Genomic DNA, 71213 nt, shown 5'->3' with positions numbered 1-71213 from the left:
AAACGGGCACTTACATGCTCTTCTTTCATATGCTCTCCATATTTTTTAATTTTAACTAGACATGTATGGCTTGTTAATGGTGTTTTTTTTTTGGCTGAAACTCATTTGAAAATAAATATCTAGATCACTGCTGAAAATTGTTTGAAGGAGAAAACATCGATCAATGCTGACCTTTCTTCTTCAAGAAAGAAAGGTGATGATGCACAATCTGGCCGGTCTTAACTGTCGATGATCTTGCCTCTGAACTGAGTAACAGGGACCTGAAACGGAAGGAGAAGAGAAGCTCCGGGGAGAACCCGGCGTAAGGGCTCCGAAGCTCAAGTTAGAATCCTTCAAAGGCAAGAATAACCAGATAGCGCGAAAGTTAGCATACCTCGTCCCTGGGGGGGTAGAAGCCTTTTATAACCACCTCGCGCACTCACTTCCAGGCCTCCGTCAGGTCGGGCATGATTACTTCTGAACTCCTGCAAGTTCGGGTGTCATTTCCTCTGGTCGGACAGAACCGCCACTGTTCCTTTTTTCGGAGCCGTCTCTGCGACTAGTGACGACGGTTGCAGGTGGCGGTGGCAGGAAGCCGTTTGAAATGCGGCTGTCAGGCGTCAGATCCCAAATCAGTCAGGTACGTCGCCCTTGGATATGGACGTCCTTGGTGTCGGGTACGTTTGGCTGGCCTGGTGTTTTGGAAGTGAAGTGTTGGAGTGGCGAGCGAGGTGCCTTGAGTCCGGTTTGGAGTGTTCCGAGCTGCCACGGGTCAGCTCGGGTCTTGTGAGGCTTGGGGCCCAGTATAGTTCGGGCTCCTTGTAGGGAACTCGGGTTCTCAGTAGGGAGCTCGCTCTTAATAGCGAGCTCGGATTCCCAGTAGGGAGTTCTTAATAGGGAGCTCGGTTTTTAGGGAGCTCGGGTTCTTACTTGGGGAGCTCGGACCCTTAACAGGGAGCTCGCACTCAACAGGGAGCTCGGGTTCTTAGGGAGCTCGGGCTCCTAGTACCGAGCTCGGACTTGGGGAGCTCAGGTTTTTAGGGAGCTCGGGCCTTTGACAGGGAGCTCGCTCTTAATCAGGGAGCTCGGGCTCCTAGTACTGAGCTCGGACTAAGTACAGCGGTCTGGAGTTCGGGCTCGGTAGTGAGTTTGGACTTGCTTCCGATGTTCGCTTTGGGTGTTCTACTGTCCCGAGCTGCTTGCCTTTGCCACGTGTCGGGCGATCGCGAGGTCGGGCCAAATTTCCCTTCATCAATTGCCCCCCACTCCCTGCGACAACGGTTCTGTCTTGGCGCGGGGAGTTTGTAAGGTAGCAGGAGGGTTTTGGTCCGTGCTGAGCGCGCTTGCTCTAATTTGATTTTCAAAAAAGGGCGCGCATTTGGGAGTCGTGACGGCAGCTGTTCGGGAGTTGCGCTGCAGACGCTTTTATTGCGAGGAGACGTGCGCCGTTACCCCGTCAGTTTCGGGAAGACGCGTGCCGACACCTGTCCTCTGACAAGACGTGCGCGACGTTCCGTCAGTTTCCGAAAGACATGCGCCAATTGGTCTTGGAAGACGTGCGGCTTAGCGCGGCTGTGGGCCGTTGGATTAGCTTTGATCTGGGCCGTCGCTTTCCGCACGCTGTGGATATAAATAGTGCGCGGGGGGGGGACCCGTCCTTGCTACTGTTGTACATCTTGAGCTCGCGCCTTAAGTTTCTACTCGTGTCTAGGCTTTTCAGCTCGCGTCCCAGGTCTTCTTGCTTGTTCGAGTTCTCGCGGTCTGCTTCAGTCTTCTTCCCGGGTGAGTGTTTTTTGGAATCCCGTTCCGTTTCACGATGTCTGGTTTGGAGGGTTTAGACTGTTCAAGCGGGTCTGATGTGGGTTCTACGAACCAGTTTGCGTCCCACGGTAGTTCAAGTGAGCCCGATGTAGGTCCTGAGGAAGGGGTCGGGCCTACCACCCGAGGTGCTTCAGGTAGGTCGGCATCCACCTCCCGTCGTGGCCGGGTTGTAGATCAGTTCGGCCCTTCGACTATGACGCTTGAGGAACTTCAAACCCTCGTAGACTACTATAATTTGCCCAGTGAGTACGGTTACTTTATCCCTACGGGGAGCTTTCCTAGGGAACACGGTCCCGATGAGATGGTGATTTTCTGGGAACAGCTCACCGCGGGGCTGCAACTGCCCTTCCACCCTCTTCTTGTTGAGGTCCTAAACCACTTCGGTGTGACGGTTGGTCAGCTTCACCCGAACTCTATTAGGAACTTAGTGGGAATGATCTCTTTATTTTGCGACGAGAACTTCCCTCTGGATCTGGAGATTTTTTCTTCTATCTTAATGTTGAAAAAGCAAGTGGGTCCCCTTCCTGGGCGTAGGCGGGCATACTACCTGTCCCCTCGCCCGGGCTTCAAGCTCTTACACGGACTCCCCAATAAGGTCCCGGTGTGGAAACGGGACTATTTCGGGGTGCGAAGTGCGATGGGGTGGCCGTTTCAAACCGGCTGGGGGGTGGCCGCTCCTGATTCCAGCATCACACTTGATGAGGAGACGGCGAAGGGCCTCCGGCAATGGGCGCGGCTTGGGCTGGATTGCCAATGGTATCTGACGGAGGCCAAGCTTATTGCTGCGGGCCTGAGTTCGGGTAGGTTCTTTCCCTAGTGATCTTGTCTTGCTCTTCTTTTACGTCTTACTGATGCCGAACTCCTTTTCGTAGGTACAATGGATTCTCGAGGGTCCCGAGGTGCGCACTTGTTCGAGGGGATGAAGAGGAGAAAGCGGGTGGCCAAGCGAGCTCGCGCCGAGCCATCCCGAGCTGCGGAGCCCGAGGTGCCGGATTATCCTATGCAGGGGCCGGTGGGGGCTTCTTATGCCGAAACAACACACACGGGGGCTCCCGCCTATTCCGAGTCCGCTCATATGCGAGCTGGGCCGTCTGGCTCGGAGGCCCCGGGGGACTTCAGGAGCGTGCTGTCGCCTGTTCATGCTCTTCAACGGAGTAAGGAGGCGATGTTTCCTGAGGAAGTTGCGGCGTGGACCGAGCTCCCTCTGCACCAAGTGGCCTGCCGTGCCGTTACCCATGCCATGGTGGTAAGTGATCCCCTCTTTAGAGCTCGGCTTCTATTCTCTTATTCGTTTCTCTGATCTCGTTTTCCTTTGATAGGTGAACTCCTCCATTCACGCCTTGGCGAACCAGGTGGAGAAATGCTCGCGGCAAGCGCGAGCTGCCGAGGAGAATGCTCGTGCTGCTGGTCGCCGTGCGCGGTCTAGGCAGGCGAGGTCTCAGAGGGATGCCGAAGCCATGGGAGTGGTGGTGCAGCGCATGGCGGAAATGAAGCTGGACCTGGAGCACCAGGTCGAGTATCTTCAGGAGGATATCAGGGAGAGGACTCAGATCTTCTCTCAAGGCATCGAAGACGCGAAGAAGAAGGCTGTCAGCGATTACATTGCTTCACCGGATTTCGATGACCTGATGGTAGACTCCTACAGGAGGGGTTTCAAGCTAAGTCGGTGGATGATCTGGAATACGTACCCCGACCTCGATACCAGCGCCATATCCACTTCGCGCATCACTCCGGAGATGGCTAATGCTGCGGATGCCGAACCGGACTCCGAGGGGGAGGCAGGTCCTTCGGGCATTGTTGGAGAGGCTTCTGATAATGATGAAGTAGCCCCGGGCTTGTGAAATGAAATGTACACATCTGTTTTTTTTTTATATATATGTACACATCTGTTTTGAAATGAAATGTCTTTTTGTTCATGTACTGGTGTCTTCGAGCTATATTTTTTGCCGAACTGACCATTTCGGTCCTTCAGTTCGTTTTATGAAATGACTTCGGCGTACTTGCCTTGGTGGCCTATAGATAGTACCTTCTCAAGTTGACAACGTTCCATGCTCGGGGTACTTGTTTCCCTTCTAGGGTTCCGAGCTCGTACGCTCCCCCACCGAGTGTTTTCATTACTCTGTAGGGTCCTTCCCTGTTTGGTCCAAGTTTCCCTACGCCGGGTTCGGGCACCATGACCTTACGGAGAACCAGGTCGCCGACGCGGAAGTTCCTCTTTTTTACTCGCGCGTTGTAGTACCGAGCTACCTTTTGTTGGTAAGCCGCAGTTCGGATGTGCGCGAGGTCTCTCACTTCGTCCAATAGGTCGAGGTTGGTGCGTAACTCGCCCTCGTTTGTCCGTTCGTCATACGCTTCTAGTCGCAACGTAGGCACTTCGATTTCCGCCGGGATCACTGCTTCGGTGCCATAGGTGAGGTTAAAGGGGGTCTCACCCGTGGCGGTCTTTTCCGTGGTTCGGTGTGCCCATAAAACGCTTGGTAGTTCGTCTGCCCACAAACCTTTGGCTCGGTCCAATCGCGCTTTCAGTCCGCGGAGGATGGCTCTGTTCATTACTTCTGTTTGGCCATTTGCCTGCGGGTGTGCGACCGATGTGAAGTTCTGACTAATTCCCATACTTCGGCACCATTCTTGGAACTTGATGTCTTTGAACTGTTTGCCATTGTCGGAGATCAGTACCTGAGGTAGCCCGAAGCGACATACAATGTTCTTCCAAAAGAAGTTTTGTATGTTTCGGGCTGTAACTATTGCCAGGGGTTCGGCTTCTATCCACTTTGTGAAATAATCTACTGCCACCACTAGGAATTTTCTCCCGCCTGTCGCTGGTGGGAATGGCCCCAGGAGGTCGATGCCCCATTGGGCGAAGGGCCATGGACTGGTGAGGTATTTGAGGTCGGTAGCGGGCTGATGGTGGATGCTGGCATGCTTCTGACACTTGCCGCATTTTCTGACGAGCTCGATTGCCTCTGTCTTCATCGTTGGCCAGTAGTATCCTTGTCGAAGTGCCTTTTGGGCGAGGGCTCTGCCCCCCAGGTGTCCGTCACACAAGCCTTCATGGATGTCGCGGAGTACTAGCTCGGCTTCGGCTGGGCGCAAGCATCGCAGATAGGGGAGCATGTAGGATCGTCGGTACAACCGTTCGTCTATCATGACGTATTTGGCTGCCTGGCGCTGCACCCTCTTGGCTGTGTTGCGGTCCGCGGGGAGGGTTCCGTTTAACAGGAAGCTCGCGAGTGGGTCGATCCATCTGGGCTCCGCTTCGGTGACGGGAGCGACCTCTTCTGCCCCACAGAGAATGCTGGGCCGAGGCAAGTCCTCTACGTACACGGTTCTCCTGGCGTTGTGGCTCGTGCTAGCCAGTCGGGACAGGGCGTCGGCCTCAGCGTTCTCTGACCTCGGGATTTTCTTGATGAAGTGTGATTGGAAGTTGAGCAGAGCTTCCTTTACTTTTGCTAAGTACGCAATCATAGCGAGTTCGCGTGCTTCGTACTCGCCTGTAACTTGGTTGACCACGAGCTGGGAATCACTGCAGATAACCATGTGCTTTGCTCCGACCTTGCGCGCTAGGTTTAGCCCGGCTATCAGTGCCTCGTACTCCGCCTCGTTGTTGGATGTCGCGAACTCAAAGCGTAGTGCGTATTCCAGTTTTGTTCCGCCCGGGCCGCGTAGCACTATTCCGGCCCCGCTGCCTTGTTGGTTCGAGGAGCCATCTACGTGAAGGATCTAGGGCTCCTCATCCCAGTTCGCGCTTGGTCTAACCAGGAGGGAAGCCACGCTGGCTGCTACTTCACGGGGTTCGGACACGTTTGGCTTGGGAGCTCTGAGTTCGCCCGAACTGGGGACCTCGGGCTCGACCCGCTCAGGGGTTTCACGGTTGAACGTGCACTCTGCGATAAAATCTGCCAAGGCTTGGGCCTTGATGGAAGTTCTTGGCTTGTACTGGAGATCATACTCGCTGAGTTCGATGGACCACTTCGTCAGCCGGCCGGAAACCTCGGGTTTGAGTAAAACTTGCCTCAGAGGTTTGTCGGTCAGGATGATGACGGTGTGGGCCTGGAAGTACGGGCGGAGTTTCCGTGCTGCTATCACCAGGGCATACGCTAGCTTTTCTATCTGCGGGTACCTTGTCTCTGCTCCCTGCAAGATTTTACTAACATAATATATAGGTCGTTGGACCCGGTCTGCCTCCTTTACTAGTACCGAACTGACCACCTCGTCGCTAGCCGAAAGGTACAACTCTAAGACTTCACCTTCCTCGGGCCGAGCTAAGGTTGGCACATTGGCGAGGTAGCCTTTTAGCTCGTCAAACGCGAGCTGACAGTCTTGGGTCCATTCGAACCCTTTGCCTTTGATTGCTTTGAAGAAGGGTAGGCAGCGATCTGCCGACTTGGACATGAAGCGGCTTAGGGCGGCTATGCGGCCGTTTAGCCTTTGGACTTCTTTTATTTTCTGAGGTGGTCTCATATCTAGGATGGCTTGTATTTTGTCTGGGTTGGTCTCGATGCCGCGTCGATTGACAACGTATCCCAGGAACTTGCCCGAGGTGACGCCAAAGACACATTTGTTGGGGTTTAATTTCATGTTATACTGACGCAGGATTTGGAAGACAGAATCTAAGTCTTGTATTAATTCTTGCAAAAACTGTGTTTTGACGACCATGTCGTCTACATAGCACTCTATCTTTGTGCCGATCAGGGGCCGAAACAGCCTATTTACAAGTCTTTGGAAGGTCGCCCCGGCGTTTTTTAACCCGAAGGGCATGACCTTGTAACAGTATAGACCGAACTCGGTTATGAAGCTGGTTTTTTCCTCGTCGGACTGGTCCATCCGGATTTGGTTGTAGCCTGAGTAGGCATCCAGAAAGCTTAGCAATTCATGTCCCGAGGTCGCGTCCACTAGGCGGTCGATCCTAGGAAGGGGGAAGCAGTCTTTCGGGCAAGCTCGGTTCAGGTCGGTGTAGTCGACGCACATGCGCCACTTGCCGTTCGCCTTTTTCACCAGCACAGGGTTGGCCACCTAGCTCGGGTAATGGACTTCCCTTATGAAGTCTGCCGGGAGGAGCTTTTCGACTTCCTCGTCGACCGCTTTCCAGCGCTCCGGGGCTAAGTTCCGTTTCTTCTGTCTAACGGGTCTGACTAAAGGGTCAGTGTTAAGTTTGTGAGTTATAAGACTACGGTCAATACCGGGCATATCGGCCGTGGACCATGCAAAAATATCTAAATTTTGGAGCAAAAAACTTACCAGTTCGGTCCGTAGGGGTTCCTTGACAGAAGCACCAATCTGGAGTGCGCGAGCTAGGTCTGTAGGTGAGGTCGGGATCGCGACGGTCCCTTCTGTTGGCGAGGCTCGTTCTTCGCCTTGCTCCGTAGGCCGCTCCAGGTCGAGGTCGCCGACCGGCTTGGACTTGCCCTTTAGGGCGGCGACGTAGCACTTGCGGGACTCGAGCTGGTCGCCCCGCACTACCCCCACACCGAAGTCCGTAGGGAACTTCATCGCCAAATAGTAGGTAGAGACCACCGCCCGCAGGATATGCGTGATTGGCCGTCCTATTATGGCGTTGTATGGGGAGGGGGTCGCGACCACCAGAAAATCGTGGTTGAGTCTGACCGCACAAGGCCACGTGCCGACTTCCACGAGCACCGTTATCTTTCCCAGGGGCCTGACTTCCTCCCCGCTGAAGCCCACCAGGGGAGTGGTTGCAGGTTTTAGTTCGCTCCTTGGCAGCTGTAGGCGATCAAATGCCGACTTGAATAGGATGTCCGCCGAGCTGCCTGAATCTACAAGCACGCGCCTAACTTCGAAGTCGCTGATCCTGAGCTTAATGACAAATGCGTCGTCATGAGGGTAGCGAACTCCCCACGCGTCGTCTTCTGTGAAGAGGATCGGCTCCTCGGTCTTCGGCCTCTTCAGGGGGTTCCGCTCCTCGAGGACCGCTTCGCGCACTGAGGTCCGAGCTGCCGCTGATGTGCACCCCGCCACCACTGAACCTCCCACAATTACATGGATGGTTCCCCGAACTGGCCTTTCTGCCGGAGGCTGTCGCTGCATCGGTTCGGCAGGCCTGCTGCTAGTCTCCGGGGCGTCCTTTAAGTGTTCGCCCGGCTGATCCGCTTTATTGCTATTATTGTTGTGCTGTACAAAGTTTCTTAAGTATCCGCGACGGATGAGCCCCTCTATCTCGTCTCGGAGGTTATTACATTGCTCGGTACTATGACCGTGGTCCCTATGGAAACTACAATACAAATTTTTGTTTCTTTCGTTCGGATTTCCCTTTAGGCGAGGTGGCCATTTCACGAAGGGGGCGTCCTTGATCGTCATTAGGATCTCGGTTCGCCTCGTGTTCAGTGGCGTGTAATCCGTCCGAGCTGGCAGGGGAGCTCGGAACGACTGGTTCGGTTTTGGGTCCCGGGCCGGGTTTTTTCGGTCGGCCGAGCTAGAGGGCTTGCCGTCCCTCTTTCTTTTCTCGTTTCTGCCCTCGGTTCTTTGGTTGATTTCCTCCTCCGTCTTCATGAACTTGTCCGCGAGCTTGAGGAACTCGGCCCCGGTCGCGGGCTGGTTAGCTACCATGTGCCACTTGAATTCCTTGTGCGTCACCCCTCTTTTTGCTGCGGCGAGCTGCACCGCGGGGTCTAACTGAGGTATCTGTAGGCATGCCTCGTTGAATCGTTTGATGTAGCCCCGTATGGGTTCCCCTTCCCTTTGGACTACTCCGAAGATGCTTTCCTCTGCTCTGGGGCACCGTTTGCTGGTGACAAAGTGTGCAGTGAAGACCTGCACGAACTGAGCCCAACACTTTATCGATCCGGGGGCCAGGTTCCTGTACCAAGTGCGGGCTACCCCTTTGAGGGTGGTGGTGAAGGCCACGCACATGCATGATTCGCTGGCCCTGGCGAGGTGCATTTGGGACTGGAAAGCGTCCACGTGGTCGTTGGGGTCGAAGGATCCGTCGTACTTGTCTATGGGCGGGAGCTTGAAATCTCTAGGCAAGGGAACTGCCAGTAGTTCTGAGGCGAGGGGGGAAGGAACTGAGAGAATCGGGGCGACTCCTACCTCGTCCGAGCTCGTCTCGCCTTTGCCTTTGAGCTCGGATAAGACGCGGGTGGCGGTTCATCGACTTCGACGGCGTCTTCGCTGCTGAGTGGGCCTTGTGCTGGCGCTGCTGGCCTCCGTGTTGCCGAGCTCGATGGGCTCGGAGTGCTGGTAGTCCGCTGCTGCCAGTGCGCCGAACCGGTTTCCCGCCAGTGGGGACTCCGGTTTGGAGACCCGAGGTGCTGACCTCGCGGGCGAGGTTCTTGATCCGCCTGCGAGCCGTGAGGCGGGGATGACTTTTCTTTCTCTCCGGCCTGGGGACGAGGCCTGGCTATTTGGGGGATTCTGGGGCCTGGAGGCCTTTCCTTGGTGGAGGCGCCCATCCTACGGAGAGGCCTTTACTGGCTTCGGGGCAGGGTGGCGAGGTGGAAGTAGTGGTTGGTTCGGTGTCAGTTGGGGGAACTGCTGCTGATAGTGGTATTGGGAGAGGTTGTGCAACACTTGGTGCTGGTGAAGCTGGTGTTGCTGGAACTGCTGCATCTGGGCTTGCATTGCCCGCATGCATTGCATTAAGTCGTCCAACCGATTTTGGCTAGCTGCCAGGGGGACGGCGGTTGGTTCGGTGAAGGTAGTCTCGATGGGGAGAGGGAAGGGGATGTTTGCGGAAGGTAGGCTTACAGGTGCCATTGCTTGTGGCGTAGTCAGATTGAGGATTCCATCCACCGTAAGGGGGATGGTGAACTGCCCAACACACACCACGGGAACTTGGAGCTGTTCCCCGGTGGTGTTTGTCTCTGTGCCGCGTCCGGTGTTGCTGGATGAGGCCATAAGTAATGAGTTTTTCAGAGAAGAAGGGAAGGGTATGAAAATTTTGGAGGGAGGCTTTTTGAAGCGTTCCCACAGACGGCGCCAATTGATGATGCACAATCTGGCCAGTCTTAGCTGTCGATGATCTTGCCTCTGAACTGAGTAACAGGGACCTGAAACGGAAGGAGAAGATAAGCTCCGGGGAGAACCCGGCGTAAGGGCTCCGAAGCTCAAGTTAGAATCCTTCAAAGGCAAGAATAACCAGATAGCGCGAAAGTTAGCATACCTCATCCCTGGGGGGGTAGAAGCCTTTTATAACCACCTCGCGCACTCACTTCCAGGCCTCCGTCAGGTCGGGCATGATTACTTCTGAACTCCTGCCAGTTCGGGTGTCATTTCCTCTGGTCGGACAGAACCGCCACTGTTCCTTTTGTCGGAGCCGTCTCTACGGCTAGTGACGACGGTTGCAGGTGGCGGTGGCAGGAAGCCGTTTGAAATGCGGCTGTCAGGCGTCAGATCCCAAATCAGTCAGGTACGTCGCCCTTGGATATGGACGTCCTTGGTGTCGGGTACGTTTGGTTGGCCTAGTGTTTTGGAAGTGAAGTGTTGGAGTGGCGAGCGAGGTGCCTTGAGTTCGGTTTGGAGTGTTCCGAGCTGCCACGGGTCAGCTCGGGTTAGCTTTGTGAGGCTTGGGGCCCAGTATAGTTCGGGCTCCTTGTAGGGAGCTCGGGTTCTCAGTAGGGAGCTCGCTCTTAATAGCGAGCTCGGACTCCCAGTAGGGAGTTCTTAATAGGGAGCTCGGGTTCTTACTTGGGGAGCTCGGACCCTTAACAGGGAGCTCGCTCTGAACAGGGAGCTCGGGCTCCTAGTAGGGAGCTCGGATTTAGGGAGCTCGGGTTCTTAGGGAGCTCGGGCTCCTAGTACCTAGCTCGGACTTGGGGAGCTCAGGTTTTTAGGGAGCTCAGGCCTTTGATAGGGAGCTCGCTCTTAATCAGGGAGCTCGGGCTCCTAGTACCGAGCTCGGACTAAGTACAGCGGTCTGGAGTTCGGGCTCGGTAGTGAGTTTGGACTTGCTTCCGATGTTCGCTTTGGGTGCTCTACTGTCCCGAGCTGCTTGCCTTTGCCACGTGTCGGGCGATCGCGAGGTCGGGCCAAATTTCCCTTCATCAAAAGGGAAGAAGAAAAGAAATACACGTCTGCGTTAGAGGACTTGTTGATTGATCTTCCAAAAGTAAACGATAAGGGCAAAAGTGCTTAAGCAGACAACCCTTCAAATGGCTGATCTACAAGCATTTTGGCTCTTTGGATTTTCAACAATAAACAAAGCTTATAGAACGTAGAAGCCACTTGCTTCAGCCCTCCTAAACGGTCACTGAATTGACTATTGACCAATTAGTTGAAGAGCTGGAACCACTTCAGCCTATTTGAATGGCTTATCCGGAAAATCTTGGCAAGATTATCTGCCGTTTGTGGCTTTCTAGGCAGTTAAGTAAGCCAGTTGTCAGCAAACACGACACTTGTTTGCAAGGGTTGAGCCGAAGATTTAATTAAGCTAATTTAACTGCCTTGCAAGGTTCAAAGTATCGATACAGCGTATCGGTCTGTATTGGTGTTTTTTTTATATTTATTTTTTAAACTGGTTTGGAGGGATCGGTCTAAATCCTGGTTACTCTCTGAACTATGGTCTGACCTGATACGACCCCTGTAATGTAAAGGCGTATCAGAAAGCTATCAGCATAATACGTATTGATACTTTGAACCTTGCTGCCATGAATGAAATCTTCTGAGGTAAGCTATTCAAAGAGGTCAAAGCTGACAACCCTTCAAATGACTGATTGAGAACCAATTTGGGCTACTCCTATTTTTCACCGAATATAACTTATAAATTGTCTATGTAGGGCCCACCTTGGAAAGCCAGAAGCCAATGTAGGATCAACCCTCCCAAACAAGCAAATAGATGTTACTTATGCATAATTGAAAAAAAAATTATCTTCATCTCAGCCCTCCCAAACAGGCAAATAGGTGCTACTTATCCAACTAAACCAAATATTGCGCTCGCAAGTAGGCCTTTAGAATTTAGGTTAAGAGGGACAGTTTTCATTGATAACCTTATAGAGATCAAATCAATTTTTAGCAAGAATTAATCTTTCATTCGGAATGCTCATAATGGCTTTTAATTTATTGGAGGAAAAAACACCTTAAACCTCCCTTGATGTATCTGACAAATTCTTAAACCTCCTCTCTTTTTTTTGAAAAGACTCTGACATCCCTTATTGGATAATGTCACTTTGGGCATTGTCTTATTTCCTTTGCATGTGATATCATTTTAAAATTTCAAAATTACCCTTTAAAGGTCATACAAGAAACAATTATTGGAATACTAGTGATGATATCTTCTGTCCCGTCCATTCATCCTCCATACAAATAACTATCATCACTCTTGGCCAATGTTTTAAAAACAGTCTCGGAGGCTGAATCATTTTTGCCTTAGATCGTGGGTCACCGGTTTGACTGTTCGGGTCGAGCAGGTCAGACCATACCACATCAGCTATACGGAAATTCAAACATATATAGTGTGTGGAAATATGTATAAACATATATTTTAACAATAAATAATGTATAATTATGTTCTTATGTAATATATGCATTATTTTATATTTAATTTATATTTTTTAATTCAGCTTTAAATTTTTTATTTGTAAAAAAGTAAAAAAAAATGCAATTTGAAGTCAAAAAAGGTTTTTTTGGTGAAAATATTGGGGCAAGGCAGCTACGGCCCCTCGGGATACATATATCTTGAAAAATTACCAAAAAAAAATCATCTCAATTGGACATCAGAGTGCAAAGTTATGGCCTCCCAAAGTTTGCATACACATTTAGTGTGCAAAATGTGACCTAGCCATCGGGTTGAACGGGTTAATAGTCCAACCATTCGGGTTGGATGGTTTTTGACCAAGTCAATGGCTTTTGACCTCCTTCCAAATTTTGCTCCATCAAAACCTGAAATCTTGATTGGGTGATGGTTCGAGCAGATCAACAACGGGTTGAAAACACTAGTGCCCTTGGCATCTACAATAGTACAAGTCAAAGCAGACCATCAAAACCTGAAATCTTGATTGGGTGATGGTTCGAGCAGATCAACAACGGGTTGAAAACACTAGTGCCCTTGGCATCTACAATAGTACAAGTCAAAGCAGATCTTCCTGATTAGATCCAAATCGTATGCAATCTTAGATTTTCTTCCACCAAAAAACCCACTTTTTAATAAAACAGAAGCAACTATGGAAGGAATGATTCAAGTTTTTTCTAATATTAAAAGGCTTCAAGTTCCTCTTAGTAGTTCACATTTTTGGAGAACAGGAGTAGAACCGAACTAGCTGCCTCTCCCTCTTTTCTTCTTCTTTTCTCTCTCCTCTTGAACCAACCCTACCCACTGGTCATACTTCTTTTCCTCCTTAACTTTTGCAACTAACCATGTGAATCAACACAGCCCGTTGGTCTCACCTCTCTTTCTTTCCCTTCTTTACCTACCTTGCTCTCGCTTTAGCTGCACATATATCAAGGTCATAGAACCAATTGCCCAATTGCCACCCTTTTTCCCTATTTCTTATTTGTATGAGTGTATCGTAGACCACAACGTGTAAACAAAATAGAAGAATTAATCTAGAAAATTTACCCCAATGATTTTTTTATTACTGAACAAAGACTCGGTAAATTCATGAAACTCACTAGAGCTAAAATCCAAATCCAAGAAAAAGAAAGGAATAGCTGGATAAGAGATTCAACACCAACAATAAAATGTCAGCGGCAATATCCTCCAAATCGACCATCTTCTTCGACTTGTCTAGTAGATAGCACCTGCTAATTCTAGCATAACTAATTCTTTGTACTTGTCCTTTTCTTCGTTCCTTTATACTTTGTTTTGAGTGTCTTTGCATGCTTTTAAGGGGTTTGGTTATTATTTGTATAGGACTACAATGAGAACGAGGATATCACCAACAGATCGAAGAGAAACAAAGTTTACAACAGATCTGCAACAGTTTGACCATCCATGCATAAATTGGATTGTTGTTGACTCTAGTTATGGTTAGGGGTGGGGTAGGGTTGGGTTGGGTTTTACATATCCTGTTTCCGACCCCAAACACGTGTTCACATCTCCGCCCTACAACACCTTATGGTAAATCTCCGCCGTGTATTAGGAACACCTCCCGATGATGTCATTATCGGGAGATGTTCTTAATACACGGCAGGGATGTACTGTCGGGCGTTGTGAGGCGAAGATGTGATCTCCCCAAACACATGTACCCTGCCCGGCCCCAGCCCCATCCCTATAGGGAAGGAGGACACCAGATTTGTCCCGCCTCACAAAACCATTGCTAACCATGGTTTCATTCACATTTTGGATTGGACTTGAATTTGCTTAGAGCCTTAGACCAATTGAATCTCAATTTGAATGCATACAAATATATATCTTTTGCAATCCTAAATTTAGAAATAATTATATCAACCAATTTTCAAAATTGATTGATAAAAACTTAAAATTCATAGACAAACAATTCACCCACAAATATTAATTGGATTGGACTTTAAGTTGCCTCAAATTAACCAATTGAATCTTAATTTAATTCAGAGAAATAGATACTATTTGCTTTTTACAATCTTAAAAATTGTAATTACATTATTTTAAAACCCATTGAATTTAGAAACAATTGCTTTAATAAAAATTTAAAATCAACTAATAAGGCTACTGATTTTCAATACTGTTTTTAAGCATTGAACTTGTGGTTTTAGGTTGTAGTTGTTGAGTGAATAAGGGATGTGGTTGGACTGTTTCCGCCCCATGTCACTAAGATTATGTTTGGTTTGAAGGAAAAGGCAGGGAAATGAAGGGAAATGTAGGGAAACCTTTACAAATCTTGTATAGGTTTCTCTGCCTTTTCCTTTCTTTCCCTACTTTTTCCTTCAAACCACACAGCCTAAGGGTAGAAAAGAGAGATGTTGAGAGAAAAAAAAGGATATGAGAAGAGGGGGTGTAAAAATTAAAATCGACTTTTTCTTCATTAAGTATTTGTTAGATAATTCAGGCTCCTAGTGAATTTGGCATCAATCCATGATGCATGGCCCAAAAATAATCTGAAGAAATAAAAGAGATTTGATGGTTATAAAAGGAAATAGCATTAGGACCCGATTTAACTTTCATTTGTGGTGGGCCACACTCAACGGCCCAACCACTAAACTCATCAGATCCACGTCCTACCTCATGCTTAAGGATGGCAATTTCCCCCCTAAAATCAAGGCCCCGCCTCACCCCAAATGGGGGTGGGTTCTCTGGTGTTAAATGAGACAGGTGGAGATGAGAAAAATATATATTTTTTCTCTGAATTGGGGACAGAGCAGAGATAAAGTTTGCATATAATTTCCTGAATCTGCCATGAATATAATGGTAAATTAGTAAAATATCACTAAGTTTAATATCAATTTTAAAATATTTATAAGTTTTCTCCAAATTCCTAAAATCCTATTATACTCTAATTTCATTTCTAAAATACTCCCAAAGTTGCCATAATCCAATCCCTAAAATATCCCCCAAATTCCCATATTACTATTTCTGAAATATCCTGAAAAATATATATATTTTTAGGTGATTGTCTTCAGGTGTGAAAATTTTGGGGGGTGGAGAGTGGGTGTCCTGCCCTACCACCAAAGACAGGGTGGGGATGAGGTAGATTATCTTGGCTATGAGGTGGGGAGAGGGAGGGGGTGCCCCACCCCATTACCTGAGCACGAGTCATGCTCAGACGATTTTGAAATTGCTCCTCACACCAACCTCACAACACATTGTAATCATGCATTTGAGAATATCTTCCATCGTCCGAATTTGAATTCAAATTCAAATTTGATCCTATTAAGGGTGATCTGAATTCAACACCATTTATAATTGATTCAAATATGGATGCACCCTACCCAATTCAATTCGATTTAAATACACGTGCTCAAATATACTTAAAATTCATATCATATCTATCAATAAAGTTGGTTTGAATGTAGTATTTTCATTAAATTGTCATAGTTTCAAGTTTCATACAAGTAACTTTCAATTCAAATTGTTCATAAAATATAATATTAAAGTCATTTTTAATTTATTTTATTAATAAATAATATTTTTAGTTTAATAATAAATAATATTTTGATCATTTTTAGTTTTATATATATACTAATTTAATATTGGATTATAATCTGAATTCGATTTGAATCCGCTAAATATATGATGGGCATGATCAAATTAGATATAAACAAATAAAATGTAGATCTACCAATATCGAATTTGATTCAATTATGCAGCCTTACAATTTGGTTATTAACTCTCCTGCCCAGGCAGAATTAGAAGACTCCGGATCATCTGCCCACGTCTACCCACAATACACTACCCCTGAATTGGAAACATCTTCCCCTATATAATACCATGTAGGAGGATGTGATGTTCTCCATGTGTGGCTACAATAGAGTTCACATCTGCCCCTCACAGAATGCACCCCCAAAACACCCCACATGCACATCTCAATGTGCATAGAGAACATCTCCCCTATATTTTTGAGGCGCATTCTGTGGGGGGCAGATTTGAACTCGCTACAATGTTTTGTGGATAAACTTGGGCAGAATTTGTGTGGGCAAAAGATCCGGACTTGAATTAGAATCATATTCCCATTCCACCTTATCTAATTCTTCTTTCAACCAAACAGGTAAGCAGGTAAGAGGAATATACCATTCCTTGATTGAAATTTGAGGGATTTTGATTTCGATTCCAATTCCAATTACAAAATGGACTCTCAATTCTTAAAAAAAAAAACAAAATTAAAATAAAAAAATGGGTAGGTTTAAGTATTTGGAAAATATTTTTTATAAATGCAAGGCACGGCCCATAACGAACCTGAGAAACAGAAATAATCATATGGTTACAAAAGGAAATGACCATTATACCCCTTAGCTGTCTCGCTCTCGCAGTTTGGTTATTAGTTCTCCCGCCCTCTCTTTCTACCGACCGTTAAACCCCCTCAGCCTTCCCCAATTACTTCGCTCCCTTTCCTTCCAATTCTATAATAATTTTATTATAAAATTCTTACCGTCGAGACTGGTGGTTGCAGATCTGATAATCTATAATTAAATCCAAAAAAAAAAATTGCCGTACTGAAAATTCTTCTCCAGTTCCAATCAGTAAAAACCAGGTTCGTAGTTCGATTCACTTCACGCTCTTTTTTCTGTTAATTCTTCTTTTTCCTCATTGAAAGACTGTTCTGCTCTGATTCCCGCCATGAACAGGTGGGGAAGCAAGGAGACCTTGAGAATTCTGTACATTCTATTTCTGGGCCAGGTCGTTTCTCTCAACCTCGCCTTCACTGCCCTCACTGCATCTCTTTTGGCTGATATCGGTCGGTAACCCCCACAAACCCATGCCCATGATACCCATCTGATTTCTTCTCGTTTCTTCTTTAGGTTTTCATTGAATTGGTGTTGGTTCTCGCAGGTGTCGATGCGCCTCTTACGCAGTCATTCTTCACCTATCTATTACTAGCTTTGGTATACGGTGCCATTCTTTTGTATCGGCGTCAAAAGCTGCAGGTTGTGACTCCCCTGTTATCCAAATTAGCTTTGTAAACTCAAGTTATAGCACTTTTAATTGTAATTTGTTTTTAAGTTTTAAACAAAGGACTACTTGTCTGCTGATCTCAAAGTGAGAGGGTTGGATTTTTATGAAAATTGGTTTAAAATAATTTCTCTTTTGGGGCTTATTGGCAGGTTCCTTGGTATTGGTACATTCCTCTGGGATTTATTGATGTTCAAGGAAATTATCTTGGTGGGTTTGATCCATATCAGATTTTATTTGGTTTCTTACTCTTCTTCTTCAAGCAAATTATCTCTTGGATTTTTATGCTCTGTTTGTTTGCGGTGCAAATCTGAACCGGATGAAAATTTTGTACCTGGTTAAGTTTTGCATTTGTTTGTTTATAACTATGATTTGCATTCTTATCTGAAGCAAAACTTGTACTTTTTGTCTCATTTGAACTCATTAACAGTGCAAATTTCGCATCCCAAAAACTGATATAAAATTTGTACCACCTTCCTCTCACCTCAATTCTTTCTCACATAAGGTGAGGAATGAGGACCACATCATTTTGCATCCTACACTTAGCCTATTTGCATTCCCATGCATTTACACCAGTGCAAATGAAATTCGCACTGCAAACAAGCTAAGCCTTACGTAAATAGTGAAACAGTAGAGCAAATTTGTTTCCTGATAATTCCTTTTCCTGTGCTGATATGTTTGGATGCTTAACTCCTCACTTCCTCCTCCTGGAAGAGGAAGAAAAGGGAACTGTATTTAGTAGTTTGGTTTCTAGAAATTATAACTTATGGCTTATATATTCCTACCTACACAGTTACTAAATGTCAGATTCTTGGATGCAGTAATTAAGGCATTCCAATACTCTTCAATTACTAGTGTGACGATATTGGATTGCTGGACCATACCCTGGGTCATTATTCTCACATGGATCTTCATAGGAACACGATATTCCTTGTGGCAGTACCTGGGTGCAGCTGCGTGTGTCATAGGGCTTGGTTTGGTGCTGCTATCAGATGCAGGGGTGGGCGGTGGAGGTAATATTTATTTATTTATTTTATTACTTATCTATTTTGTAGCTTTAAAATTTCTGTTTATGCCTCAGTAGTATCTTTGTGATTCCTTCGTGGATCATAATTCAGCAACCACCTACCAACTATTCATTTTTCGCTCCCATTTCTTTTGCAATAGAAACAAAAAAGGAGAGAAGAAAAAAGGGAATACAGAGAAGTATATTTGTTTTTAGCAAAAAAAAAAAAAAAAAGAGAAGTGGATTTGTTCATTTTTCACGGTCATGGTGTTTATGTTTGAATATCAGTTAGCTTTAGTTTTTCTGAATTATCTTTCCATTGCCTGGATTTTCTTGTAGGTGGGGAGAAACCCCTACTGGGTGATGTACTTGTTATCGCAGGGACCCTTTGTTATGCAATGAGCAATGTTGGTGAGGTTAGTGAATTCACTGCTCTTCTCTCCACAGATAGTAACTGGTTCCAGTGGTTTTATGCTCCATGCCAAGTTCAAGAAATTTCACTACTTCAATATAAATCATAACCATATACTTGCTTCTTAAAAGTTCCTCTTTTCTTTAATTACTTTGTGTAGGAATACTGTGTTAAAAAGAAAGATCGTGTTGAAGTAGTTGCAATGCTTGGTGTCTTTGGATTGCTGGTCAGTATATGTCAGATGTATCCTTTTCATGTAAAGAAACTATGTTTGCGACAGGGGAACACACTTATTTGAGAAAAAAAAATTATTTCATTCCATAACCTTACTTTAGATCGATGATTGAGAGGAAGGATCTCGAAGCAGTCCAGTGGTCTACAGATATTGTAAGTAATCTACATTCACACCTGTCAAACCTTGACTTATGCACTTGCCATTAAAACTTATGCTCTCCATTACCTGTTCTCTGCAAAAATGAACATTCTTCACTCTCCTTATCTTAGATGGGTTTCTACAACTAAAGCATTTCGTAAGAGGAATGGTGATTGTGAACATGATACTTTTTCTGTTAAACACTTAGACTGCAACAAATACATGCAAATGGTCTAAATAAGATATCATTCAACAGGTTTTTTTTTTTTTTTTTTTTTTTGAGAAAGGGTAACTTTCATTAAAAAGAAAAGGATATCATTCAACAGAAATTTAATTCAATTTATTATGCTAACCATTTAAGTGCTCAAAGAGAATTTTCTTTTTGTGGGTAAACATATCCAGTCAAGTGAGGAGGATCACTAGATTCACATGGTTTGTAGTGGAAATGTCTCTTTGGAGACATCCAACAAAATAGTTTGTTGTAGAAATTGAAGATAAAAAAATGGAAAACCCAATTACCACTTTTCTCTTTCTGGGACTGCTTTGTCAAGTTAGTTTCTTAAGTCCAGGTTTAGTGATTTTTGTTTCTGTATTTTTTTTCTCTTTTGGTGTCTTGTAATTTCTGTTTAAAGTCTTCTTCGGTTGTCTTTTGGGGGATTATATGTGTTAATTGTATTTCTGAGGTTCCCAGGCCTCTTTCAGCTGGGAGATGGGTGTTCTTGCTTTTCCCCATCCTCCTAGATTTGTATATTCTTCTTCATCTCTTCTTTCTTTTCCTAATAAATTTTACCATTACTGATCAAAACAAAGTTGGGCAAGAGGCTAAACACAAGCTGTTAATTTGTGCTTTTCCCAAACACAAATCAAGAGTGAAGTGTTTTTAACAAAAGTGTTGGGCAGAGATTTCTTTGACAAGTGAAGAGGAATTAAAGGATTAAATGATTTTTTGGAGGTTTTTTTAACACCTTGGGCAGTATATGATCTTTTATATATGGTAATTACAGCTTCTTTTTCTTACTAGTAAACATGCATCAATATGGTTGATGCAAGTATTTGCATGGGGGATTTTATTTAAATACTTTCCCAAATTTTGCATCTCAAAGTTCAAATACGGTTCAATACTTGGGTATGTATCTAATTTGAATTGTCTTAGAATTGAAAGACCAAAAGACATTCTATAGTTTAGTGGATTTTTACTTGAGAAAATTCTTTCATTTAGGTTGAAGTGATTTCCTCTATCCTTTTTTCCTTTTTTGGCTTTTTTTCCTTATAAATTGATTAATGCCTTTTCGTTACCCTGCATACAAGGTAAAAAATATTATAAATTAAATTGCTTCCTCTTTCTTCTTTTCAGATATTGCTTTTTGCTGGCTATGCACTGTCAACTTTCATATTCTACTCAATTGTTCCCTTTGTTTTGAAGGTCAGTTTCCTTCTTTTTAGTAGAATATTTTTCCGTGCATGTAAGTCTAACAACTTTAAGTTTTGGATCAATATTGTTATACTAGCCTTTGCATTAAACAACACTAATCACCAAATAGATTGCTTCCTATGTCTTAAATTCTTAATTCATAATGATTAGATATTCCTAGTGACTCCCACATCAACGTGGAGGAACTCGTCCATATCAATGTGGTTTCCATCACTCCTAGTGCCAAGTTCAAACTCTGATTTAGAAAGAACTTTTTTCATTCTTTCTTTCTCTTTTTCTTGGCCAAGTTAAACGTGGAAGTGGATGATTTAACTATCAAACTTTGGTTTATAGTAGAAACTGCTTCCTACATAGAGATAGCATGGAGGTAAAAAGAGTAAATATTTCCTTTGAGTTGTTAAGTGAATAAAAGATTCATATGTTATAAAGGTTAGGTACACCACAAGTCCATGACAAGATGGAATGGTGGAAGGAGCACAACTCCCTACCACCCCGTACCCAAGGTCCCAGATTGATGTAGAACAACCCACTATAAATACCACTTTCTGGATTTTTCAACAGCAAAACTTGTAGGTTGGCCCAAAAAGTGCTCAGAGATTTGAATAAGATTTCTGAATTTCCTATGTTTTGAAATTGTTATTTATATATGGTTGGAATTTAGGCCTGCCTTCTGGTTCGAGTTGACTAGGCAATAAAATTAAGATTGGGTATATTAAGTTGGTTTTCAATAGGGGATATAGACAGGCTTGTGTAATGGGGTCATGTTGTGAATTAATCACTAACAAGAAAATGGGGATAGATATAAAATTACTGGTACAAAAAGATAAACACAAAAATACTCAAATATGCTAATACTAGAAATAAACTCATGAAATTGAAGTAATAAGACTGGAATCATGGTCCATCTAAAATCAATAGTTCAAGAAGGGCATGTTTAGAAATGTAACAGTACAAATTGACTAATTGGGTAATGATTTTGATGAGCTTAAACATTAAAGGAGTATCAATGAACAATTTATTAAGAGGATGGAAAATTGTTGCTTCTGACCAATGAGGTGAAACACAACGAAGAGAACAATGGGAATCTCCTGCTACAGGAAGGCTGAAGTTCCACTTTGATGGGTGCAGTTTAGAAAATCTGGGAGCTTCAGGAATTGCAGTAGTCAGGAAGTGCAACAGTTACATTTAAGCTTTTCAGGACCAATAGGAATTACAAATTACCTAGAAGCGGAGCTGTGGGCTTTCAATATGCTGTTTGCTGTTTGCTATATTGAAATTCGAATGCCTCATTCAAGTAGATTCCTAGAAGTGCAAACAGCATCGCAGATGTTTTTACTAAAGCGGGAGCAATCCAGGAATTTTGGGATTGGTATGGACCAGGACTGGGATTCAGTTTGTAACTATTTAATACAACACAATGATTTAGTGTGAACCCTGTTTGGATTTGTACTTCTGGGCCTGTTACCCTTTAGGGGTAACTTGGTTTTATTTAATGTTATTTATCAAAGAAAATTAAAGATGAGTTGAATGAATGAACTTAATCTGTAAATCTTTTCAATTGATTGCAATTTTTTTCTTTCTGACCTTCCAAACTTTGGCCCAATTTCTGTCCGAAGACTTACTTATTATCAGCCATTTCATGTTGTGTTAAAAAGTTGGAAGGTCTTTCTCATATATGGGTATATTATGGTAAACTAAGTAGCCTTCATAACGTTGTTATATGCAATGAAAATAATTTTCTTAAAATTTATAAATAGTATACATACAGTATGAAATTATTAATATAGATAGTATGTACTTATGTGTATGGCTATACATATATTATAAAAAATCTAAGTAGCTAACCTAAAAGCAAACGAGAATCTCGTCTTGGAGCACACATCAGATTAAAGTTTTTCTTTTTGAAGTGCACAATCTCATCTAGAGAAATGAACAACCTACTGTTTCTTAATGAGTTTGTCTGGCACATACAGATGAGTGGAGCCACGATGTTCAATCTCTCTCTTCTCACATCAGATATGTGGGCAGTACTCATTCGTATCTTTATTTACCACCAAAAGGTATTATTCCAAACTAACTCTATTTTTGGAGGGTATGCAACACATTTAGATATGCAAGGCTGATTTAACTTACTTCTCATATTCAGAGGGTATGTAACATATATGTATGTGTATTTTTCTTTAATTATGCTGTATGTGTTTACTCCGTGCTGAATGTATGCTATATTGTGTATTGTGATCTGATACAACTGTATCTACCAATCTTATTTCAGGTTGATTGGCTATATTATCTTGCTTTTGGTGTCGTGGCTCTTGGACTTGTCATCTATTCAGTAACGTATGTCTTATTTACCTGGGAAATTTTGTTCTCTGTATTAGAGACTAGAGTTTGTGCACATTTACACAAACATGCATGCGATCATGATGTGTAGGTAGCTGCATGCCTAAATGTATGCAAACATGCAAACAGATAGGCAGCTACGGAATTATAGAAAATACATATTGCATACTTGAGGATTGAATTTTCCTTTTTTGAAAAGGAAAAAACTAATTCCAAATTGTGCTTGAGGAATGATGGCTATAAATTTTTTTAAGCCTTTTTCTAACCCATATATGGGTTTTGATTGGATTTCTTCTGTTAGCATATGAATATGATTTACCCAATTCCATAGTAGCTACCTCCAACAGCCCATTGACTATCCAAGTTAGGGTCATTTTGTGGACACAGATTTTGAGCTATGGCTCATCAAAGTGATAATGTACCTAATGAGTTTTGTCCATGATGATTAAATTGAAGCATAAACAGAATTTGCAAGCATCTTATATCGTGAAAATCTATTGCACCAGCTATTTGTAAGGAGATCTCCTTGCTACTGTGTTTTGCATTCTGGTATACGTAATTTTTACAAGATTTTTTCACTATATATAATCATGACTTATCCTGGTTGTATACTTCTCTGCTAGTGAGAAAGATCCTGTTCCAGCAACAGCTATTGAGGATGGCAACCCTAATATCCACTACCAACCTCTCAATGAAGCAAATGAAGAATCTAGTAATGAGACCTTCACTACATGAAGAGCAGGACTGTAAAGTTTCAGTAATTATCAGAGCTCCACATTCTGAAAAAAAAAAAAAAAAAAAAATCTTCTCAGAAGTCATAATTCAAGCCCCCTTCCCCCAATAGTTTCTCTCTAAAATTGAATTGGCTTCTGATAACAAAAGTTGTCCTATTGAGGGTCTACTTTGTGCCTTATTGGAGAAGTGTAAAAGCTCATGCTTTGTAGATTTATAATTGTTTATGTAGTGGGATTTGAGGAATTATAGCTATGAACTGGAGTCAGATAAATTAGCAATTTCAATAAGCTAATGGATTGGAGAGATCAGTAATATTATCTGAAAGACTGATCCATCAACTAATATCTTGAGTCAGAGTTTTCTTATGTCTTTACTTGACATTGTATTCCTTCCCTGTTCAAAAATCTGCTATTTTGAAAAACCAATAGGCATTTTCTCATTGTTTCTAGAGCATATCTAGTCTTTCGACCAGGTCAGACAACATGATGTTGAACCGGGTTGATGCCAAGTGTACCAAAAGTGTAATGATTTTCTTTCCAACGCATCCAATTCGAGGATCCTTGCTCCGACAGTGTTGCCTTCAGTATGGGGATTCTTTGGCCACTAAATGGATCATAGAAAAGATAACTAGAAACCTTCTCCTTTCTAATTTTATTAGCCTTTTCACAAACCCCTTTTAGAGATCCTACTGACACAAGATGAATGGATTGGCTCATCATATACAATTTTTAACACTCATTGTTGTTTGCCAGAAATACCAGGTTTTACTTTTGGTCACCTTGTGGTATTAACAGCAAGGGAAGTGGCACCTATACTCCAATGGTTGCATCAGGGTCGCTTCCAAGACAAAACAATAGGAGCTTACTGGCAGCTACTCGAGTTCCCACTAACAAAAGTTGGGGCCAAATGTATTCCTCTCATCACCCTCTTTTTTTTTATTGGTCATCACTTTCTGCTGTGCCGCATGGCAAAATCTATACCATATTCTAAAATGTGGTTGTCCACATCAGCTCTCTTTTGCTTCCCAACCCCTTTAGAATTTTGTGGTTTTTTATTTAAAAAAAAAAATCAAATGGGGGCTACTCACAAATTATTCAGTTTGCTTTTTATTAGGAAACTGAGTGTAATCACTCTCCCTTAACATGGGCGTCTTTTACCACCAGCCTACGCGTCACACAGGTCTCTTCTAGTAGGCTTGGGGCATTTTTTAAAAACAGAGAGTGCATCCCATGATGGCCAATGTGAAAACCAAGATGGTAGTTATTTTTGTTTTAGCAAACAAAACCATACACATTGATCAACACCTCCTAAATTGATGACTCAACACCAACCCCGGAAGGAATTAGCCTTTTATTTCCTATTAGTGGTTCCATTTAGTTCCACTTACATTTGCTGATTTATGGGGTGTTCGGAACATGGTTGGTTTTGTTTTTTAAGACTAAAATAATTATCACGTAGCAAAAATATATTTATGTTACTGATGTGGCAGTTGTTTTTGTTTTGAAAAACAAAATCATGGACATTGTCAAACAGCCCTAAATTACTTTGGGAAATCACATTTGGTAAGGCAATGCCTAAAAGATCAAGACCAGTAGAAAAATTAATCACTCATGGTTTTATTCTTCTTCCTTTTTTTCTTTGTTTTTGGTACTGAACTCTTGGTTTTATTATTAAAGTATAGGAAATTGCTTCTCCACTTCTCCATGTATTGTCAATGCCACTAACGTTCAAACATCTTACAAGAGAATGCACGAAAAAATTTTAACATGTCAACATTATTTCTACACATTCTTTCACCATGCCAAAAAAAAAAAAAGAAATAAATAAACATGATGAATAGTGTATACATGCCAATGACCCAATAGCTGAGATGGTCATTTGGTATACATAATCTATATTTATTCTACCATATAAAGTGGGAATGTTTGCAGCAAAAAAAAAGTAGAAATAGCTCCCAAGGATTTTGTGTTTTTTTTTTTTTTAATTTTAAAATCCCATTTTTTTTAATTTGGTCCTTTCTATTGTGAGAGTAAAAATTGTAATTTGAATACCACCACTTCGTACATTCTATTCTATCTCACGGAGTCTTATATTTAAGGTATTAATTTTAATACTCTCTTTGAATCTTATGTGTAAGGTATATTTGTTTCTTATCGTCAAATTCAATTGATTAAATTTGTGAACAATAATTTTAATAGTATAAAAGCCATACTTGATTTTATCAAGTGTGCAATTAAGAAATTCAACCATTTTGGTTAAATGGGTCAACTCATGATGCCTTAATTAAATATTAAATCTTTTTAAATAGATACAAACTCAAAAAAATAGAAAAGAATGGCACATCTCTACTCTTATATATCCATCCTATAAGAATAAATGTATGATAAATAAGAAGTATTTATTAATGGTGGAAAATGAAATACAAAAATTAAAACTAACCCAAATATGAGACCATTTTTTTCATTGAATAAGATTTTATCAAATGTGCAAATTAAAAGAGTACAACAAGCTGATTCAGCCATCCCACAATACATAGTGAATTAAACTTTTGCCCAAAACATTTGTTGCCTTGTTTTGCTAGAGAATCTTTGGTCCTAGTTGCAATTCTTCTCACCCACTTATAAGCAACCCTTAATAGGCTTTCAATTTTCCTAAAGGTGTGCATGATGCTCAGTTGCTCACTTGAGAGTCTCCTTCCACTTCCAATTGCTTGAAGTCATACTGCTTTGCAAACCTTATGCCAAGCGAGTCACCTCATCCAATAGGGCTCAATAGAAAGTTAGCATCCTGTCTGTGAATCCTGAAATACTTTCCTGTACCAGTCATCCCTTGAATACCTAAAGAGCTTCCATCAAAATTTAGTTTTACAATGTTGGTTGTTAGAGGTTTTCCATTCCATGATTACCCTATCCATTTAGTAGATTGTGGTGCCAAGTTCTTACTATACCATTTGCCAATAAAGTTTAAAAGGCTTGCATAGCTTTTACCCAATGTGCAACTTTTATCTTTACGGCATATATGATTGTCTAATTGGATATGTTTTTTTCATTGAATATCATCTAGTTCGTCTCTTCCCATGCCGTACAAACTAGGGGTGTCCATGAAAAACTGAAAAAACGAAAACCAAACTAAACTGAGAAAATTGAATTGTAAAATGCGGTTAACCGAATCGATTGGTTTGGGATTTTTGAAAAACCGAAGGATCAGTTTGGTTTTCGATTAACCGAACCGACTGGTATGTATATTTATATGTATATTATATATATTTTTAATATATGTCACATATTTTCTATATATTATATATAAATATATATTCATTATATATATAAATGTATACTTATATTATATTTATAATAATGTATATATAAATATGTTATATATTATATATTTTTAAAATATTTAAAATATATTATATATCATTTATTATTTATAATATAATATTATACATTATATTTATATAATATATATTATAAATATAAAAAATCGAAGAGCCGAACTGATTAGAAACCGAAACTGACGGACTGGTTAACCGATGGTACCGGTACCACCGATTCAGTTTGCAAAAATTGCCCATGGTCCGTAGACACTCCCAGTACAAACCATTGTCATTTTAACTGCTTTCCATATTATCCTCCATGACGAGCTTTTTCATATTATTCTCACCGACCTCAGAACTACATCCCACCAAGTATTGAATTGAGAATATCTCTCCATAAATAATAAATTCAAAGACGGGTGATGTTTCCGATGTGCGACCAATCGTGCTGTGAGATCGGTGTGAGGCGGGCACTGTAAATAGCAGATCCGGATTCAACAACAGTAATGTCAACAAATCCACCAATTAATCATGATTTGATATTGGTTCTTCGTACACCTTAACTAACGTCTATAACCGACTGCAGGCTTGGGCGGGCAAATAGCAAAATTATCAAAAACACAACAGTAGATTTGTGGAGGTAGGGGAGCAAGCCCGAGCAGCAGCCATGAAGCTTCTATCTCCCTCCACCGCCACCGCAACCATCACTGCCGGGGCCACGGCAGCCGCGGCCATAGCCACCAATAAAGCTAATATAATTACAGTTGCGCCACCCATTACCCAAGTCCAGTCTTCTAATCCCTTCCCCATAACCATCAAATTACCCACTTCATCAAAGAAGAAAACTGCCTGCAGAGTCCGCTCTTCTTGGAACCCTATCACTCCCTCATCCCTTTCTTTTTCTTTTTCTTCCGTATCTTCAACAGCAAGAGCAACCGCAAGAACTACCTCAGATTTTCTGCATTCATCCGCAACTACCAGTGGTCAACACCACTGGATGGTTATCATGGAGAAGCCTCCGGAAGGGATTCGCTCCAAACCGGAAATAATCGATTATTATGCCAAAACCCTAGCTAGGGTTTTGGGAAGGTATCGTATTTAGTTCATTTTTATCATTTTATTAACAGTTGTCTATTGTATCTTCGTTATTTGGTGGTTGTTATTACTTATTATGCAACGCGTGTGATATTTCGTCTTGGGTCTGAACTGGACTTTTGTTGTGGTTTAATAGCGAGAAAGAAGCTCAAAAGTGTATCTACGACGCATCCTGGCAGACCCATTTTGGCTTCTGTTGCGACATTGATGAGGAGACTTCTCGCCAGCTTGCTAGTAAGTTGTTCTCCCTATTACTGTTGTTACTGTTTATCTCTTCAATAGTTTTAAGTTGTTGGCTAAATGAGAGAACTACAAGTAGAAGAGTAGTTGCAACCTTTAAGAGGCTTTGATTTTAATAAGAATGTCACGAAGAATAACCATTCATCAGTGATTTTAGTGAGAAAGAGATGTTAAATGGGTCGGGTTATTTCTTGTTCTGATGTTATAGTTTGGTCTTTATAACGTAGGTTTGCCAGAGGTGTTATCTGTTAGGCCCGACCCGGATATTGATTCATCAGAAAAGGACTATAGTTTTTCAAGCTTTCCATTGAGTAATCCATCAAACTCAAATGGTGTGGCTCCTCTACTGTTTCCTGAGGGAACTTCCAAGTACTGGTTAGTTCGAATGGAGAAACCAGGAGTTGAAGTTATCACAAAGGCCCAGATGGTGGACTATTATGCTCAAATATTAACAAAAGTTTTGGGGAAGTAAGTCAATCATGTTCAAAGATGAATTCACTTCATTTTCTTTAAGAAATAGAAGCCTGTTGCACATTATTTTCTTCATTTCCTTGCTTTTAATTTATCCTGAAAGCTGGTAAATGGTATTGCAGTCAGAAGGATGCTGAAATGTGTATATATCATGTTTCCTGGCAAAATAATTTTGGCTTCTGTTGTCAACTTGATGAGGAGTGTTCACGGGAGCTAGCTGGTCAATATCTACTCCTATCCCTTCTTGATTTTTCATTTTTGTTGCTGTTTATGCTGGCCAGTATTTAAACAACAGTTCTAATACGGTGCAGGCGTGCCAGGTGTTTTGTCTGTTCTACCCGATGAAAAATTTGAGTCAGAGAACAAGGATTACAGAGGTGTTCCATTTTGTCGTCTGACTGGTTTTATCATTTAAGTTGCCCATACTTTTACAGTTTGTTTTATAGTTGTAGATTTGGAGTACTATGCATAGTTTTTCATTATCTAGCTGCTTTTCTTTGCCTGGTTGAAAATTTGTTTTGTTTTCCAGGTCATATGTTACGTGAATTGTGATAATATGGTTGTTTTCGTTGTCCTTTCTCACTTCAAAACAAGTTGTTTTTGACTGTTGTTTAACAAACATAGCTGAGGTCCTGTTGTCAATTCAATATTTGTAATAACAATATTGGGCTGTTGGAATCATATGTTTTGCTCTTTTTGCTGTTTCTCATGAACAAACATGGTTGTATAAGTGTTTTTTGTTCTAAAGAGGTTAAGGATTCTAACAGGGCTAATAATCACTATCAGTTCCTGGAATTTAATATTAGAAGTTATATGCTTGACAACTGTGACAAAGGCTTGTGAACATGTAATTTTATATTTTATCCATTTTACGATGTTTGAAATTTTAAAAATAGTTGTTGATGTTCCTACTTCCTAGACATGAGTCACATGACACATTATTTATGGAGATTTTAAAAACCATGCAGGAGGGGACCATTGCTTGATTTGATGGTAAACTAAAATCTTCAGATGACAATCATGAGAATATGGGCTCGGGTATAAGAGCAGCTTGTAAAAAATGCTGGAAGATAGGTCTTTATCCAGGTCATTCCTTCTAAGAACCTGTATAGCTGGGGCCAGCATTTGGTAATGGCTTTTTTTGTTGGTGGGGGGGGGATATTAGGAATTGCCAGTTGGACCAGTATGTACCGGCACTTGATCTCTAATGCTTTGGTTCAGTTATCAACCAGAGTTGCATCAGAAACTGAATAAACTGGCAAATTGGAAAGTTGAATTAAAATGGTTGTTCTAGATGGCCTTGATTTTTCTTCTGTTTTTGTTCTGCTACTTTTATAGGCTACTCCATCTGTGGACTTTGATGGGCCTGATGGTTGAACTAGAATTGAAATGATCCGGTCTTGGAAGTGTTGATTGTAGCCAATGCATTATAGGAAAGAACATATTCTTCTTTTTCCATGTACTCCAGATTTTTGGGCCTTGTTCTACAGTAAGCGGGGTTTTATGAAGTTAGGAGGGGAGAGGTGGTTTGGAATATGTCAAATCCTCAAGAACAGACGCACAATAGAACTTGCTTCTTTCCATAGCTCCAGTGAGCTCATGGGGTTCCTTGCTTTTACCCTCAAAGATCCTTCTATTACCTCCCCTCATTGGTGCAATCTTTTTGTTTACAAAGAGAATTGATGTAAATGCTCTCAGGCTGTTTTCTCATGACAGAATAGCATCCAAGTAATCTCATTCCTCAAATTGACTTTTTTTTTATAGAATATGAAAGTCCACTAATAAATATCATGAGGTTTGGCTTCTCTGATCAGCATTATTTTTTACTGAAAAATGCTAAGGATGCAAAGAGTATTTTTCCCTCTTCTTTTTCCTATTTGTAAGGGATACAAATCCATTTTATAGCACATATCCATAATTCTGTCTGTTGGAACCAGTGCTTAGAAAACCGGACCGGACCGGACCATCCAGTCAGACCGGTTGAACCATGACCCGGGACCTTGGCCAGTTTGGCCATACCCCAATAACTGCACTTGATAAAAAATTGGTGAAAACCGGCTGACCGGAAAACTGGTGAACCGGTCCCGGTTTTGTGAAACTACCCAGGTCCTTAACAATTGAAATTTTAAAATGTTTTTAGTAAGACTTGAACCCATGACCTCTAATTTCTATATATTGCTTAATTACCATTAGTCCACCTCTTCACTTGTGTTAATTAATGACTTTTTGTTGTATATATTACTTATTTATACACGTATTTTAAAGAAAATGTAAATTAAGAGACTTGAACCCTAGTCATTTGCTTTAAAAGTTAAGAAACTTTCCATCTAATTAACATATTTAAATATATTATATATAGTATTTATATGATCCATAGTATATATATGTATATGCCACGTCATCACAGTTCGACCACCGGTTCAACCCCAGTTGAACCTCTGACCCATGAACCTTTCCCTTCTCTAGTTCTATGCCTGGTCTGGTTTTCTGAACATTGGTTGGAAGCACAGATACTGACCTCCTTGATCGACACAATGTCCCTGATGTGTGATAAAAGATGGATTTGTATTCTTAACTTTTTTATAGGTATCCTTAGCATTGCTCATCTCCACCCATTAGAACGAGGTCTACATGTTGCCTCATATTTTTATTTTCTTTTTCATGTCCACACAAAATTTTAGTGGGGTTTTTCTAACTTAATTCATATTCTTTTTTCCTTTTCCATTTATTTTTTGTATTTTTATTTGTTTTATCATTAATATCTTGAATTCATTTTTTTGGTTGTTCTTTGTTGTCTGGGAATCAAAGAAATTGTGGAATAAAGAACAAGAGAAAATCATACAAAAAGGCAAATGTTTAGTTTGTCCATAGCATTGGACATCCAAAGCAAGTAGATAGGGAACATTATAGTCAGTTCCACTTTTAGAAAATGCCATGAGTAAGTCATGGTCTATAGTGCTTGTGAACCCACAACATTAAATAGTTCCCCTTATTTTAATCTTTTGTTTCCTTTTTGGGTAAATTGCTGAAAGCCCGAAACCTCTCCTGTACTTTCTGACAGTTGTGGTTCAGCACCCTGCTTTATGCTAATAGCACTGTCCTCCCCTGAACTTTCTGACATTGTTGCATCTACACCCCCTCCATTATTTTGAGCTAGCCAACGGAAGTGGACAAAATTACCAAAATTCCCAACTTTGACCATTTGAATGGTAAATTGGCTTCTAAATTTACCCTTCCCTATTACACTAGCCATAAAATTCATAAAATTTTCGTTTTTCTACAATTTCTGTATAGTTTGTTGAATTGTTATATTTTTTTTATTTTTTATGAATTTTATATATTTTCTACATTTTCTACTTTTTATTGAAATGTACATTTTTGGATTTTTATCATTTTCTTTGTTTTTCTGAAATTTTGCCTTTATACATACTGAAAATTTTATCATTTTATGTATTTTTTCTGCAATTCTGATTTTTTGGTTGAAATATGTTTTTGGAAAATTATATAATTTTTATGTTTTTTTTTTTGAAAATTTGGCCTTTTTGTTAGTATAAATTTTTATTTTTTTTTTTCAATTTTTGTGTCTCCTACATTTTTTTATTGTGTTTTAAGAAAAATATTGAGTGTGGTGGATGACTCTTTTCAGGGTATTTTGGTTAGTGTAGAACCACATGTTTGATGTTTTTATTTAAGGGCAATCTTCACATTTAAAAATGTTGAGTTGATGACATCAACAATTTTGGTTAACATTTTAACGTTGAGTTGATGGAGGGGGTGTAGATGCAATAATGTTAGAAAGTTCAGTGGAGGACAGTCCTATTAGCATAAAGTAGAGTACTGAACCACAACTGTCAGAAAGTACAGGGGAGGTTTCAGCAATTTACCCTTCCTTTTCCCCCAACCAAGCAACCTTGTCAGCCTCTGTCCATGATAAAAGTCTTTTTACTTTTTCAGCATTTTTGTACATTTCATCCTTGTTTTCCTTTTTCTTGTTTTTATAATATTGTAAATCTTTTTACATTTTTATCTTTCCTCCACTTTGAATCCTAGATGTCAACCTATTGGACACCTATAGACACTTAACATCAATTGCACATTCCTAGGTTACATATATTTTAATAGTCTTGATTCTCTAGTTACAAAAATAAATTTTAGTTATATACTATGAAATCATTGGTTACTTGATTCACTATTTAGTTATTCACGGAGGTCAAAAGTTTTAAACAAGGTTGAAGGGGACTCACAATTGGTGCAGAGGATGGCTAACAGCATGGTTGATTCTTTGTAATTCACTTGTTTAAATTCTATTAATGAAAGTTACAGTTGATCAAAAAAGGTTTTACACAAGGTTGGAGATATATCTGTCAAACCTATGGGGATTTTTAATTTCTATCAGAATATGCAGTTACACAATATTTATGGAATACAACAGAGTTTACCATCTGTACATCAGAAACTTTAGATGATATAATTATAACTTGATAGTCAATTAACCCACATATATGGCTCCTTACCCTACAATGATAGAAACTAAACTCAATAAGTTATATAAATAGGTCTTAGAAACCTAAATAAGCCTATTCTAATAAAGGTTTTAAAACCATTGCATTTTTGAGAAAAAAAATTAAAAAAAAAAAAACAAAGGAATGACAGAATAGAGGACTTGGTCTTAGTGAACTGACTTGAATTGTGCGAAATATATAAATCATAAGATCCAAAAAGTAGTTTAAGAATTTTTAGGAAGTTATGAGATTTGCATCACAATCCTTGAGATTAACTATTTAAATCATGAATTATATTGTAAATTTTAAAATTTAAATGACTATGATGCCTTTTTACTATTTTTTTTCTTTTTCTTTTTGGATTAGGGAAAAAAGTTCTTAGGTATCATAGAACAGAAAAAAATTAGTCAGTGAAGATTTCTTGAATTTGATTTAATGGTTGTCATTTTTCAGGTGATTCTGACTCCCCTGGCTCTTTGGATGCAAATCAGATGCCCAATGTAAAAACAAAAAGGCTATTTGTAACTGGTATGTCATTTGCTATGTTGGATTTAGGTTAGGATGTGTTGGATTTACTCTTAACTATTTCCCCTTCTATTTCATTTATCTTGGCGGAATTGATATTTTGATTTTTTACCTCAATATTTTACTCTTAGGTAGCTTATTAACTTGTAGCAAGACAATCAAACACTAGTTTTGAAGATAGCTTTTTATGCTTGCATTCCAAGTTTCTCAAATCATACATGTTTCACTGCTAATGATCCTTGCAATGCATGCTGGTTACAGGCCTATCCTTCTACACATCAGAGAAAACATTACGTGCGGCATTTGAAGGTTTTGGTGAGCTTGTGGAAGGTATTTTTTTGCGAACCTGTCCAACAATGTTTCTAGATTTCACATTGCCAGTTAATTATTTCCTCTCTACACTTGCCTTTTAAGTGCTTTATTATTATGTTATTGTTGTTCTCAACAGTTAAAATTATAATGGACAAGATATCTAAAAGGTCAAAGGGTTACGCATTTATTGAATACACAACAGAAGCTGCTGCTAGTGCTGCTCTCAAAGAGATGAATGGCAAGGTATCAAAGAAAGCCTTTTCTTTGCATTGATGCGTTATTCATATAAGAAATCAACTCTTTAGAAGAGATTCAGTGGAGTTCGTATCTTTGTTACCGGTGCTTGCAGATCATTAATGGCTGGATGATAGTTGTTGATGTTGCCAAGACAAACCCACCTAAATACAGCAGGAACCGGCCGAGGCCAACCTTCTAAATATTGGGAGGAGCAAGTTCATTGTCAGCTCTGCATGGCTCTAATCTAGCTATTACACGAGTAAAGATAACTGATTTGGGAGTGTGAAGATAACCTGGTCCGAGTGAAAATGTATATCAAGCATCTAGTTTTCATTAGTGCTTTTGTATCTAGTCCTTGTATTTTTTTCGTGGTCCTTTTTAGCCACTCGACCATTAGGCTTGACCTACCTATGGGAGAATTAGGTCGCTTCACATGCTGTTGCTTTTCAGGTGATTGTGTTGTACTGCGGCCATTTTTTGCACTCTGCGCATCCTGTCGAGGAAAATCAAGCAATGTTGGTAATATTGTCAGGAAAGAGTTTCATTTATAGGGAAATATTTATTGTTTAATGCATTTTCATGTTAAAAGAAATTTCATTGGTTTTGTATATAAATTCTTTTTGGTGACTCAAATAGGTAACACCTCAGAAATTAGAAGTAGACCATCAATCACTGATCCGATCGATACGTTTAAGTGGCTTATTTGGGGTCGCATTTTCTATATTTTGGCGAGGAAGCTCTTAAAAGTAGAATGGTGGGGGATGCAAGCATGACTGATTGGATTGACCAGCTGGGTTTCCCCTGTGACGCACTGAGAGCAGCAAGTTTTGATTAATCCTATCAAAATTGGCCTCACCTCGTCCAATGAACAGAAATCAATACAAGTGAACTCGTGTCATTCTGTAGTGCCTTTGCCATATTTCTTCTTGAATCTAATCCAAATGAAGGCAACTGCTGATCTGACCTTGATCCCAACAAAACATTGAGCCACGGTGCAATACTGCAGCATGTATTATGTGAAATGCTTAGTGAAAGCATGATACCATTCATTACTAACTAGACCATGTTAACCACTGCTCACTTTGATTGATAATGTTTCAAGGGATGATCTACTACTCTTGATTGCTTTTTTGTAGCGATACTACACGTTGGGGGCCTTTTGGGTAAGTGGGTAACAAATTCTAGCAAATTCACAGCCCTGCACTCACTTGCACCGGTTCAAATCAAAGTATTTATATCATATGATAGATATCGGTTGTCAGGTTCACTCAAATGCTAAATACTCGGGTAGCCATGTAATGTTCAATTGTTAATACCTTTCCCAGAGATGGCCTGGTCCAAAGCTTAAAACATGAAACAATTTTTTTTTTTTCAAGGCAACTTGAAACAATTTTAATCCATATATGTATCACCCCTTTGAATCAATATGCAAAAAATTGCGTATTGCGCGGGTCAATGCTTTGAACCATGCACCAATCAAATCCTTTACAAGCTTTCTCGTTGCCAATGACCTTCACGTCACAATAGTCTCCTGTCAAGGAACTGAAGAAAGATTAATTGTCGACCAAATTAACTGCTGCATCATCGTCCCCTAGATGGGACTCTGGGTGCCTCAGCCTCATTTTCTCAGAAGCCTTCAAAGCTAACAATTATTAACGTATGCATTTCTCAATATATAGTTCGTGGTTGCTACAACAGAAAACAATGGGAACTGATACATTCACTTCGCGACGCCGATGATGTATGCATTCCATGCATCTTGTTGTTGAAATGTTGAGACTTCTTCGTACTTCAAATCTCGCCCTGAGCCAAACCCTTCAGAGTTTCTAACTTGTGTGTCTGGCATCTGCTTAATCCAGAAATGCACAGACCGGAATCCAGCTTCTTCCAAGCAGTCCTTGATTTCAGGCAATGACCACCTAGGCATATAATCAATCATCATAAAGTCACAGCTCTAGAACAGAGATTGATAGGAGTTTGTTTACCATCGAGGAGCAAGTAGATGCCACAATTTCCCCTTTTCTGTGAATGTAATCACAAATTATCGTACTTCAACTTTCAATATATCATTTTTTTTAAAGTTGAATGCCAATATATCATTGTTTGTCTGCCAACAAATAGCTTTGCACCTTAAGATGACTGTATTTGTTCTACATGGTTGTTTTGTTGTAATATTTTGAACTCTAAGTAAGAAATCATGTATTTTCAATATTTCCCCATGTTAGAGAGAGAACTCCATATTCCTAATTTTCCCAAAAAAGCACTGAACAATTATTCCATCTTTGAATGTTAAAAATTTCCTACCTCTTCAAAGGGGCAAAATGACAAACAGAACCAGCCAGGCTAGGCCTCCAAAATCTTAGTCACATATCCAGTTTGTTATAGTCCACCACGTGCTTTCCCAGTAAAACCCTAGCCAAAGGGAGCTTCTCTACTTTTTTTTTTTTTTACTTAAACTGTAGCAAGGTTCCTATTGATTTAGGTCTTGTTTCCATTTAGGTTCTTATAGGTGTGATGTGGAGGTTGGTGCTCTACTTGGTGAACCTGCGGATAATCTCTTACAGGGAGAGCTTAGACATTTGACTAAAGCTAGTTTTTAGGAGCCCTTCTTTCTTTCTTTGTCACACAAGAAAAATGGAAAATGAAAAAAGAAAGAAAGCATAAAGGTTTAGGTTACTAAAAGTATACTGATTGTTGGAATGCTGGAACCACAAATTACAGTATTAGTTTTTTATTAGATCAAAAACCTATTTATATTCAATGATGTACGTCTAAAATAGAAAACTTAGTGTAAGCAAAAAAAAAGGAAAAAACAGTAGGCAACAAAGAAAATGCATAGCTAAAGTTGCAAAATAATATAATTAATTTTTATGGGGATCAAGGATCATGTGATTAACACACCATTTCCTAAGCTAAAGCAAACCTTAGCAAGTGGAAAGGGTAATACAACTTACAGCCTCCAGTTATATGAAAATGCATGGCGAAGTTTCCTCTGTTGATTTCGTAGGTGAAAGTGCAGACTGATTCTTGTTGTGCGATTTATAATATCAAACTCAGCTTGCTCCCAAAAATACTGCAGAAATCGACAGTAACTGTTTAACTCCAACTAACGTAACTACTAACAGTTGCATGAAACTTCAATTACACCAAGCTTTCATGCAAATACTAGATAAAGATTTTTTTGGTTGGAAAGTATTAGATAAAAAGATTATCCATTACTAAAATTAGTTAATCTTAAAAGCAGCAACATGCAAGGAAAATAGAAGATGCAATCTCCATGGTATAATGACTGACAGAAGTAACTGATAAGTTAGCATCTGGATCTTTCACACAATTTATTTCACATGTTTTCCTTTTTAAGTTGCAGAGAAGTTTCAAGTTTCTTGTTTCTCTGTGAAAATGATGGGACTTGCTTCTAGACCAGGTTTTGATTATCAAAAAACTGAGAATATGATGTCAGGACATACCCAAAATGCTAAAATGCATGCTAGAGGGGGACAATAGAGCATTTCTAAAGATGGTCCAAGTCAATAATGGTAATAAATCTAAATATGTATGTAACAGAAGTATTTTATTTAGTGATTATTTAAAAATATATACATGCCTCCAAATAACAACAGTTGCAAATAATATTACTGAAAGTTAAAGATAGCAATAGTTGGTGCCAGGTGCAGGAGGAGGTTCTGAAAGAGAGTTGGGAGAGGAAGATTGTGAGGAGGTTCTGAAAGAGAAAGTTGGGAGAGGAAGATTATGATTGCCTTATAGGCTTTATCTTACAAGGAAATTCTAGAATCGACCAAGGGGAAGATTTATCAAATATATATTGTGGCTCATCTGCCTTTTTTTCAGGTTACCACTAACACTAATGTTTGTAGAGGGAACATGTGGGCCAACTACAATTTTGGGTTCTACTGCAAAACCTGTATGTCCTTTAGCTTTTGGTTATGTGATAGGAGCTTACTGTAAAGTTTGGAAATCGCCTCTGAAGCCTTAGTTCACGCTCTGATGATATACCTCCATATATGTCCATCACAAATATACCACCTCTTCTAGATAAGGTACCAAGAACATGCTTAAAATACAAAACCAGGTCTGCACGCTTATGAAGGCAACAGCAGCTGTAGTTGAAGGCACAGACAATGTCTCTTGCAGGCAGTGAACTGTTCCTTTTTGCAAGCTCATCATCAGCAGAAGCATGACCATCCATATTTGTAGAAGATTCCGGAATGACATCCTCTGAAGACTCTTTGTGGTCATTAAGTGTGATGTTTCTTATTAGATCTTGGGGTTTGTACTTGACTAATCTAGCCGCCATAGGCTGCAAGACATTCCCGTGGTACAAGGATATTCTAGAATATCCATCAGCCCCGATCTTGCTTATATTGTTCTCCAGACACCAGTTAAGTGCTTCAAGATCCAAATCAAGTCCAATAGCAGTTCTTCTTGTGTCACTGCGGAGCCACTCTGTACTGGAAAAAGACAGAAAGAAAGATCCATTAGGCCTCTGAAATTTGTTGAAGAAAATCAATGTACCTCAAGGAACAAACAACCCCAAGGACACAGGGGATTCATCAAATGATGAGCCGCAGTTGCCCAATTATGCTTGTACAAATGGAGCACCAGTATTTCATAAGTAGACCACGACCACACTTATGCAAGCGCACCAGGTGTCTTACGTTTCACTTATTTCTGTAATTGCAATGGTAAACAAACAACAGAAAGAAAGGGGGGAAGAAAGGCAGAAGAAATCCTAAGATAAAATAGACGACGTATTCATTCTGTGAAAGCTAATTCTAAAGCTCAACAACCATGAAAGTTGGGAAGAAGCCAAAAGTAAGCCATATTTCTGAACTATGAAGCTTCTAAAACTTGTCAGGTTTCTTCACAAGCATATTCTGTACCCCAAAGATGAGATCTGATCTCTGTTATGGCTTTGTTTTTTAGCTTTCCTTTTGGTTAAATAAATGAACAAATGGCCTTAATTGAAGAATTTGAAAGAAATGACGATGGAGAAACGAACAGACGAGTCCGTGGGCAAGAAAAACATGATAATAGAATGCTCTGGCGTCCCCTAAAACTGATTACTAATGTAATGCGTTAGAATTTTTTTAGGGGTCTGCATTTGCATTTATTTCTTTTAATTTTCTACGAATTATCAGAAAATGGAACAAACCCATTTTCATAAATGAAAATAAGCGCTGCCCAAGTTTAACTGCATATCATGTAAGATTAAAAGGAAGAAAATGAGGGAACAGAGTAGAGATATCTGACCACAGGAGAGCAGTGCCACAGAAATCTTCTTGGAGATGAAGTGGAGCCCTCCCGCCAACATACATCAGGAAGAACTTCTGGAGATAGCTTATGTCTCCTTTTGGTGACTGCGCACCAAAACTCACCATCAACCATCATCAATAAAATGTGCAAAATTCATGAAAAATAAGGGAAAAGAAAGGAAAAAGAAGCAACAATAGAAACCTGGAAAATGGTAAGTGATTAGGGTAGTTGTAAAGAAGGAAAGAGAGGGTCTTTGTCGATTATCTACCTGCACAGACTGTTGATAGAGGAGAAACTTAGAAGGGGAGTCGAATGAGTACTCCTTTTGATCATTTCCCACTTGTTGTCCGTCCTCTTTTTCTTGTTCTTGTTCTTCTGGTTCTTCTTCAGATGAGGAAGGAAGAGTTCTGGCAACGATTTCTTCTTCGTCTTCTGAAGCGTCAAAGAAAGTTCGAGGAGTGTGTCGTTGGTGGCTCTGCTTCTTCCCGCGCTTTCCCATTCCTCCCGGCTCCGGTTCGTTCCTTCCCACCGCCGCCAACAAGACTCTCATCTCAACGAACTGATCATCCGTTATATGACTAGTTAAGCGATTCGGTCGGGTTGTCCAGGATTGATTAGAACCGGATCCTAAGTAGGCGGTCCGGTGTCTATTTCGATCCGGTTTATGCTTTTATGGATTGGAGGGAGTCCACAGGACTGACTACAAATGGTATCCATTTATGGAATTCAAATCCCAATCCAAATCGATTTAGGCTGCATTTGGCATTCTTTTAAGGATTTATCTCTTTTTGCTGTTAAAAGTTCAATATTGATAGGGCATTTTAACTGGAAAAAGGAGATAAATCCTTAAAATAAGGAATGCCAAATGCAATCTTATTGAGGTGATCCAAATTGGATTCGCTTTCATTTATGATTGAATTGAAAATGATTTAAAAGGCTTGGTTTGGGAAGAGTACAAACCCAAATTTGCACCGTAAGTCCGTAACAGAGCTAAAGTGCTAAACAATTAAGCTCTTTCTGCAACGCAAATTTAGGTTGTATTAGATTCGACGTATAAAAAAAAGGGGAAAACACGAACAAAAAGAGTTTAATGTGGCTGCTGGGATTCGAGCCCAGGTCTCTACGGCCACAACGTAGAATTCTTACCACTAAACTACAGCCACAAGTTATTATCAAGGTTTATTCGTATTTATAATGTAAATATAGAGAAATATATCAGTTCCTCAATAAAAAATTTTCCATGTTATCATACATTTCACACATGTCAAAATTACATTCAGGTAATTAAAAATTACTGAAATGTAAAATTGGAAACGTTGTATTTCTTGCGCTATGGCCAGAATAATAGTAGAAACCAAGAAAAGAAATACATTGATTTATTCCACAAAATGAGAAAGTAAGACCTATTCCCATCTTCTACTTCACTCTCTATTGACAGAAAACTCCCCTTTACATTTCTTAAATTTAATGCCTTAGCTTTTGAAGCCCTAGCTTCTTGAATCTCTCAAAATCTGAAGTTTCTTTTAATAAATGTGTTCATCCTAGGCTAAGAAAAAATATTACTCAGAGACTTCATTTAAAACCTATCCCTTCCCCCCTCCATTTACTTAGGCCTTCCTGCTTCTCTAGGAAGGTCAAAAAAAAACTTTCATTATCTAAGAGAAAGAATAGAGAAGAAAACTAATGCTTGGCACAAGCACTTGCTTTCCCTATTAGAAATAGGGATGGCAATTATCCCTATTTCCTTGATTCCCGTGGGGATCCACCCCATTCGGGGTGGAGATGGGGATGATTTCCCCCCGTGGGGTTAGAGATGGGGAAATTTTCATCCCCGTTAGTGGAGATGGGGTGGGAACAGGGAGAGCACTCCCCACCCCGTGGAGGCCCCAATCCCCACTCGTGGGATCCCCACTAATATATATGCATATATGTATGCTTGCATTATATATGTGTATATGTACACGTACATCTATATATTAACATTTTAAAAATATGATTGAATATTTTTGAATATTTTCTAATAGAATTATAAATTTTAATTATTTTATTTTTAGTTTTTAAATAAAATAAAAAACAAAAACAAAATGTTTAACATTATAAAAAATTACGGGGAATGGGAATTTTCATGGAAACGGGGATAGGGAGAGGTTTCCTATCCCTACCCCGCCTCGTTGCCTGTTCTAACCCAAAAGGAGATTTTATTGAAAGCAGTAGTAGTAGCCATCCCAAGCCATACAATATATTGATTTTTGTTCCAAAGGAACTAATTGATGATCTAGTAAGCTCAAAGATGGTTTTGGTGGGGTAGCACAAAAGAAAAAAAAGAAAATCAACTAGGTTAGTTGGAACAAAATCAATAGAAATAGAGGAAATGGGGGCTTGACTTTAGAGACCCAAGAGATTTCAACCTTGCCTTATTGGCAAAGTTAGACTAGAGAATCTGCACAAACAAGGAAAGTCTGTAGGCCAAAGTCATGAAAGCAAAGTATTTTCTAGGAGGAAATTTCCATCATGGTTTGTTTAAACAAAATGGATCCTGGGGTTGAAAAAGCCTCCTTGCTGGGAGAGAAGCGTTATTGAAAGGAATCTGTTAAGCAATAAGCTTTGGAGATGATGTGGACATATGGTAGGGCCGTTGGATTCCGGGGGTGGAGGGTTTTAGGGTCATTGGGCCTAGTCTAGGGCCTTTTGGTCTTTCAAATGTCAAAGACCTTCTATTACTAGGGCCTTTGGCCCTAGTATTTGGGAACACCATTTACTTTTAAATCTCTTGTGGAGCAGGTGTAGCATCGTTTGAGTGGTTAGAAGGCTAGTACAATGTTTTCAAAATCGGACCGGACCGGATGGTCAAACCAGAAAAATTAGGAACCGATCATTTGACTGGTTCCGTTTTATCCCAAAACTGTCTTTTGGCAAAAAATCGTTGATTTGGTCAGCAAACCGCTGACCTGGGCGGTCGAACCATTTGAACTAGGCCTGTAAACGGAGCGAATTCAAATTGAATCACGTTGTATTTGAATTCGAATTTGACTATAAAACTGATTATTCAAATTCCACAGACATTAAAAATTAAAAACTGAATTCGAATTCGACTAGATAATCGAATAATCGAATATTCAGTTAATTTGAAATCAATGAATTATCTCGTAATTCTTGAAGTCCAATAATGAGCTCTCTTTTTCCCTTTGAATGAATTTTGGAGAAAGTCTTACCTTGTTTTCTTTGAATGAACAAAGGATATACAAAATTTGTAAACGAAGAAGATGAACGAACAAGGGAAAAATAGAAAAGAAAAAAAAAAACCTAATAAAATATGGAACAAACAACGAAAAAGATGAACAAAGAACAAGGAGAAAGCACCAGGGAGGGAGGGAGAGAGGGGGAGAAAGAGGAGAAGAGGGAGAGACTGCAACATTTTTTTTTTTTTTTGTTTACCATAAAACAAATGGATGATACCTGCTCATTTACTATGAAACTCTCTTTTGCTTCATTGATACATGATCTTTGCTTTCAATATGTGCTATTCATTTTTTTTTAAAATCTCTTCCATAAAAATCAGCAAAACCAGATGAGGGGTGGAAGTCAATGTAGGGGAGTGAAAAAATGAGAGATACAAGAGAGGAAAATGGGGGGAGATGAGACGGAATAGGTTAAAGTAATTAATGCATTTTTATCACATGTCAACTAATGAAAATAAGTCTGAACTGAGTGGTCTTATCATGGCAAAAGCAATTAGTTCTTTTTTTTTTATTTTGCATATCAAAATAAGAGTATATAATAATATATAATATAAAAAGTTAAAGAAACTTGATCAAGGTTCTAATTTTAAGACACACATATTTCTTTTATATTATATTATTATAATAATCAAATCCGGATAATTATCGATTCAAATCAACATGTATTCGAATTCGATTTGATTATTTAATCGGTACAAAGCATATATTTGAATTCGACTATTTGCATCATCCAAATTATTCAAATTCAAACTGATTACATCGGATATCGAATTCAAATTCGGATTTTTAAATATCGTTGAAACCCCTAATTCAAACCGCCACTTGGCCGTTTTTATTTTTTTTGTCATAATGGACCATCTGTTCAGTTTGAACGATCAGACCATTTAACCCAGGAACCTAACCCCTGAATGGTTCGTTATCCGGTTCAATTTTAAAAACCTTGGGCTAGTCTGATCTTTCAAGCTGATAAACTTACATTAATCAAATTCGTTCTTACTTCTGCATCATTTTTTAGGGATGAAGGCACACTAGGAATCAACAACACATTACTATGGCGTGGGAGAATATTTCTGTACCCATAGCTCTTGGTAGACTTGGAGTGAAGTGGCTACATGAACAGAACTTAGCTCTTAGTTGTAAATTGGGTTAGCGTTTGTTGAGTTTAACTCCTTACGGGTTTCTCTACTCAAATAAAAATATTTTCCTCATGTCTCTTTCTTGGAAGCTCCATGTAATCTTCCTCTTGGTCATGAAAGAACATTTGCAGAAGTGTAAATCAGGCCATGCAGCCCACAGCTCGGCACGATGGTATGCGGGCCGTGTCAGGCACGACATGATTGTGCTACCTATGGCCCGTGTGTCAGCCCGTGCCAACAGTACTCATATATATATATATATATTTATATAAATAATATATATAATATATAATAAATTATATATTAGATATATTATAATTGTATAATAATATATAGAATATATTATATTAATAAAATAAACAATTATTTTCAAATTTATTATACTATTTTATTTAACTATTGTATATATCAAAATTCATATAAAATAAAAATTTTAAGAATTTATTAAAAATTTCAAATAAACCTTTCATAGTTTTGGCCTAGTCCATGGCCCAACTTGGCCTAAGGTTCGGCCCACAGACCAACTCGGGTGGTGGCACGTTACAGGCCCATGGAAGCTTGGACCATGGATCGTACTAGGCCGATCCCCCAAAATATCCCAGGGGAGAGAGGCACGACCCAGAACGGCCCACGCTTTGCCAGTCCAACACAGCCTGTTTTATAGCTCCAAACATTTGAAATGTGTACAGGTTGTGAACTCAATTTGTATTTTAGTACATGATGGGCTTCATACAAGGATATGGGATGAGCCTTGGATACTATACTTGAATGGTCTTAGGGTGCCTACTACTCAAAGTAATTATCGTTTGTTTTATAGTTGTCATCTTCTACTTTCTTCAAGTAGTTGGAAGTTGGAGCTATTGTGGAGACTGTTTAATAGTGAAGTGTGTGGAGCAATTAATAAGATGCAAATACCTTTAAGGTGCTCAAGGAAATGATTACTGGATATGGGTGTTTGATAAGAAAGGGAAATATACTTTCAAATTGGGGTACTGGATCTGGATTGCCAGGACTGCCAGAGGTATGTCAGGTGGTGACATGATATATATACACAATGCTGCCCATTTCCCATGGAGTAAATTTTAGAGAATACCACTACTACAACATATTAGATTGTTCATTTGAAAGTTATGGCACAATGGTCTCACTCTTCACTAGCATTTGGGCATCACTTCAGAGAAGTCGTCTTTGGTTATGCTATGGAAGAAGACATTGACCATCTTTTTGTTTTATGCCCAGTCATGCAAGAAGTCTAGTTTGGCTCTAATTTGGTATGGAAGTTTCATACTACCTTCATAGACACAATTTCATGGATTTGATTATAAATTACTCAATTTAATATTAAGCGTGGAAAGATGCTTTTTCTATATTCATGTTGTATGTTATGGTACATCCAAAGAACTCGCAATTGAGTAATCTTTTCCCATGTTGTGTCTAATCTTGAAGAGAGTATTAGAGATTGTGCAAGGATTTCTTGACACCTCATGCTGCTGACAACCTTACTTGAAGCGCCAATTAGGGATGCAAACATATTGGATCAGATTCCAATCAGGGTATATTCGAATCCAATCCGAAGATCTGTTTGGATCAGATAAGACTTGATTTGTTCAAATCCTATTGGTAAGCCGAATCTTTGGATCTGATCCAATCCGACTTGTTTTTTTTAAAGATTAATAAATTATTAAAAGAAAAATAAAATATACTAATTTAAATAAAGTAAAAACGAAAAATACAAATATTTTTAATTATTCCCATTATATATACATGTTTTTATGAAAAAATAAATAATATAACAAATTTATAAAATTATATTTATAATTTATAAATAATACATACACACACATATATATATATATATATATATATATAATATCAGATGGGATCTTCTCAGATCCGATTTTTGATAAGATCCTATTCTCCTATCCAATCAGAAGATGGATTGGATGTGTAGCTGACTAGCAGTCAATTCGTGCGGAGGGTTTTATGGCTGAAATGTGGGGGTTGTGATATGCAATCGAGTTAGCTATCAAGTTTCATGTAGTTTCTGCCTTTTTTTTTCTTCTTTTTTATGTGATTGCCTCATTTTAATCTGTGCTATGGAGGATAATAGTGTAGAAGTGCCTTGGAATATTAGATCCATGGTTGATGATTCGCATTCTATTGTGTCAACTAAAAAGTTCTCATTTTCTTACACTCGTCATACTCGTAATGTTTTAACTCATCTTGTTCTTATTCATTGTCTTGGTCGAGTCCACAGTTATTCAATAAACGACACTGTTTGAGTAGCTAAAAAAAACGCAGCTTGGAATTTCTTTAATTACATTAAGCTTAGTTTGCTAATTCCAATAAACTGCCAGGAAATGTCCCACAAAGGGATTGAAGAGAAGATTGAAGTTGAATGGTTAACCATCGAGTTAAGTTTGCAGTTGTGATGAATGTAATGGTGGTTGCCCATGAACCCATGAAAGTTCGCAGTCTTGTATTCTTGGAGTAAAAATGGTATATACAACGATATAATTATCAGTAGTCTTATAGTTCTGCTTCTCTGGTTGAAACAAGAAAACTTTCAGACAAAGTATCACATCTCAAAACAAGCACTTTCCCACTCATACAGCAGCGAAGGAATTCTATAAAACTTCTGCACTTGACAGCTATAAAGATGATATTTCTTTCAATAAGACAATGGTAATAAAAATACAAAATATAATACCTGTCCTCACAGCCAGCAAGTGTTTTGTTCCAATTCAAATCCATCAACCTTCCTCCCCAAATTCCTTTGTGAATCGCTCGTGCACCTCAAGGTCAGATTTGCTCACTGTTGGCTTTTGTCTTGCAAGCACTTTTTCAAAATCCATCCTTGTGATTGGTGGAGGAAGGATCTGTACATGTGTCAGATTTTCAAGGGAGATTATATTACTTCAATGGGTAAGCAAAAATCAAGCAAAAGGTCATAATTCCTCCACTCATTTGGGTTTCTTGCCCATCCATTCATACCTTTGAAGCAAGGCCTTTTGCTTCAAGCTCCTGCATTGTAATCTGAACTGCTTCTGCTTGCTTTGGTCCACACGGGATCCACATGCCATCAGAGGTTTTTACAAAAAACATGGCATCCTGGGTTTTACGTACTGGTTCAAAGAGCACATCTCTTACCTGTCAAGTTAATAAGAACAGCAATAGAGAGAATTACTCAACAGCAGCCAAGCAAGAATAGCACCTAAAACACAATGCGAACGGTCTTGCACTTACACAAACAGAAATGTCTGAACCTGAGAATCCCTCTGTCCTGCGGGCTAGCATCTCAAAGTCACTTTCTGTCAAGTTGTTAGGGGTATCTCCTAGATGTACCTGATCAGTGGAGCATAATAAATTAATCAGAAGTCATCGGAGTAATTGAGAGAGAGAGAGAGAGAGAGTTCTTGTACTTTAAACATGTGTTGCCTAGCCTTTAAATCAGGGAGAGGAATGTATATCCGTTTGTCAAATCGTCGTCGGATGGCCTGTAATAAATTATCATCAGTGACAGCAATACAAATTCATAATCACTCAAATGAAAATAACTGTTACCTACACCCTCGTTTCTTGGGCAGTTTGGCAAGATAGCATGACATATTCTCAATGTTGAAGTACATTTTCAATATTTCAAATGATGCATCTTGACAATTCTGGGTTTTTACTAGATTTTTCTTTCTGAACAAAGAATATTAAAGCAGCTAAAAATATAAACTGGCATGGGAATAATAGTCAAAACAAGTATAAATGTCACATATTCCAATCATGAAGGCAATCAAATAAATTTTTTCCAAGTTGAAAAACTCAAAATAATACTTTGCAATTTCTTATAACTTTTGTGAAAAAAAAAAAAAAAAACGAACCAACTCCATCCTTATATGCCCAGACCCAGAGATCTCATCATCTTATTACTTCACCTCTTTTAGCCCCCTATACTAACAATCTAGTTATACAACAAACTCTAATCCCTGCAATGACATTTCTAAATTTTTGGTGCATCTCCTCTAATTCTGCCAGAAGCTTGCAATATTGCATGACGACACTTCCACAGTACACGTTACACCCTAGAGGAAGAAAAATAAACTTCTGTACCATTTAGCAGTGATTACAAAGCCTTTTTACCTGATCCAAAGCATAGGGAGTATTTGTTGCTGCAAGAACAAGAACTTTTTGATCATTGTTTCCAACACCCTGGAAAAAAAATATGGATCAAATTAGACCTTACTGCCAAAAAAGAAAAAAAAAATGAAAAAGAACAAAAAAGAAACAAGGAATATGATTGTCAACATTCTCCCATTCATATTAAAAAACACATGAACCAAAATAATAATCTGGCCGCAAAAGGTCTCCAATTTTAAGTCCTTGACAGATGATGCATTAACTCATTTAATTCAAGTAGCAACAGTTTGCATTGATTTCGCATAGTTAAGTTCTTCAGGGGAATGATATCACTTTGGCATTGTTTTGCTAACCAGCAACCAATTAATAAAAGAACTTTTTTCAGTAACTTAAATTTCATTAATTGAAACAAGTATTGATTATGTACAAAGTTTCCCAACCATCGTTATAGGTGAACATAGTCACCCTACTTCAATCCCACTTTACAAAGACATTTGTATATATCCCTTCAGCCAGATTCTCAAGCTCCAACTTTCCTCCCTTTACCTCCTTGCTGTCTGATATAACCTCCTTGGTCTTCTTTTCTTTAGCAACTTCACCCTCCTTTTCCCTCTCCTCTGACCCAGCAATTAGCTCTAGATTTTCCTCAGATACCTCCAATGATTGGGTCTCCACCCCTACTGACATTTTAGATTTGGTACCCTTCTTCTCCACCGCCACCTTTGAACCTTGAATTTTGACCCCTTTTTCTTATAAATTCTCCTATATTTGATTGTTGGACCAGCTCCAATCAGGCCTTCTTTCAGTCTAGAAAAAAATTTAGTAACATGCACTTATGAGATTTATTTGCAACCTGGGCTTTCTTCAACACCTCCGACTCCCCTGCATAACCATCTAAATTCGCAAATTTCCTTCTCCTACCCAGGTTGCAAAGGGTTTGTTTCTATTTATTTTTCTCTGTTCTATCTATTTTTGTAACTTTCTTTGTTTCATTCTCTGTGTTTCACATATATTCCACAAATTGTTTTCTGCCATTGCAAGCAACAAGCAAGGTAGAAAAAAGAGTCTACAGATTGTGTAAGTATGCTGAACCTGCAAGAACAAGAAAAAAGAAAGGTTTGTTTCTATTTATTTTTCTCTGTTCTATCTATTTTTGTAACTTTCTTTGTTTCATTCTCTGTGTTTCACATATATTCCACAAATTGTTTTCTGCCATTGCAAGCAACAAGCAAGGTAGAAAAAAGAGTCTACAGATTGTGTAAGTATGCTGAACCTGCAAGAACAAGAAAAAAGAAAGGTTAGTATCCATATTCTTGATAAGGATGCCAGCATTAATTCCAGCTATTGATCTCGATGCCTAACAACTATCTTCATGTCTTGAATCTCGTCAGTGCCTGCATGACAACTAAAAGAAGATCTTATGTCATTGGATTTCTCCAATTCCCCTATTGGGGTGAAATACAACTTCAGCATGTTTTTGTTGTGAATTGAAGATCCAAAATTCTATCTAGAATTCATCTCCGATCTCGAGTCTTGGGTTTCTTTGAAGGCCATTGTTTTTGGATTTCATGTTAGAGCACATACTGAGCAGAGTATATTGCTATGAGAAAGCCACCAGCTTCAGTGGCACCTGAATTTATCAAAATCTGCCTAGATTAACATAGATCTGGATCATGAATTGTTACACAGAATACATAGGAATTGTGGCCTAGGACCCAGTTCAGCTCCATGTCTTGAGCACCTTTTTTCTAGGCAGTGCTTCCATTCTATTCAAGTCTGTCAAGTGTGGGCTGAGTGGTGTCGACATTGGAAGCAAATCAAGGGGTCGGCATTGTTCAACTGGATCAAACAAATGGGCCTTTCAGAAGCATTGATCAGGTCATTGTTTATTGGAACAATGTGAGGAGGATGGCACAAGGCAATAGTAGCAAATGAAATGACACAAGGGAATAGAAAGTTCATGACTATTGGTTTCATGCATTGAGGAATGTACCTGAAACCATGTGGTGGTTGAGACCAATGTGCCAGTGTATGTAAGTGTTCTATGTTACAGCAGATAGTTCAAGTGGAATCATCATCAGCCATTTTTCTTGACAGTTGAGATTATTCACGAGCCGGGAAGTAGCGGGGGAGGGGAAGGTTTAGTTAATCCATAATGGATATACTGTTTCTGTTAGTAGTTGTTACTAGGAGTTGAATACTATGTGCACTGGCCGTATTTCTGATTTTTGGCTTACTGTGGATCCATATCAAAGTTTAAATCTTGTCAACCTTGAGAGGTTATAATGAAATCTCATAATGACACAGGTTATAAACCTGAAAGATTTAGCTGGCAGATTTGGATTTGTGGTGGGTAGATTTCTCTTGGGAAATTTCATGGATCAAAAGGGGGCAAAATAGACATTTGCACTCTTCCATCAAGAGATAACAGTGTTGTCATTGATAAAAAAAATAACAGTGTTGTCCAACTTTTCAAAAACCTAGGGGTACTTTAAGTATTTTACCCTAATTAAAATTACAAAATCAAACTTATGTGCATGAATTAAGGATTTAGACTCTAGCATGGATTTTTGTTTGGCCTTGCCTCTAGGGGCTTGGTATAAAGCGGCTTGTAGAATTAGGGTAATGTGATTGGAAAAGAAATAAAGAGAATAAAAGTTTCACGTGCTTGAATTGTTGGGCAGCAGTGGCCTCCACATCATCCAAGAAAAATAGAACACAAGCAAGTTGGTTACCCCCTCCAAAAGGAGTTGTGAAGTTGAACTGTGATGGGAGAGTGTTCTCATTGAGGATCAAAACAGTCCTCCCTACCATCATTAGTGAAACTCAGGGGGCTTTCATTCAAGGGCGACAAATAACAGATCAGATCTTAATTGCGAATGAGTGTGTGGAGGGAATGAAAAGGTCTAGTAGGAAATGATTCATTTGTAAATTGGATCTTGAAAAGGCCTATGATTTGGTGGACTGGGAGTTTCTATTAGAGGTTATGCGAAATGGTGGATTTGGGGGGACAAGTGGTGTAGTTGGATCTTTGGGTGTATCAGTGCTTGTCACTACTCTATTCTGGTAAATGGTACGATGAGGGACTTTTTTCCAGCTTGCAGGGGTGTCAGGCAAGGGGATCCACTTTCACCCTTCCTTTTTACCTTAGTAGCTGATGTGATTAGTAGGATCATTACTAAGGCTGACAGCGAAGATGCCATTAGGGGTTGGAGAATAGGGAGACACCAAGTCCCCGTCACCCACCTTCAGTTTGCAGACGACCTAATGATTTTTTGTGAAGGAGGTCTTAGTGAAAAGGTAAAAAACCTAAAGGAGCTAATAAAAGGATTTGAAAGTGTCTCTAATTTCAGAATAAATCTGGAAAAGAGTTGCGTAGCAGGTATAAATTTGGAGGTAGGAGAGGTCGAGGCTATTGCGGAGTGTCTTGAGTGTTCCACCTCTGCTTGGCCTATGTCATATTTAGGGCTTCCTTTAGGGGAAAATCCTAGGGAGAGTAGATTTTGGACCCCAGTGTTAGAAAAGTTTGAGAAGAGATTAGTCTCATGGAAGAGGAACTATATCTCTTTAGGAGGAAGAATTACCCTAATAAGAGCTACCTTGGCTAACTTACCTACCTATTATTTGTCTGTCTTTAGGATACCAGTTAGAGAAGCTAGGAAGCTGGAGAAGTTGATGAGAGACTTCTTATGGGAGCCGGGACAAGAGAGAAAGGATCACTTGGTTAATTGGGAAATTGTCTGCAGAAGTAAAGAAGATGGGGGTTTGGGAATTGAGAGGGTAACTAGAAAGAATCAAGCTCTGTTAGGGAAATGGTTGTGGAGATGGCCTTTGGAAAGAGAGAGATTGTGGCATGAGGTGGTGGGAAGCATTCATGGGAAGTCAGAGAATGGATGGGATGCTGGTGTATCGAGGCAAGCTAACCTAGCAGCACCTTGGAAGGCTATTCACAACACCCTTCCTCAATTCCTCAACTTTATCAAGTATGAAGTTTGTTCTGGCAACTCTATCCTTTTTTGGGAGGATATTTGGGTAGGATACTCACCGTTAAAAGATTTGTTCCCTTCGCTTTTTTCTATTTCTTTGTACAAAAAAGAGGTGGTCTCAAAATTTGTCTCACCTTTGGGAACACCCTTAGATCCTACTTGGGATTTTGGGTTTCGTAGAGGACTTAGGGATGCTGAAATTGAGTCTCTTTCTTTGTTGCTTGGGTGTCTTAATCAGGTTTGTTTGGATCCCTCTAAGCCAGATAAGAGGGTTTGGACTCCTAGACCCAATGGAACCTTCACTTGTGCTTCTTTTTTCAAGTCCATCTCTCAACTTCCTACTCACCAACCCTTTCCGTCAAAAGAAATTTGGTGTAGGCCAGTTCCCCCAAAAATTATGGCTTTTTGTTGGGAAGTTTTCCATGGGAAAGTAAACACTTTAGACAACCTACAAAAGAGAAGACCTTTTCTCTGTATTTCTCCTAATTGGTGTATCCTCTGTAGAGCTCACGGTAAGGATTGTTACCATCTATTAGTATCTTGTCCCTTTTCTGCAAACCTTTGGGCTTGGCTACTTTCGTTGTTTGGGGGTAGTTGGAGTCTACCAGCAGAAGTTCACATGCTCTTCAACCATTCTACCTTTTATTGGCCTACAAAAATAGGGAGAATTATGTGGAAATGTGCTCGTGCTGCCTTGACTTGGACTCTTTGGGAAGAAAGGAATCTCAGAATTTTTCAAGATAAGGAAAGGAACAACCAAGATTTGAAAGATTGTGTGTTAAACAGGGCAATACATTGGCTGAAGACCTTGGAAATCTTTCATCAATTCTCCTTTAATGACATTTGGAGAAATTGGTCAGCAGTAGCAAGGTGTTCATCTTTAAAGGCCAAATCAATTACAAGCTGGTCTCCTCCACCCTAAGGCTCAATTAAGTTGAACTTTGATGGAAGTAACATGGGTAATCCAGGATTATCCGGAGTGGGGGGTGCTTTGAGAAATGAGAAGGGAGAGATTTTGTTGCTCTACTCAGATCCTTTGGGAATTGGGAATTCCATTAGGGCAGAACTTTTAGCTGTTGTACAAGGGGTCCAATTTGCAAACCAGCTGAGGGTACAACACCTAATAATCGAGGGGGATTCCAAAGTGGTGGTGGGTTGGTTGAAAAATTCTGAAGAGGCTATGTAGCGATACAAGAATGAAATGAAGAAATTTAGTTGGTTGACAAGGAATATGTTGGTCACTGTACAGTGGGTGGGGAGATCAGCAAATACCTTGTCAGATGTGTTAGCTAAGCAAGGGGTAAATAGGGAAGAATTATTTTGGGTTCAGTTGTGATTCTTGTTTTTCTTTCCTAGTTTACTTGTAAGTTTCAAGGAGGGGCTGCAGCTCGCGCCTCTCGTTGGGATGATGTATGAACTCACTCTAATTTGCTTCTGAATCAATAAACTTATTATTATTCATCAAAAAAAGATGGGAGCAGTCAAGGTAATCCAGGACCTTCAGGTATAGGAGGGATCTTGAGGAATAAGGATGGCAACATTTTGTCCTTATTCTCAGGTCCAGTGGGTTATGGAGACTCTACAAAGGCTGAGATATTAGTTGTGGTACAAGGACTACAGAAACTGTTGTTTGGGGATATAGGGACATCATCAAAAAGGTCAAATGGCTTACGAGCATAATGTCAGTTAGCTTTTAATGGGTTAGTAGATCGGCAAATGCTTTGTCAGATTCTTTAGTTAAATAAGGGGCTTCAAGGGATTCTCTGTTTTTGGCTAATTTGTAACTACAATCTGAAAAGAGTTGGGTTTGGAACCACCTTTAAGGGGAAGTAACACCTCGTGCCTCCTCTTAGGGTGCTCCATGCTTGTATTATATCTATCTCTATTTAATAAAATACCATTCATTCATCAAAAAAAATTGTTGACTGCACGAATATTTTTATATGGTATATTTAATTTTGTTTTTACGATTTTACTTTGAATATGTGTTATATGTTATGTTTATATATTTGAATTTGAGTTAATTAACTTTTTAAAACATTTAGTTTAAAATTTATGTATCTTTTTAAATAATACTATTTTCAATAATTTTGCATTTTTTATCGATTTTTTGCATTTTTAATTTTTTTAATTTTGTGCCTTGCTTCAAAAAGATGTGTGCCTCGTCTTGCATTTTTAGAACACTGGACCGAACTTGAAGAGGAGTGTTGTAATTCCTTCTTTTATAAATTTATATCTTGTTTAAATTGCTCTATTTAAATAGAAATCTAGGTGTTGCCAACTTATGATGAAAGTTGTTTGTAAGTTGTGTGTGTGTGTGTGGGGGGGGGGGGCTATTGTTTATCGTTGGCCTCTATGATAGAATTAGTCAGGGAGGCCTGAGAGGCAGTGGTTTACCCTATGGTAGATGTCAGCAGTTCGACTCCGCTTATCTCCAGCTCATGAACTTAGCCAATACTTCTCTTCTCTTCCTCCCCTCTCTCTCTCTCTCTTGTTTCCTACCAAGATAATACAATTGGCATCTTCATTCTCACTATCGTGTTTATTTGCATGTGCAGTTAGGAGAGGACCAATGTTTTAAAACATGGAGGCATGATGCGAGGTGTTCCACTACCTGGAGGCATGAGACATTAGTTCAGAACTCAAGAGGTGTATGCCTCTTGAGCACAAGGAGGCATAAGCCTCCTTAAGAGGAGAGGGAGGAAGAAGAAGAGAAAGGGAGGATCTCATCTTGTTTTTCTTGCATTAAGAAGAATGGAGATGCATAAGACTAGCTGCAAGCCGGGGGGGGGGTCTTATTGAAGAGTGCAACAGAAACATAGCCTTGGGTTTGTTTTGATAGGGTTTTGGTGTTGTATCATTTTCATTCAATTCTTATCATTCTGCTCTCCAATTGAAGTTATATCTAACCCATATTTATCATAGTTTAAAATGTTAGTTGACAGTGGAAATATTGGTCATCCAAATATAGATAACATGTGAAATATCAGATGGAACATTGTAAAAGTTCTAGACATGGTTGAAACATTGTGAAATGTGTGGAAATATACAATGATATTATATGAAATGATAAAAGAAGCACAGATGCAGCCATAGTTTTCAAGGCATCTAGGCGATTTTGGGCAACATTGGGGCACCTAGTCACCTAGTTTCCTAGTTTTATATGCCATTCAGGATGTATATTAATTGAAAAAATAACAATTTTCAAAAATAATACTACTATAATAAGTATTTAATAGAGTAATTTCATATCAATAAGCAACTAAAGAAGGTTATTAACTTTATATGATAAATATTGAAGATGGAAAGTAAAATAGAAAAGCAAGGATGGAATTTCTGTTTTATTTAATTAGAGCGAGAGAGAGAGAGAATAGAAAAAAGAACCTCTTTATACTTCTATTCTTTCTTTTTTTTTCTTGCTTTTTAACTCCTCAAAACCCTTTGATCTTTAAATTTCAATAGTAAAATTAAAACAATGTATAAATGATATATATAGCATATAAGAAAATGCATTAACACATATATTAAAAGGATACAACAATATAAATGATATTATATAAGGCACCCACCTTGTCATTTTTTATGCCTAGGCTGGGTGAGGAACCCAGCGAAGGGCGCCTAGTCACCTAAGCGACACCTTGACAACTACGGATGCAGCCTCTTACATTGTTATCATGTTACAAGCCATCAAATAAAGCTAAGAAGTTAATATTAATAGACGAAATAACATGTTACAAAGTTGTCCTGTAAACTTTAAGGGCTAAAACTACATAAAAGAGTACGCTCAAGCAAAACACAAAACTCATAGAAAGTGCAGATGATTCTAGTAGATCAACCAAATAATCAGTTTCACAAACAAAAACTAAGATTAGAATTTTGACCTAACTCAAAGTTGATATCAGTTTCATTAGGAGAAATAATACAGGTATTCTGCACATCTATGATATTATAGCAAACTCATCATGTTATACCATCTTGTGTACTTCAGGTAGTACTGGTCCAGTAGTTTTCATTGGATAGCATGTCCAGTAACATTTCATGTCAATACCCAATTACCCATTGAAATGGAAATATTAGGAAATAAATCAAAAGAAACACAATAGAAGATACAATAAAATACTGTATATCAGTTAGAAAGGCGATGCATTCGCCAACTCTAATTCCAGAACAGATACCTGCATCTGTACAAGAAGTTCTGTTTTTATACGACGAGAAGCTTCACTCTCATTTCCTTCACCACGCTGACCACATAAGGAATCTATTTCATCAATAAAGATGATGGAAGGAGCACTATCACGAGCCATCTGGAAAAGGTTTGAAACTAGCTTTTCACTTTCACCCATCCACTTTGAGACTAGGTCTGATGAAGAAACACTGAAGGAAGCCACAAATGTCAATTTATCAAACTAGCTTTTCACTTTAACCCATCCACTTTGAGACCATGTAAACACACCACCAGGACATAATCTAATAAAAAATTACCATAGACAAATCATGGAGATTTTGATCATGATAAATAAAGAAAGAACACAATGGCACAACACCTGTATCTACACCAGGAGGTGGCTGTAGAAGTTTCTACAAGGAACAACATGAACACAATGAGAGCCATAGACTAAAAGGGGTACGCTAACACAACAACCCCGAGGCAATTGTAGTAATTGCTATCATTGTAAAATGAATAAAAAAATGTGGTGGGCCATTCCAGGTTATCTGTTGAACAGATTGAACCCTGGAACTTTGCACCATTCTTGGACATAATTTCGATTTACATATATAAAACATAATTACATAATCCAAAAACATAAAAGATCATTTGAAATCCAAGCAGCCTTCTTTCCTTTTGAAATTATAATAAAAGAACAGAAAGCCATTGCTTCCCATTGATTTCTTTTTCATTCGATCGATTGGCTCATAGACAATCAAAAAGAAATAGAAACCTCCACCTAATAGAAAGGTTATAAAGAACTTGAAACTGAGAATGACATGTTCTTATTCAAAAGACATGTCCCAACCTACTACGTTTCAGGTATCCCAGTCACATACTGCAACTAGGGAACATGACATAAAATCAACACCTGACCTGATTCATTTAGGCATACAAATAAATTCTTAAACCCCATATAATCAACTGAACCATCAAAAAAATTCAACCAACAGAAAAACAAGGGAAGAAATAAAGACAAGGATTCTACGAACAAAACCTTATCCAAAATCTTCCAAATGGCTAAACTGTTATGTGAGTTATGTTTTGCTATTCCACCAATTAATGGGCCAAGGCACATGATGAATGGAAAACTTAAATAAGTTACAAGATAAGTAGAAGAAACAAGTTAAATAAACTGATAGATGCCAGAGTGCTATGAAATGCAAAAGGTAATTGAAATATTGCTTGATAATAAAGCCACCCTGCAAAAGGTAAGCTAGGCAACTGTCCATTATGTGCAACAAACAGATAAACAGTTTCTTAGGGGACATGGAAATAGACAAATTGAAAGACATTAAAGAGGAAAAAGCATTCTCTTAGGCGCTTAAGTACAAATGGAGGGAAATGGAGGTTTTTTATTTTATTTTAAAAGACTTTGAAGGGGTAGAGTTCTTTTCAAGATGGTTTTTGAGTATGGAGATTGTGGGAAATATTGCATAGATCCTTTATTCGTATATTGGTTGTAATCACAATGTCCAAGTGTAACTCATAATTCTCTTTTTTCCTATTAATTTAAAATTTCATTATCTATCAAAAAGAGAAGTCAATGGATCAGATTCAGTTTTCTAAGAAATCAAACAGAAAGGCTTAACCCTGATGATGAGTTAATTACCTGAAGAAGGTTGAGTCTGCTTCTGTTGCAACAGCCTTTGCCAAGTAAGACTTTCCCGTTCCAGGAGGACCATATAACAGAAAAGCCCTCCATGGTCGTCTCTTTCCTAAAGAAAATGTCTGATCAGGTAAGACTTCAAAGGCAATACTTCATGATGGTATGAAATAATAACCCACATAGCAGCAAGTTATTTAAAACTAAGTTTCACCCAAAAATAATAATAATAATTAATAGGAAGCTGTGGATTTTAAGTTTATACAACAAAAGGCCATTATGATGTCAATCCTCAACTATTATTAATAAACCATAGACAGTGGCATCTACCCTTTTACCATCAATCCTGCTAATCCCCATCATTGTCTGTACTTAGACCTTTTCATAAAAAAAGGAATAATTAAAGCCAGGTAGCACCAAGTTAATTTAAAAGCTTGAGCAGCCAGTAGTGATTTTCCTCCTAATGCTTTCACTACTTAGGGTTGCTTAACTTATAAGAATATCCAGAGTGACAAGGAAAAAGGGCATAGAAGGCAAGTCAAGATAAACACTTTCTTCTGTTTAACAGCATAGAATTAAATTGTATCCACATAATTAAAACATAAAACAGATGTCTTTCCTATCGTAGACAATCCAATTGTTCTTCGCCAGTATCTGGCACAGGAACCACTTCCCTTCCAAACGATACAATACAAAATTAGATTATTTTTCTCTCTTCATTTTTCTTTGACAGTTTATGGCACAATAGTTTGAATTTCTGTTGGCATTACTAATACAATGACTCTTCTGATAAATATACTCTATCTGAAAATGAAAGTAAATGCTTACTGGGACTGCATATCAATATACTATAAAGGGTAAGAGACATTTTTGAGTGCCTTGGGGGCATCCAAATGTTGAATTAACTTAATTAAGTACTGACCAGTAAAAAATTGTGGGTACTTCACGGGCAATATAACTGCTTCCTGCAATGCCTGCTTAGCGCTTTCTAGTCCAGCCACATCGCTCCACTTCACATTTGGTTTCTCCCTTACAATAGCTGAATTAAGGCCTGCCCTCAACTTTGCTTGCTCGGGGTCCTCTCCATCTCCCCCTTCTCCATCCTTGGGCTTCGTCTTTGGCCTCGTAGCAACCGCAGCATCCCCATTCGAGGCAGGGCCAGTCCCTCCCTCATCAAGAACAGCCCGAATCTCCTCAGCTCGCCTCAAATACTCAGTGAATTTCTGAGTAATTGCTTCCTTAATCTTAGGATTCTTCTCGTACTTCAAGTGGGTCTTGAAGTACTCCAAGGCATTCATATAAAGAGGAAAAGCCCTGCTGTAATTCCCCGCATTATCTTCCTGAACAGCCTGCTTCACGTATTCTATAGCCTGCTCCTTGAAATTGCTATACATCTTCCGATTCTAACGAATTTCATAAAAAGCAAACCCTAAACAGGACAAAAGTTCCCACCAAGAGAACCTAACCTAAAAAAGATCCTAAATTTCTCAGAAAAATTCTTTTCCGTTCTCTTCCTCTTCCTCTCTATATAAATACATATAATCCTCAACCAAATCAGAACATAACATATAATATATAAGTCCCAAGTGTCCCTTAATTCCAGAATTCGACCTCTTACAATCGATGATCTTATAAAGTATAACTTGCAGACGAACCCTAGAAGCTCGTTGACACTTTTACCTATGTCTTCAATGAAAAAACGTCTAATCAAAACCAAGGGAAAGAGCAGAAACTACAGGAAAAAGACCTAGATTTAGCAAATTTGAGTTGGAATGAAACAAAAGGAGACGCAGATTGAACTCTTTCCTCAAGTAACTTGTTTGTCGATCCCTTTCTAACCTCCGTGTTTCCAATCAGAAATTGTAACCAAGATCACAGAAAGTGGGAAAGCAAGCTAGCGAGCGCAAGCAAGAGAGATCGAGCGAGAGAGAGAGAGAGCTGATTGAAGAAAGAAGAGTCGGGGTTTTAATGGCGTGCCATCGGCAAGAGACAAAAAACGACGAGGAACAGCACGCAGAAAGGAAAGAGATTTCGATTTTGTGTGGAATAAAATAGGATGTTGTGCAGCATTACAATCCAACCTCATCCCTTCATCTGAACGGTTCGATCCGATTCTCCTAGAGCGGGCCAGTCCACTTTGTTGCATCAGATAATCTTAACGGTCCGATACATAGAAAATTGGTTTCCAATAATTCGCATCCGGTATTTTTTTTTTTATTTTTTTGGTGAAGGCATCCGGTAAGTTTAAGGATCCGTTTGGTTTCGCATGAGTAGGGGTGTGGAATTGGAATGGCTTATTTTGATTCCAACCATTGGTTTGGTGGAATCAGAATATGATTTCCGTTCAATTATTCATGGGATTTTTAGACTGCACCACCTTAGAAATTTGATTTGAACTGCAGACCTACAACAATTCAATATTATAAACAGCTCTACCAATAGCATTCATACCAACCCATGAATCGGCATCAATTATGAGGTGGCATCGAGCTAGGATTTCTGAGATGGAGTGCAGTCTAAAAACCCTTTCATTCATTGTGGAATGACCATTCCCTCGTTAAGACTATCAAGAGGTTGGGTCTGGTCGGGATAGGGTGGTCATAGTCCTAAATTGATTATTAATCGGACATAATCACATATCTAGAACCGCCTTAATTATATTAAAAAATATATTTATTTACTTGAATAATACCTAAAACTTAGATTTTGATAATATTAAATTATTTATTACATTAATAAATAAAACATTTTTAATTAATTTTGACTTATATATTACTTATCAATTTTACCATTTTAAACATAAAATATGATAAAAGTTATAAAATAAATTAAAAAATCATATATATTTAATAAAATAATAAAATAATAATTTCAGCTTATATATTATTTATCAATTTTACCTATATGTAAGAATTGGAACTGACCAAATTATTAATTGAGACAAAATTATGAAATCAGAACCAACATAGTCAATTTGGTTCCAATAGAGTAGTCAGACAGAACCAACCCATTGACAACCCTCTCTCTTGCGAATAAGAATTCCATTCCAACTAATTCTGATTCTAATTCCCATCTGAATCAGTATCATTCTCATTCCAACTGTAAACCAAACAGACCTACACGCTGTATTTTTACGACTTTAGAACTGGTGTTCAGGTCGGGGACTCGGGAGGGCTGAATTGCAGCAGCTTCTGGCTTTCCGAGGTGAGCCCCACACGGAAAGTCCATAAGCCATGTCATGCAAGAGCTTATCTCTACAGTTCGAGTTCGACCGTGGACTACAGCTACCTTCGACTATAAGGTGCACGGTGCGCATTGCGCTAATTGGTCAATAATTGGAAATTTCTCGATGGATGCTCCGATTTGACTTCTTAGCAATTAAGAATGTAGCTTTTCCATCCCAGGTTCGATTTGCTGATTCGATTTTTAGTAGGTGCTTGCGTGTATCACCATGAGAAGTGGGGCCTATCGGAGGGTGGGGGGACTGAGAGTGTGAGACAACAAAACAAAACCCATCAAGTAGGAGGTCTGTAAACGGGTCGGATTCTGGATTTTGAATTTCATCTTGCTAATGTTCAAATTGAATCTTATCAGATTTTTATCAAATTCGGATTTTAATCGGACATCATAGATTATTTAATAAATTAAACAAAAAATGACAAAATAATATATTTCATTAATATAATGAATAAAAAATGATTTAAATATTATATACTAATAATAAAATATCATATACCAATATATATCTCAATTCAAAGTGAGATGATGGAGTGGCTTGGAGTTTCCTCTTAATTATATTAGGGGCCGTTTGGCATAGATCAAAATGCAATATCTCATGGCTGTTCCATGAAACCGAACACCACCTCAGTTGCTAATTCTATCACTCGAAAAAGAAAAAGCCAAGAAAAGCATCAATTTTTTTGGGAAAATTGGCCCAGTTCTGTTTGTATTTTCTTTTAATTTAATTTTGTTATTAAAATTTTATTTTATTGTTAATAAATAAAATAACAAAATGTATAGAACAGGTTAATCCAATTATATTTACCAGTAACAACTGATGTATTTACTCATTTTTTTTACTCCAAAATTTACTCTAAGTGGAGGAGCGGCCACCTTAAATTTCATTAACCATTATCAAAGACTAAATAAAAGATAATAGGGGAGGGCATAGCCCTCATTGCCCCCAAACTCTCCCTTTCACAAACTCGGCCCAAACCCAACACATACAATCAGAAATCCAAATGCAATATAGGAACATTGATATAATCCTCTCAACAAAGAGTAATGAGAGCTTGAAGAAGGTGAGAGACGACATCTAATATGACCAATCTCTTATCCTCAATACCTTTATTGGCAGGATAGTTGACACAGAAATTCTCCTCTTTTTAGAGGTGCATAAAAAACAGCATTCATGCCAGTAAGCATTGTTTTAATTGTCTTCAATGTGTAAAAAATTGACCAAGGGGGAACGTTTGCCATTCATTATATCAACTAGACTTGAATTGTCACTCTCCACCTTAATTGATAAAATGCTATTAGTGTGGCAAAGCCAAAGACCACCCAACAGAGCAAGAAATTCAACTTGAAGAGGAGTATCAGAGTCATAAGAATTTGAAAAGGCAAACAACAAATTACCATCAACCTTTCTAATTACACCTCCACCACCACTTGTTCCCGGGATACCACGGCTAGCCCCATCTACATTTAACTTGGATTCAAATAAAGTAGGGAATTTTCAAGAAACCCACATATTTTTCTTCCTTTTTGCTGCTTTAATGGGGATGTTAAGATAATGAAGCATTGATTAGTTGGGATCATTTGATTTAGGATTTTGTTGTAATGAATCCATCTCAAACACCCGATTGCATCTCTCATTCCAAATGATCCACAAAATGATAGATGGGAAAATACACATAAGATTGTGGATTTGGGAATCTTTTTTACTTATATTCCACCAACCCTTCACATGATCGACAATGTGTTGAGATGGGTTAATAGCTATGTTAAATAAATTTGAGACGTATCTCCATATATTCTTTGCCATAACCCCTTCGGCAAAAAAGATGGTTGAAAGATTCTAGTTCATGGGTACCACAATAGCAACATTTTGAAACTAGATTGATCCCTCTTTTCTTAACCAAGGGCATCATGCATAAATTTCCACATAAATAGAGATATTTTGGTTGGGAGCCCTCTACACCAAACATTCTTATCCCGATTAATAACTGGGTTGTGGTCCCTCACCAGCTTCCAAACAGTAGATAAAGAGAAACTTCCATTAGGGTTACAATTCCAAATTAAATAAAAAATCTTCAGAGCACAATTTAAAGATTTAGCCAAGTCTATGACAGCAATGGGGATATCATTAACTTTATAAATCAAAATTTCACGAACCATCTTGTTTAAGCACCTGATTTAGTTTAAAATCAGTCACATAAAAATCCTTCACTTTATAGATGAGAGGACCAGAACCCTTCCGATTGTCAAACCAAAAGGATACCTCCCCTCTACCCACCATCCACCGAACATCTCCTTCCATAATCGGGTTATGTAGCTCATCATATACGTTTGTTTGTAGCAGATCTGAGATGATCTGGGTCCATTTTATTATCAGAAGGTCACGTCAATTTTTACTAACAAGACAAAGCCGACCCACGATTTTACAGGCCCACCAGCTATGCAACGCAGCTAAAGCATTTTGCCATGTGTATTTAGTTACAACTTACAATGATGGACTTCGGTGCGATGCCGTAGTCTGGGCATCTTAAACTGGCGTCAAATTGGGGTTACAGCAATACATAAAAGTAGGGATGACAACGGGGACGGTTGGGGGAGGATTTTATAAATTTTAGGTCTATCCGTCTCCTTAGGCCCTAGCCCTCCAAACTCGTATTCGTCTCAAAATCTGTAAGAGATTGGATTTTGGGAATTTAAATTCTTCTCATATATGAAAATATAAAACCTTCTCCAATCCTATTCTCTCTGACTGCATTCAAGGTTTAGGTGGATTGTGTTCAGAACTTTCATCCAACTTTTTATTATTTCTAATTATATATAAGTAATAAATAAGTAAAATAATACAAGCAAACAACATAATTTCTATTTATTTGATTAAGGCATATAAAAAATATATAAACTATCAATTGTCTTTTATATAAAATTTAAAATATTATTAAATTCAACACCTAGTACATAAAACTCATATATTTTCCAATAATATACGGGTCGGGTTTAACCTAACATCGTACCCTACCCGTATGGGTTTTAGAATCCTAAAAACCCATTCCTGCCCCAAAATCCATCTTGCATATCCATCGGGTAGGATAGAAATTTCCATCCCTACATCAAAGACCAAGATTTAGAGGTGAAAAGTGGCCCACCTGCATTGCAGTGGGTCATGCTAGGCCGACATAAGGGCTTGGTCGGGCTGTGCCTTTCTGGCTCGGAACTCCTCAAAGGTCAAGCTCAGCCCAGCTTACGGTACAAGCCCAAGTGAGCCCATGTCATGCTGGGCCAAGCTGGGGTAGCACGATTGTTGTAGAAAAATTGACAAAAATAATGAAAAGGTTAAAACAAATTAACAAGATAGTTAGATAGACCATAAATTGAAAAAAAAAACCTTAAAGTTTTACTCTATATGAATTTTGATGAATGGATTTGTTTATATATGAAATAATAAAATGAAATTGAAAATAAATTACAATAAAATTAAAATAAAGTAATATAATAAAAATAAAAATAAAATTTTATATTCATATATATATATATATGTATATTAATATTTTATTATATATACATATATTATATATATATGTGTGTGGCCTGTGCTAGGCGGCTATGTGGGTTGTGTCACACTGGCCCACAGGCTTAAAAGCCCAACCCAACATGACCCAAGGGTATGGGCCCGGCCACGGCACAACCCATATCGTGTCAGGCCATGCTGCACTTTACAACCCTTACCAAGATTCAAAGGTTTTAGCTCGTGCCGTCGCACGTGTTTTAGTTTGGGATAAAACCAATATTTTCACACCGTAGTCGATCTAGATGATTGGATTGTTTGAACTATCACTTGGTCATAAATAAAATCTAGAGTTTTGTAAAAAAAAATATTAGGGTCTCTGTCTTGGCCATAAATAAAATCTAGAGTTTTGTAAAAAAAAAAATATTAGGGTCTCTGTCTTATAAAGAGCAAATTATAAAGGGCAATAGAGTGGTTATTCGTGTCTTATAAAGGGCAAAAATGGTATTTTTATTTTTTTTCTTTTAATTAAATTTATTTAAATGAACATTAGAGTCAACACTTTCATCTAATGAAAGACTGATTAAATCCATTGCAAATTATAAGTCGTGTTTTAGTAAAATTTTAATTATAGGGTAGATTTTAGTAAGTCCATAAAATTATAAGGGATATTTTAGTAAATGACCCTTTCTATGCATCACATGGGTCCCTACTAGTTTCTATGTAAAATAAGAATAGGTAGGCCTCACTCTATAGCATTAATAGGGTGTGGACCAAACAGGCACATGGATAACGGGAGAATAATTGTTTAGCTCACCTTAGAATTCTTACCCCCACTGTACTGGTGGGATGAATCTTGACCATGGATTGATGCCAAACCCACTCTATAGCATTGTTCAGTCAACCATATAGGCGGGCAAGACCATAAAGCATGATCAGCATATATAAGATGCTTACCTGAGGGTATTTGCTTGCTGCCAGATAAGAAGAAGATGCTATTGGTGGGTTTTTTGCTTGCCACCGGATAAGAGGAAGCTGCTACCGGTGGGTTTTTTGCTTGTAGCCGGATAAGGAGAAGATGGCGCCGATGGGTTTTTTGCTTGCCGTTGAAGAAGGAGAAGATGTCGCTGGTTTTTTTGCTTGCCGCCAGAGAAAGAAAAGATGCCACTAGTGTCCCTGTGTTCTTGAACTAGGGCTCGGGTGAAAATGGGGGAGAGAGGGAATTCAAACGAAGGAATACTGTCAAGGTATCTTCAATTTTTTGGTTTTTGTTTTCTTCCTGCCCGGTTGAACTGGTTAACGAGTACTTAACATAACGATGATAAGAGAGTCTCGAAAGGGCAATGTACATGCCTAATATTGGAGGGTTCACGCGTCCCATGAATCCAATGGTCCACTGGTAAGTACACTGATGAGGTATATTGTGATATTGTAGATATGGATGCTTGCCATATTTTGCTGGGTAGGCCTTGGCAGTTTGATACAGATGCAAAACACTTGGGTAGGAAGAATACCTACCAGCTCAAAAAAGAGGGTGTACGCTACACTTTATTACCCATGGTAGAAAAGAATTCCCCAAATGCTCCAAAAACATAGGAGAAAAATTTCCTTACTATTACACATCACCATGCTGAATTTGTAAGAGAATGTAAGGATACCCATGAGGTCCACTTGTTGGTGGTAAAGGGAGAAAGCATGAACGAGTCATTGGAGAAAAACAAAATTCCAGTGGAAGTGCAGAGACTACTTGATGAGTTCCATGACGTAGTTCCAGATGAGTTACCTAATGAACTCCCACCCATGCGAGATATCCAACATCATATTGATTTTGTTCCTGGTGCTATTCTACCTAACCTACCACATTACAGGATGAGTCCTAAAGAAAATGAAATCTTACGGGAGAAGATAGAAGAATTATTGAAAAAGCGGCATATTCAAGTCAGCATGAGTCCTTGTGCAGTATCAGCATTGTTAACACCCAAGAAAGATGGGAGTTGGAGGATGTGTGTCGACAGCAGGGCCATTAACAAAATCACTATTGGCTACAAATTTCACATTCCTAGGCTGGAGGACATGCTGGATCAACTTGACGGAGCTGTAGTCTTTTCCAAAATCGATCTCAGGAGTGGGTACCATCAGATCAGGATCCGTCCCAGAGACGAGTGGAAGACAACCTTCAAGACTAGAGATGGACTGTTCGAATGGCTAGTCATGCCCTTTGGGCTAACCAACGCACCCAACACCTTCATGAGATTAATGAATCAGGTACTGCGTCCTTTTATTGGTAAATTTGTTGTGGTATATTTTGATGACATCTTGATTTACAACAAATCTATCACCGAGCACATTGGACATATCAGGGAGGTATTGAATGCATTAAGGGAAAACAAATTATATGCTAATTTAAAGAAGTGCACTTTCATGAGTGATAATTTGTTGTTCTTAGGGTTCATTATAAGTAAGGATGGAATTAAGGTGGAAGGAAAAAGTGAAAGCCATTAAGGGGTGGCCGACCCCAACAAACGTCACGGATGTAAGACGTTTCCATGGGTTAACAACTTTCTATAGGCGATTTATCAAACACTTTAGTAGTATTGTAGATCCCATCATTGAGTGTTTGAAAAAAGGAAAGTTTCAATGGGGAGAAGAACAAGAGCAGAGTTTTGCCCTCATAAAAGAAAAATTATGCACTGCTCCTGTCCTTGCCTTACCAAGTTTTGACAAACTATTTGAAGTTGAATGTGATGCCAATGGAGTTGGCATAGGGGTTGTATTGTCCCAAGAAAAGAGACTCATTGCCTTCTTTAGTGAAAAGTTATGTGAAGCCAGGAGGAAGTGGTCCACTTATGATAAAGAATTCTATGCTGTTGTTAGAGCACTGAAAACCTGGGAACATTATTTAATTGCAAAAGAATTTGTTCTTTACACCGACCACCAAGCTCTTAAGTATCTCAGTAAGCAAAAGCAGTTGAGGAGTGACCTGCATGCAAGATGGTATGCTTTTATTGATAAATTCCCATACAAAATTATGTATAAGGCTGGACAGCAAAACACAGTGGCCGATGCTTTAAGTAGGCGTATAGCCCTCATCAAGACTCTCAGTATTGAAATTGTGGGCTTTGAGTGTTTGAAAGATCTGTACACCCAGGATGAGGACTTCCAACAGGTGTGGGAAAAATGCATGAGTCGACAGCCAGTAGGTGATTTCTACATTCATGATGGGTTCCTTATGAAAGGAGAACAACTGTGCATCCCTTGCACTTCCCTCCGCGAAAAAATCATCAGGGATCTGCATGGGGGTGGATTAGCAGGACACCTTGGAAGAGACAAAATGATTGAAGCAGTCAAGGAGCATTACTACTGGCCGGAATTAAGGAGGGATGTGACCACTATTGCGAGTAGATGCTATATCTGTCAGACAGCTAAGGGGCATGCCCAGAATATTGGCCTCTACATGCCTCTACTTGTTCCTACTGCGATTTGGGAAGACCTGTCCATGGATTTCGTGTTAGGCTTGCCAAAAACTCCAAGAAACATGGATTCTGTCTTCATAGTAGTTGATCGATTCTCCAAGATGGCTCACTTCCTCCCATAAAAGAAGATCGCGGACACAACAGCGACAAAACTAAGCTGTTTTTCAGAGAAATTGTCCGTTTACATGGGGTACCTAAGACCATCACATCAAACCGAGATACGAGGTTCTTAAGTCACTTCTGGATGACCCTGTGGAGGCTATTTGACTCGTCATTGAATTTCAGCAGTACAGCCCATCCACAGACGAACGGATAGACAGAGGTGGTGAATCGGACCCTTGGTAACTTGATCCGCAGTATCTGTAGGGAGAGACCGAAGCAGTGGGATTTTGCCATAGCACAGGCAGAGTTCGCATACAATAACGCAGTTCATAATTCTATAGGTAGATCCCCATTTTCCATTGTCTATATGAAGGTACCTAATCATGCGTTGGACTTAGTGAAGCTGCCCAGAGTACCCGGTCTCAGTACCTCTGCAGAACAACTGGCAGAATAGATCCAGTCCGTCCAAGAAGCAATGCAGCAGAAACTGGAGCGAACCAATGCAAGGTACAAGATTGCGGCAGATAAGCATCGTCGGCACCAAGTGTTTGGCGTCGGTGATGAAGTCATGGTGTTCTTAAGGAAGGAACGCATTCCTGTGGGAAAGTATAACAAGCTACAACCTCGAAAGTACGGTCCATACATAATCATTAAGAAAATCAACGACAATGCTTATGTCGTAGACTTGCCAGATCACATGGGTATCTCCAAAACTTTTAATGTTGCTGATCTTCATCGTTATTTACCGGAAGTGACACTTGCATATCCCGATCATGACTCGGGGTCGAGTTCTTTCCAAGTGGGGGAGAATGATGGAGGGCCAGCTCACGACCCACCGAACTAGCCGAACCAGCCGACGACAATTAGGGAGGAACACGCATCGGATAAGGACGCCTAGAGAGATGCATGCAGTGGATAATGATAATGGCAGATAAGATCCAACTTGCATTGGATGATAGAGGCTATCGGATGGTGGACGTCAAGTCCAAGTCCTAGTTGTTTTTGTTGTTCTATTTTCCTAATTTTTCTACAAGACTTCCAGTATGTATTATAAATACCTCAGTTTTTAAGCAATACATACACAAGAATTTTCTTTAGCAAATCTCTCTACTAAGGCTCTATGCCTAGCTCTTTACGTGAGGCTTCAAGTCCGAAGCTTATTCGATCGTCCGGGTGCTTGCATAGTCAGCCCGGTCGAGTGCTTTCACGTTGCGTCAATTGAAATCCCTCTCGTTGATTCATTTATTTAAGTCATCCTATTAATGTTCATTGAATCTTATTTTTGAATTTGGTCTCTCTCTATTGAGGGTACAATATGTAATTTGAACTACTACACTTCTCTTCAATTAATTCCCTATATTTAGGGTATTGGCTCCCATTCTTTCATTGAATCCTATATTAATTGAAAATAAGTATAACAAAGAATAATTGTCTTTATTGATGATAGAAATAAAATGCAAACTTAAAACTAATCCAAAAATGGAATTGTTTTCCTAGCTATTTGGTTGCTAGTTAACAATTCAACATTTTGGGTCAAATGTGTCAACCCTATATGTCATAATTAGAATTAAAAAGATAAAAGACACAAAAGTATAAAAATACAAACAAATTATAGAAAACATTTGAGCACATCTCTAATATCATATATACATAGAAATATAAAAAAATATAGAAAACTCTAGAAACATATTATTTACTATCATCATCATCAAAGATTGTCACATGCATAGTTTTTGGTATTATTATGATTATTAGTATGATTATTATTATTATGATTATTATTTTTATTATTATTATTATTATTATGATTATTATTATTATTATGATTATGATTATTATTACTATTATTATTATTATGATTATTATTATGATTATTATGATTATTATTATGATACTTATTATGATTATTATTATTATTATTATTATTATTATTATTATTATTATTATTATTATTATTATTATTATTATTATTATTATTATTATTATTATTATTATTATTATTGATGAGGGCGGATTTGGCCTCTAGTGAAATTGTGACACCTGGCACCTCATGCAAACCAAGTGCAACCTCTTGACAACTGGGCAGCTCGGGAAGTTCGAGCAGCTCGGCAGAGCTTGCCACAACGCCACTTACAGACAGCTCGGCATGGCTCGCCACAGGCAGTTCGGTAGAGCTCGCCACAAGCAGCTCGACATAGCTCGGGGAGCTCGGTATAGCTAGGGGCAGCTCAGCATAGGCAGCTCACCACAGGCAGCTGGCCACTCCACAGGCAGCCTGACGTCTTACGAAGAGCTCACCACTTAGGGGCAGCTCGACACTTACAGGTAGCTTGGCATAGGTGGCTCGCCACTTAGGGGCAGCTCGGCATATCGCAGGAAGATCTCCTGCCTAACAACCGTACCTGACAGATCCGGAGACCTGCGCCCATGTCTCTCGCCAGGCGGCGCCATGCCTGCCAGCCCTGAGAGCTGTCCCTTGACTGGCAGAGCTGTACTCTACAGCAGCCGCCTGCACCCGCCACCTCAGCTCTGGCAGTAATGGCTACAGCAGAGAGACAGAGGCAGTTATGCCTGACTTGACAGAGGCTATTACGCCTGATTTGACAGGACACCACTATATAAGGGCTCTGACCCCCAAAGACAAGGGGGAGAGAGGGAAAAAAGGATGATAACCCCTGCTCTCTAGTTCTCTCATTTCTCTCCAAGCTCTCTGTAATCAGAATGCTAACTTAGGCATCGGAGAGTCCCCGCCGGGAAAATACCCCCAGGTCCTCTGATTCAATTCTCGTAGGTCCCTTAGCTCCCGCTGCCTACAAAGGAGAGGAAATCACCTAATGCAGAGGGCAGTCAAGTAGCTCTCCACCAGGGAGCTTGCCACCAGGTAGTTCTCCACTAGGGAGTTCGCCACCAAGTAGCTCATCACCAAGGCACGTCACCACCGGGTCAAATAACGAGGTACTTAGCCAAAAAATTTTATACATCACAAAAAATTGGTACGTGACCAGAAACGGTTACATCAATTGGCGCTGTCTGTGGGAACACGCTACCAAAA

At 39.4% G+C, this 71213-nt stretch overlaps 4 protein-coding genes and 1 non-coding gene across 6 annotated transcripts; 2 read left to right on the top strand and 3 right to left on the bottom strand.

Moving 5' to 3' along the window:
* The first annotated feature begins 16865 nt into the window (after positions 1-16865).
* Positions 16866-23998, top strand: LOC104588276 (uncharacterized). Its single transcript, XM_010246139.3, has 11 exons — positions 16866-17060; positions 17156-17250; positions 17428-17485; positions 18097-18288; positions 18621-18697; positions 18854-18936; positions 19029-19080; positions 20421-20489; positions 22472-22558; positions 22771-22835; positions 23462-23998. The coding sequence occupies exons 1-11, from the start codon at positions 16943-16945 to the stop codon at positions 23571-23573; spliced, it is 1008 nt and encodes a 335-aa protein (XP_010244441.1). The 5' UTR covers positions 16866-16942; the 3' UTR covers positions 23574-23998.
* A 3254-nt stretch (positions 23999-27252) lies between these two features.
* Positions 27253-34863, top strand: LOC104588267 (RNA-binding (RRM/RBD/RNP motifs) family protein). 2 transcript variants are annotated; one of them, XM_010246127.3, is made up of 10 exons: positions 27253-27392; positions 27476-27978; positions 28121-28218; positions 28452-28692; positions 28818-28915; positions 29007-29072; positions 33651-33725; positions 33984-34052; positions 34171-34277; positions 34384-34863. In XM_010246127.3, exons 2-10 carry the CDS (start codon positions 27557-27559, stop codon positions 34468-34470), a joined length of 1263 nt encoding a protein of 420 aa, XP_010244429.1. In that variant the 5' UTR covers positions 27253-27392; positions 27476-27556; the 3' UTR covers positions 34471-34863. The 2 variants fall into 2 exon arrangements, with proteins under 2 accessions (XP_010244429.1, XP_088746356.1); XM_088890230.1 differs by lacking the exon at positions 27253-27392 and having other exon boundaries at positions 27464-27978.
* An 867-nt stretch (positions 34864-35730) lies between these two features.
* LOC104588259 (S-adenosyl-L-methionine-dependent methyltransferases superfamily protein) lies at positions 35731-40125 on the bottom strand. The gene is made up of 5 exons (XM_010246115.3): positions 39814-40125; positions 39543-39649; positions 38233-38740; positions 37226-37344; positions 35731-36190 (listed from the first exon to the last, which is right to left on the bottom strand). Exons 1-5 carry the CDS (start codon positions 40093-40095, stop codon positions 35992-35994), a joined length of 1215 nt encoding a protein of 404 aa, XP_010244417.1. The 5' UTR covers positions 40096-40125; the 3' UTR covers positions 35731-35991.
* Positions 40126-40636: 511 nt separating this feature from the next.
* Positions 40637-40708, bottom strand: TRNAH-GUG (transfer RNA histidin (anticodon GUG)). The gene has a single exon. It is a non-coding gene; the product is annotated as a tRNA-His (tRNA).
* A 5666-nt stretch (positions 40709-46374) lies between these two features.
* On the bottom strand, positions 46375-59890 carry LOC104588250 (protein SUPPRESSOR OF K(+) TRANSPORT GROWTH DEFECT 1). Its single transcript, XM_010246106.2, has 8 exons — positions 58770-59890; positions 57854-57959; positions 56210-56408; positions 48052-48120; positions 47343-47417; positions 47167-47265; positions 46915-47070; positions 46375-46799 (listed from the first exon to the last, which is right to left on the bottom strand). The coding sequence occupies exons 1-8, from the start codon at positions 59239-59241 to the stop codon at positions 46674-46676; spliced, it is 1302 nt and encodes a 433-aa protein (XP_010244408.1). The 5' UTR covers positions 59242-59890; the 3' UTR covers positions 46375-46673.
* Between the last annotated feature and the right edge of the window lie 11323 nt (positions 59891-71213).

This window comes from Nelumbo nucifera, chromosome 6, assembly GCF_055504915.1.
Source record: "Nelumbo nucifera cultivar China Antique chromosome 6, China Antique-T2T, whole genome shotgun sequence".
Lineage (NCBI taxonomy): Eukaryota > Viridiplantae > Streptophyta > Magnoliopsida > Proteales > Nelumbonaceae > Nelumbo > Nelumbo nucifera.
The sequence above is the reverse complement of the archived record's forward strand: the minus strand, read 5'-3'. Positions and strand labels throughout refer to the sequence as shown.

Coding starts and splice junctions, on each gene's coding strand:
- LOC104588259 (XM_010246115.3), bottom strand. CDS start 40,095: ATGAGAGTCTTGTTGGCGGCGGTGGGAAGGAACGAACCGGAGCCGGGA. Junction 39,650..39,813: donor TCTATCAACAGTCTGTGCAG/GTAGATAATCGA, acceptor TTTGGTGCGCAG/TCACCAAAAGGAGACATAAG. Junction 38,741..39,542: donor TGTGGCACTGCTCTCCTGTG/GTCAGATATCTC, acceptor GTCTTTTTCCAG/TACAGAGTGGCTCCGCAGTG.
- LOC104588276 (XM_010246139.3), top strand. CDS start 16,943: ATGAACAGGTGGGGAAGCAAGGAGACCTTGAGAATTCTGTACATTCTA. Junction 17,486..18,096: donor TGTTCAAGGAAATTATCTTG/GTGGGTTTGATC, acceptor TCTTGGATGCAG/TAATTAAGGCATTCCAATAC. Junction 18,289..18,620: donor TGCAGGGGTGGGCGGTGGAG/GTAATATTTATT, acceptor ATTTTCTTGTAG/GTGGGGAGAAACCCCTACTG.
- LOC104588267 (XM_010246127.3), top strand. CDS start 27,557: ATGAAGCTTCTATCTCCCTCCACCGCCACCGCAACCATCACTGCCGGG. Junction 28,693..28,817: donor TTAACAAAAGTTTTGGGGAA/GTAAGTCAATCA, acceptor ATGGTATTGCAG/TCAGAAGGATGCTGAAATGT. Junction 33,726..33,983: donor AAAAAGGCTATTTGTAACTG/GTATGTCATTTG, acceptor TGCTGGTTACAG/GCCTATCCTTCTACACATCA.
- LOC104588250 (XM_010246106.2), bottom strand. CDS start 59,241: ATGTATAGCAATTTCAAGGAGCAGGCTATAGAATACGTGAAGCAGGCT. Junction 57,960..58,769: donor GTACCCACAATTTTTTACTG/GTCAGTACTTAA, acceptor CATTTTCTTTAG/GAAAGAGACGACCATGGAGG. Junction 47,266..47,342: donor CTAGGCAACACATGTTTAAA/GTACAAGAACTC, acceptor TCCACTGATCAG/GTACATCTAGGAGATACCCC.